Below are 62,399 nucleotides of genomic sequence, written 5' to 3'. Positions count from 1 at the left end.
AATAGGTTGAAGAAAATGGATGTAAAAACATGTCAAGCGCTTGTTATTTGCAACACATTCTTCTAAACGACACAAATATCGATAAAGGTCATACACACTTTCTTAAGCTGTAGTTCATTGCGATCGCAAACGTGGTTGGCGCAGTAAGATGTTACCGATAAGCCAATACGTGAACGACCCTGCGATGAAACCACCTTGCAAAAAAAAAATTGAAATGTGATTTAAGTTTGCATAACTTTGAAAAACTCTATCACTTCAACCTTGTAAAACAAAGTATGCAAAGCATAAATTAATCGAACAGTTTGCATCGTAATAATGCCGTTATTTCATGAGAAACTCGAAATCCTTATTATGGCGTCATAACAGATTAGTTTAAACCCGTAGATTGCCGCCGATGTAAGTTCATTCTTCATTATCGTAACGCACTCGTTTTGCTGAAGGCTGCCCTTGATCCAATTAATTTTTGTGGTGGGATCGTGAGCTAAGTTTCATGATTTTTCTTACTCAAAACGTCTTTCTGGTATCTCGGATAAACATTCCGCTTAAAATATCATGACATTGGTGTAGATACCACCGTGGCGATAAATGTACGCAATAGAAATAAGAGTCAAAACAAGAATTTTTACTCGCATTACGAGGTCTGTCGACAGACCTCGCAACTTTGAGGGATGAAGGGAAAATTCCAAGCGAGAGCGAGCAGTTGAACAATTTAACTAGAAGCGGCGCAAGCGGGTCCGCAACAAATTTCAAGAAGCGGGGTGGAATGTTATCCGGCCCAACTGCCTTTCTCTCCTTCAAGTTTAGAAGTTCCACTATCATTTCGGATTCTGTAACCAAAGTCATAAAAGTTGATTTACTGACACGATTACGAAGAAATGGCTTGAATTCACACATGTCATTAGAAAACTTGGCTGCCAAGCTAGATCAAGCAGTTGAGAAATACTTATTAAATTCGATTGCGATTAAGCAACCGTCTTTTACTGTACTGCCATTTCCAAGACAGACTTCAGCTATCGAGTGCTTGAAATTATTTTTTTGTGGTTGTGATTTGATTAATAATTTGCCACGTAGACCTTGGGTTATCCTTGTTCTGAGAAATAAGGTTTTGGTAGTAAATTTGCTTCGCTTTGTCTAATACGGAAGTAAGTGTGTTACGATACTTTTTAAAGTATGAGCGTTGGAAGGGAGTTAAACATGGGTTTTAAACAACTTATTTCTGTGTCTCATACAAATGATTAACCCTTTGGTTAGCCATGGCTTTAGCCTCAGCCTTTTTTGACGACGCGATAGAGGTCGGAGTGGGGCATTATTTCTCATTTCTCAGTTCAGCCTATTCTACATATAGGGTTGATCGGAATTGCAATTGAAGCAAACTTGATTTATAAATTAAAAGAAATATTTTATTCTACAATTTAACATACACAAGAGGGTGGCGGCTTATACATGGGTTATGTTTTATAAAATATATGTCTATTGGTATTGAAAACTAATGAATAATTCGCACGACGAGAACAGAACAGGCCTGAGTCACAATTTTGAGTTTTGAGAAAAACGCAAAAAACAATTTAAAAATTTTTTTATTTTCGAATTTCTAGATATTCACACTTAGTAAAGTCCTGAGCTCTGGTTATTTTAATGTGGATGAGAATATCTTTGTAATCAATATTTTTTGGCACTTCAGTTTCAATTTCTTCCTGCTTTTTTACCACCATAAAAAACTTTGGCCCATTCTGTTCTCAACAACTTCTGAAATTTTTTGTATGGGATGCAACTTGCAAGGTAAAACAAGGTGACTTAGGCCTAAGTTGCACTGAACAAATTTTTAGGGATGTAACTTTCGGACATTTCATTTTTGATGTTCCTGCCCATCATATTGGAACTTAGGACTATCTTTTTTCAATATTTTGGGGTTTTGAGTCATGCTCTACAAGGTGGTTGTCTTGAAATCCTGAATTTCTCAATAATAAAAATTTTAGCTGGACTTAGACCCATTTGGCGGCTTTTGAGGCCTGACTAGCCGGCCGTGGGCGATGATCGCACACGAGAGGATTGCCGCGGGCCAGATTCAGCCCTCTACGCTTCACTGAATTATAGTGACAAAACGGCGGTTTTAAGGATGAATTAATTTTATATAATAATACCCTCGAAGAGTAGATTATATTTTTTACGTGACAGAATTTATCGTGAGACACGCTAAGAGTGTCACATTAAATGTCAATTGTAATTTTTTTTTAAGTTGAGTTCACGAATTGTCGCAGTCTAAGCGCGCTGTTCCGTTTTTAACTTTCATGAATAACTGAAACAAATTACTGGCTGATTAATTCTGTGGACTGGTAACCGGACTGGAGGCCGTGGTACATGATGATGAATCGAAGATGAATTTTACCGAGGATCGTTATGATGTATTATGGTGCATGTCATCGGGCAAGTACCCGTCAATTTTTGAGAAGGTAGAACCTTGCTATCACAACAACGAAACCGCCTTTCCATCTGTAAACGGGGTGATTTGACATCGTGCCTGGCGAAAATGTGGCTAAATATTAAAAAACTTGCCGGAGACCACCAGGCTCATTCATCTCATTAAAAAACACTATGAACTATGATTTGTCTTCTTGTTTATTCGGTCTGTAATATACTCGTTTACATTTTTTGTAGTGCCGGGGGGCGATGAAGTTGTACAAATTACTGTAGGGGGGCGATGGTACAAAAAAGTTTGGAACCATCCGTATATTTTGAATGGCCTTATTACGTCACTGCGACTTCAAAGTGATTTAATTTTCAGATGACCTAGTCAGGTGGGAGTGAGGAATGACATATGCAAAATTGTTGAACCAGGCCAACTAGAAGTACTTTAGGTACGAAACTACACTAGACTCCAAAAAGAGACCCTACCCCAACAACAACAATCACCTTAACAAGAAGAATTTTGCAAAACAATCCATGTGCACAATACAAATTTCCACATTGGCGGGTTTGATAGGTATCAGCACTAAAGACAAACAAACTAAGAAGTTGTGAAGAAAGCGATCATGCCGTCCGCACATAAAGGTCCGGGGGAATCCCCTGGTGGCTAACGATCGAAAATTCAAAGATCTAAAATAACCACAAGTGGATTATACAATACATAAATAGCCGTTATAACTGTCTTTTTTTTATTTCGCCGATGTGTCTATTATAAGTATTGCTTCATTTGCCCAAAGTGACTTCAGGAAGTGGAATGAATTTTAGCCGAAACGGAGATTAAATTTCTTCTAAGCTGTACCAAATCGCTCAACCTTAAAAGCTATACAAAAGCGTAAGAGAATAAGATTACAATTTTTTCAAATGCGCGGTTTTCGGAGTTTTTGTAATTAAATTGAAGGATTCGAAAGTTCCTATATTTTAAACTTACTATAAAAAGTGAAGGCCCGATATTACCCATAAAGATTCCACGTAATATCCAAATGACTGAGAATACCTTAGCCGCGGTCTGGATGGTATTACGAAGTCTCCATATTCGATATGCAAATTCGATTTTTTTAGCAAAAGATCAAAAATATAACACCACAAGGTGCATTATTATACAACCTTTACGTTGAAGAATTTTCTTAATATGTTGGACACCATAATAAGGGCAAATATCAAGAGCAGTAAATTAAATTGGATATTTTGCTTTTGCGTACCCATGCGTGTTTTATGATCATTCGTGGATCCTATCGATACGGTATAAGAGCAATGAATTAACTAGTTTATTCACATCAAATAAAAGGCACTATACTTGGATAAGTTAAACAACAAAATAGGATGCTTGAACTAAAAAAAATAACGAATGGCGCAATATTGAGAAATTCTGCTCATCATAATGATGGCAAAGCAAACATTTCGCGATCATGTTATTTGTCACCCGGGAAAGCGACAAGGAAAAGATATCGGGGAATTCCAGAGTGACTTTGGTCGACTGTGAATACTGTTTGAACCTTGACGAGAGAGTTTACCCCAAGCTATTTCAACACGCTGAATATCAATATTATGGGTTATATATTGCACTGAAACAACACGTTCTTTAGTTAGATTTTAATTGTGGTAGATTTTAATTTAGTAAATAATGTGGCACTATACAAATAATTAATTTCAGGTTCCGGTACCTATCGTAAAGATACTGAAGTTTGTTTTGCTTACACGTAAAGATGTCTTTCAAAGCCCTCGCTAAAAAAACGCCACCAGTCAAAATAAAAAAAATCAGTAATTATCCAGTTAGGGATATAAATACAGATTGCCCTGAAAATTCAAATCATTTTTGACCCCAACGGTATGAATAGTTACGAATTTTAAAACGTGGCGTGTGTGTTTTTCTCAATCTCCCATTTTTCATTAGTAGCGGGGGATTTGTACCAAATATTCGTCTTTCTGTTTAGAAAACATGAAAAATACATCCGCCTGAACACGATTATCAGCCCATGCAGGGTTGCGTCTCAAATTTCTTCGTCTACGCCCCACTGAATATTCGGTATTTAAAGAAATAGAAAAAATAAGAGCATTACTAACATATATGTCTCAAAGATCAATACGCAAAATGAGTTATAACTGCTCGTTCAAAATATAATTTAATTGTTTGCTTTGAAAAAATTGCAGTCGCGCATGACATTTTTACTAAGTTAGCCCTAAAATTTATAAAGGGTTTAGTTGATACAGTGTGTGTATAGAAGTTACGAGTACTTAATTTTGGAACCTTTCGAGTTTGTATTTAATGAGTAGTGAAAACAGGTGATTGGAACTTCTGGGGTGGAAGCTTTTTGAATAGAAATTTAGAAAGAAATGATCAAATACTAGACGTCATGTAGTAGTTTAATGGCCGCAAAATTACAATCATAAATGGCCATAAAACTGCATTAATAATATAAAACAATCATTTTTAACACTTTATTTAACATTTATTTCAATTCAAAGCTACGATAGTCAGCTTTTGAAATCGTGACATGGCTTCGTTAGCTAAATAGATGCCGCCAGGTTTTTGCGCCGTGAAAATTTCCATATATATTTGATCAAGACTTGAATATTAAATAAAAAATTAACTAATAAATTACTAGAAAATGAAATCAGCGACTTTCAGGATTTCGTTGAATAAACAATCTAAGAGGGTTTTTAAGCGACCCCGTTTTTGGTCGCGACAAATGGGTTTGGAAACATATTTTAGAGTATGCATATGCAGTGAAATTCTTGGCAGAATAATAGTTTGTCCGTTCTGAAAATAAAACAACAAAAATATTGATGAACCGTAAATTGTGTAAACAACAATTTATTGACTCATTAGTTTCTCCATAATAGTATATTTAACTTCCTCAATAATATATTCACGAATCCAACTATAATGATTCGTCATCCACACGCCATGTCAGGGCCCCCGGAGGGGTTTTCTCGCTATGCTTGATATGATGTCTGTGCCAGTTATATAAAAAAAGCTATAATATCTGTTATGAAAAAACTGTTGCAATTGTAAATGTGAGATAGTAACATTTTATTATGGCTTAGTTGGATTAGGGGCAAAAGACAGAAAATGATAAACTTTTGGGGTGAGCAGTACTCCCCCGCTGTTATTTGAAGTCTCGTGCTTCATTTTACAGTCCATTGCTCTAATATTTGGCTAGACAGGTGAGCTATAGTTTGTAAATATTGCCTTGTAAAATAACTTCTATTGAATTGTAATAAACTCATTTTGCAAGTTTGCGAAAAGCGTACCGCATACTGATCTATAGAACATAATGTTTAAATTGATAACTGTGTTTATATACAATTTTTCAATATTGCTTTATATTTTTGTTAATGTTGATATTATTTGTAAATATATATCCTTTTACAATAATATGTTTATATTATATAAGGTTACGAGAAGATCAGGACAATGTAGACCTAATAGTACGGGATGTAAAGGGTATAGGCTACAATGTAAGTGTAGGCTACGGGAGATCACGACGCCAAACCACATCTTGTTCTGGCCGTGATATACTTTTTTTTTTCAAAAATACATATTTACTATTTTAAACAAATTATCGCCATATATATTATATTTTTCTGAGTTCACTTTGATATTTATTTACAGTATATATATACTAACGGCTTAGATAGCATGTGGTAACTCGAACAACATGTTTTCGAAAGTGCTACGACCATGGCATAAAAAAGGTGAGTTTAAGAATGAGATTTACATATTTATCCCAGGAGAGAGGAAAGTGATAATACGGCCTAATCGTATAGTGAACCACGGCCCCTCGTCCGGTTACCATGTCAGGTATGCGATTAATTAGTCATTTATTTGCTTTCACAATGCTGAACTTGATGGTGGGAAAAGCCGTAAGCGACCAGCGGTTACGTGAATCACCCTGCGGCGGCAGGGGGAATATAAAATTGTTCATCCTTGAAAAAACTTGCTAGTAAATGCTGTCAAATATTGAGGTCATAAAACTGCCTCTTCTAGCTTCACAGGAAAACAGATTGAAATACATGGCAGACGATAAAAATAAATTCAAACATGTCTCACTAGCAATAACAAGAACAACTGGACATAAAAGAAGCTTTCGATAGCTAGATGGTGCTTCTCGCGCGTTTGAACGACAATTTTTTTTAATTGAGGTTTCATTAGTGGCTCAGATTTGTGAAAGATATTGGGATTCGAATAATGCCTCGCGGGACACTCGGAAACCTCCGGCGGGCCACATGTGACCTGCGGGCCACGGGTTGGACATGCTAATCATATGATTTGTAATTCTAATATATATATATTAGAATTACAAATCATATGATTAGCATGTCCAACCCGATTTGTAATTCTAATATATATATATATATATATATATATATATATATATATATATATATTAGAATTACAAATCATATGATTAGCATGTCCAACCCGTGGCCCGCAGGTCACATTTGGCCCATATATATATATATATATTAGAATTACAAATCATATGATTAGCATGAAATGAATCGGTCGTGGGTTCTTATTTTATAAAATAAATTGTAGCCCAGTAAACAGAAGCCAGTGTATTTCATTTACTGTGTAACAGCATTTGGAAGCAGACTCGTACTATTACGAATAAGACAACAGTATTTACATCTTTTATCGTCGGAGTAAAATCATCAACAAATATTTAAAACATTTTCCAGACGAAAGGTTTGTTGTCAAATATCAGATGCTCGCGCACAGACTTCATATGTGATAGTTGTCTTCTCCTTGGCGGATGTAAGTATTGAATGCCAGCAGTATATTGTCAGTGGATACAAACAGATCGACCATGGGGTTACTAACTACGAAGTTCGATTGCCAAAGAAGTCAACTGCCAACATTGAGTCTATTGATGGTTCAGCAGAAGTCAAGCCCTCCGACGAAAGGCCCATTTTGTACAGCGATCTTAAAAAGCAGAATAGCATCCACTACAAAATAACATTACAGGCGCCTTCTGCTGGTGATCACTTATTACAACTTCGTTTTCGAAGTGGCGACAGTAATATCCTCACACATCCGTTCCATGTGACACTGGTAGAGGAAACGTACACAGGTAAATCATAAAGACAATAGTGATTATTATTATCTTGTTCCACAAGTATATCATAAGAACACACTTTTTTACATAAATACATACAGTACCAGACTCCCGGAGGGCAGAGAGCACGAGTCAAATGTCGCCAAGTGACACCCAAGAACATGTCATCCCCGTAAGGTATCGACCAAGTGAACATACATGTTTTTTTGTTTTTTTTTCATTTTTGGCCTATTTTCTATTGGTTACATAACAACCTTGCTTCATGCATGTTGGTATACAAGTAATGATTCCACCAACGATCCATCGAAAAGCTGTTTGGTAATTCTCGCAGATGCTTGCTTAAGTCCATTCCGCCCTGGCTCAACAAACGATAATTCAATGACGATGAATTATTATGTTGGTTTTAAAAGTTTGGCAGTACTTTATACGAAGAGTCGAATTTTCATTTCAATAGCTCTAAGGTTTGTCGCATGGGTGTCCCGCGAAATTTATATACATACACTGAAGTGCATAAGCGGAATGCCTATAAATCAATTTCGGTATATTAATTAAGTCGCAGAAAACAACGTGCGCAGAATATGAAATCAGCAAAACTCATTCCCGCAAACAGCTTTTTGCTAATAGTCTCCAAAGCCTTGAGCGCTACAGTAGAAATTTCATTCAAAAATCGTATCATGTTCACCCTGAATCGATTGACGACGTGTTGTAATTGCATTTCATATCATTTTATTGCGCAGCTCCGCTTTGCATTACCAATGGAAGGTTAGGTAATTTAGCCATATTTTATTCGGCTTCTCATTAACTGTATATTTCAGACAATAAAAAGCGTGATAATGTGTTACATTATTTTTTCAGAGGAAAAATATTTAGTGAAATATCAGATTCTGTCCAAACGTCCACTTGTTGTAGTGGTTTATTCATTACAAGACACTGCGCACGCATGTCAGAAGTTCACTGCTAGTGGATATAAGTGCATTGAAAGCGGTGCACGGAACTATGAGGTTCGATTGCCTCGATTTTCAGAATGTATCAGCAGTATCGAGTCTTCTGATCCATCTGTGGAAGTCAGCCCACAATTTGAAATGCCACTTCCGTACACCGACCTGAAAAACCAAACCAGCATCCAGCATAAAGTCACACTACTGACATATTCTGGTGGTCGTCACCTGCTCAATCTTTGTCTCAAACGTGAAAACGAGATTCTACGCTCAGAACCGTTTCACGTTACATTAGGAGCTGATGATTTGTATGACAGTAGGTACTGGTAAGTTAAATTCTTTTACATTTGACAGTGACAGTCGTAGTTCAGCATTTGTTGTCAGTGACAAGAAGGGCCATCTTCGAAAACCGCCCGCTGCGTTCCGTGTCAATCAACGTTAATACGATATCTTTTTTGACGATATCTTTTGAGGAATACTTTCTATCCACCATACATTACTCTTGTTGACTAATTCGGTATCCAATTTGGCAATCCTCATAAAATTATTAATTTGGTGTGGCAAAAGAATTTATTCATTTTTTTTTATTTGTTTGTATATTATCCTTCCTTTTTACTTTTAAGTCTCGCTTTTTTCGCTTCCGACTGTACCGGTATCATGTCTCGATGATTGTGTGTGCCTTAATTATTTTTTTTTTTAATTTTGGGTGGGCGAACACGTACTACTTCTTTTATCAATACCTTTCCATCTAAAATCTTTACGTTTCAAACCTTACTCTAGGTTTTGTTCGCTTTCCCGATTCTATAATCAGTTACTTTTACTTTTGTTTATATCTATTTTTTTATCGTCTATTGCTGATTATGGAGTCGAAATAAACTTATACTTATACTTAATTCTTTAATTATTAACAGGCAACGTTGAGACGAATTAGGTACGGTATCGTATACCGGTAACTACCGAACTTGTGTTTTTTATTATTTCGCCGATCCAAATCAGGTCACTGACACCAGTCATTTGCATTATGGCTTTCTTCTTGCCCGGATAAATACTGAAATATGTAAATCTTATTCTTAATTTGCTCTGGAATACCGGTATCACACCTCTGCTTACCCTGCATGCAGGCATGGGTTCGAATTCCGTGGAAAGTACCGTACGGTACGGTACGGTAATTTTGTTCGCGAGGATTGCTGGACTCTTCGCTGCCGTAGGGGGGTAAGGGGGTTGATGTAGGTAACCCCGGTCCGTTACGGCTTCCTCGACCATATGCAGATATGGTCCATGCATCTGAGTAATTTAGTACCGGTACCGGTAATTGCAGAACTGGATAACTACCTACCGGTCATCCTGAAATGGAATTTCTATCCCATCCATTGAAAATGTTCCCAACTAAAATGTTAATTCATTTGTTCAGGTGCGAACTTGGCAGCGCGGGACGTTGTATCGAACTTCTTCACAAATGAAGGCGAACCAGGAAGTAGGCAGCCATTGAAATCTGGTGAGCATTTTTTTGAGAACTTCAGCAGACAAAGCTGGCTCCATCCAGCCCTATATGATAGTGAGAATTTGTTTCAGGTATGCAAATCCAAAAACATTGTAAAAATTTCTTTTGAGTATTAGTTTTGGCTCGGTCTTACTACTTACTGAATAGAGCGTGAAGAGCACAGAAGAGAGGGAAAGAGCGCGAAACAGCGCAGAAGAGATGGAAACATTTTTTTTTACATTATTTATTAGCGTCCATAAAAATTTTAAACAATTTGATGGGAAACAGCATATAGTAGTAGGGAATATGATTGCGAGTTTATATCAGTAATCTTCAACATCTTTAAATAACCCAACATGACGTAATATGAGCACACCAAAAGTGACTATAGTGACTTATAGTCACATTGAGCACACCAAATAAAGAAATTTTGGAACTCCAGAAGAATGTGCACCAAGATGGCGCACAGCCTGAACAAAGTATGTGTACCAGGTTAGGGTGCGTCATTAAGTATGTGCACCAAGATGGCGCACAACCTGAAGACAGTATGTGTACCAGGTTAGGGTGCGTCATGTTTGGTTATTTAAAGATGTTGAAGATTTCTGATATAAACTCGTGATCATTCCCTACCACTGTATACTGTTTTGCATCGAATTGTTTAAAATTTCATGGATGCTAATAAATAATGAAAAATCTCTTCTGCGCTGTTTCGCGCTCATTCCCTCTCTTCTGCGCTTTTCGCGCTCTGTTCAGTAAGTAGTAAGACCCGTTTTGGCCTGGTCAGTTTAATACTTTGGATTGAGCTTGAACTTTTTTGTTAGCAGGGAGCCTGGAAAAAAACTGGTGGTAATTTCATGAGTTTTTGAATATTTTTCAATCTATTTCTGCAGGTGAAAAGACTTCACAACCGCAACCATCAAATACAAATCAAAGGCAAGAGGAAGTTAGAGGTGACAACTTTTTCCTCTATTTGTTCTATTGAGCCTCCCATAGAGGAGTTCAATGCCATCACTATTTCTATATTAATTGTTCAAGGGGTTAGGTCACTGATGAGATTGCCCAGAAGTGCAAGTGCAGTTTTAGGTATTTCGTGGCGTCTGAAGCTGCCACAAAACCATGGCGGTATTTCCAAACCATGGCTGCTATGGCCAAACTCATGGCGACTGAATTTTTAGCTGCCACAAACCAATAGTTGACTGCTGTTACCGCGGCAGCAAATTGGAAACCAATTGAAAAGTCAAATAATCAATAAAAAGTTAAAACCTAATAAAAAACTGTTTAGATTTAATCCTCTCCAAACGCTATTCTACCTACAACCTATGCTTTGTATTACTTAGGCTTTACTCATCTTAAATGTCCACTTTTAGTTCCGACTGCTGATCAGTTCTATGATGATATTGACGAAGCATATAAAAATCCAAAAGAAACTCAACCGAAAGGTACAAACGTTGATTTTATCTAACAGACTTCACCAAAAGTGCTACGGAGATTTTTCAGTGACTGTCAGTTTCCACGAGACTTGTCAGTCTTGCTAACGGTGTGATAGCTTCACCTCTTTAATTAAATTAGAAGCTATGTAAATGTAATATGTTATCGCCAAAATATTGAGTCGTCTAATTTTTTTCTCCTGCTTAAATGTGAATCATTGGAATTTGGTTTTGAAAATAAATTTTGCTTTGCATTGAACTTTCACATTTTTGGTGGAGTTGTTTTTATTTTGTATTAATTTCATAATTTAATTAATATTCAGTGCCAGTAGGAGTTATACGAAGGCCTCAAATCGAACAATATGATGATATACTACTTAGACAAGTTCCGGTTCCTAGAGCTAGGACTTCAATTTACAATTCATCACTTTTTACGAGACTTCGTGAGTATTGCATTAACAATTTACTAAATTTTCATATATGTGTTAATGCCTAAGCACTCTAAAAAGCACACTAAGCACATTACTGATAGAAGAATTGTAATGAACCTGCAATATATAAATGAAGCATTTCGAATAAAAATTGTCAGGCCAAGAGCTCATAGAAAGACCATTTGGTACTCTCGAAGTATGTGAACCAAGATGGCGGTAGGGATCGACAATATAGAATACTTTACTATTGTAGAATACTTCAATCGAATCCAGAATACCGAATCCTATTCTATATTCATTGTTATTTAAATGTGGGAATTCTCCTACCATGTTTATGGTTTACTATTAAATAAAAAGCAAAATTGATTACATTTTATTTGTTACCAAACAGGACAAAGGAATGAAGAAATTTTAACAAATTACTTTTTGCCTTTAATTGTTCAAAATTTATGTAATCCCTAAATACTAAAATAAATAGCGCATTATACACTTAAACACTGAATTATGAAATACAAATAATAGGTATGAAAAAACATAAAATTGGTATTAATGTGAGAGTGCCAAAAAGGACCAGACCTAGGCGACTGCAATTTATACGGATGCAACGGGTGCCGCACTCGGAATGGATCATTATCTAATGGTGTAAAATAAATTCAACGTCTATCAAGTACGTCGGCGTGTTTATTTTCTGCGAGCAAGACTCATAAAATAACATATGTGGACAAATTCATCTCTATTGCAAAATCTTATATTTTCAGTTATACATCGTTATCATGTTATCGTTATACATATATCTAGCCAGAATCGGCGATACGCTTTATATAATGTCCGTTACTAGTTAAGGCCGGAGAACTGTCTTCACTACGTGTGGCAACTGTTTAATTTGTCGTCGCTTAAACTACCGCCGGATACTCGATCAAATGTGTGTCAGGCTTGGACGATAGGAACGGATTCATCAGCACTTGAATGCCGAAAAACATGTATTTTAATGGAAGTGCAATCAATGACATTAAACAACATGATGCGCAACTCCGGCATTTTTGTCCGAAGATCGTATTCGATAGCACGCTCCAATGCACATACTTGACGAGACGAAAACGAGCGGATGTGTGCTGCTTTCAAGGCGTAGCACGAATGGTGTTCGTGCCTGCTTTGACAGTTGTTGTCGATTTTAATTATATTTTTGAAAGTTGGGGTAAAAAGAAATCGGTAAAAGGTAAGGTGAATACTATTGTTGTATATCACGCCCGGGCATCGCACTGTTAAGTACATGTGGGAAAGCCAGCCTTTGTCAAATACTACGAAGTTATTAATTCAGTACGGTACGTAGTTGCCCATTTGCCGAAATTACATATTTACTTACCCCTTATGGTTTCAAATAGTTCATGCACCTCCAGTTAGATTTTTTTATTCAGTGAGGATATATACTCATTGTTGATTGCTGCTCATTGTAACATACTATTACGCATTCACTTTTATTTGCGTATTGAATCAAAGTGTTAACAAGTTCACCTAACATTTCACTCATACCGGTCTATATTGTATAGTCTGATTTCTCAAGTATTTGGAGCCACGAATGCTTGTAATTTTCTGACTAAACCCTTTTATTAGTTGGTTTATATACCAAATTCAGTAAAATATTTTTTAAATAAAACATGAGATATTGGATTTATTAGCTTTTCCATTCTGAATCATATAGACTGCTTTATTTATTCTTAACGAAAATTAATAAATCTCCTCTTTTTCTTCAGATGTGAAAGTTGTGGACAAACCTGTCTAAGCATTGTGAGACTCTTGCAGCACAAGAGGCAATAGCAGAAATAGTAAGTATATCAATCAAGAAATTAAGCCGACATAAAGCAAAACTTTCAACTATTCGTCTAATCTCAATTTCCTATTATTTATTCACAGGACAACTATAGCAGACGGGGAGATATCAGAAGTCTGGCGACATATCAGTGACAGTGTGATTCCAAGAAATATAATGCAATTGAAAATAGAAAATAGAAATTTGCAATAGAAAAACAACCTATGGAGGCATGCAAAGACATTTGACCCTCCGGTAGAGTTGTGTATGGCCCCTACATCCTGCAGGGCTTGAGGATAACTAAAAATTCCAAAGCGTAAGATTGCATAAGCGGTCTTATTTGTAAAAAGGCACAAAACACGCCAGACATACTTAAAACAGCTTTGGAAATGAGGATTACGGGTACCTCACTGCACCTGTGTTATATTTGGTTCATCAACTTTTGGTAGTACTATAGAAGAAATTCCGGAAGGGGTATAATCATCATTCATGATAAAATACTATCATATATTTTTTGAACAACTTCAATCTAGACCAGGGATCTCAAACTCGCGGCCCCAGAGAACTTCCAGTGCGGCCCTCGAACGCTTAACAATAATTGTAATAGTGTTTTGGAAGTTTTTTTTTTATCTACCATGTAATAGATTTTTCAAACCTTCTAAAGTGAAATTGATTATTCACACAGAAAACAATTTACTGAAAGTAGTTTTGGAATATTACTTTTTTTTGTCCACATTTTGACCCAATTAAGAATACACATCAAGCTAGCAAAAGAATACTTGAATAAAACACTTGAGTAATTAAATTAAACGCAAAGTACATGAAGAAGGTGGCATTTTCGAAGAAAATGGGAGTTGTAACCTTTCTGCTTTTCACAAAATTCTGAAGCACATTGTTTAATTTGTCATATTTCCATCAATACAATCAAAAAACACAATAAGCTCAGCAGTCAATATGACAAATTCGAAGACCAACTTCGAACAGAAAATTTCCATGTGTTTGTATATTAATATAAATATACAACGACTTAGTTACTAAAAATCAATATCAATAATAATTCAAGCAATCCTATGCCACGCAATGTAGTGCGAAATGTCTTGTCGAAAAAATCTGTCATTTGTTTTTTTACTGATCTATACATGAAATGATAAAAGTAACTTTTTTGCATTACTGGAATTAATTAAACATTCGTAAAGATCCAGATAAACCCATGATCATGTGGCCTCGTTAGTTAGAGTTGGTACTATAAAATCATTTCAGACTGGCCTTAGTATGCTGGTGACACAAAAAAGATGCCAAACGCCAGGACAAATGTAATTAATAAAACATTGAGTTTATACTGTAGTATTTTTGTTAATTTTAGGTTCATATATTTAGATAAAGTTATTTTTAGTGTATGTATTATTCTTTCCTTATTCAAAGCTTGTTCAAAAATGATTTTGATGGTTGTACATAGAATTTTACGATTTTTTATAATAAATACTGTAACTTGCAAATGTTGAAATAATAGTGGAATGCAAATATTAATATGTAATTGCATTTGAAATTGAAGAAAATAATAAAACTTAATCCAACTGTTTAGTTGCATCACAACATATGTCACAAACTAAAACTATCTTAAAAATATATTTTAAGTATACATTATCAAAAACTGTTTGCGGCTCTTTTTACAATTTTCAAAATGCAATGCGGCTCTCGAAAACCCATGAGTTTGACACCACTGATCTATTCTAGACGATTCAAGCATTGCTTTGGGAAATTATATCACTTCAATTAAATTGAAATAATCTCGCTATATTAAATACAAAATCGTTGCTATCATAAAGGTAAACCAATTCAGCCACTCGAAATATATTGGCCTTCACAAAGCAATGGAGGCAAAATTGAGAGTTCATGAGCTATGAACATTTGTTCTTTTCTTTGTCTTGAACTTTCCATACTCCACAGCCCCTATTAATTTTTTTTAATTTTAATTACCATGTGATGGTCATACATATCTTTAACTTGTATTTTCTGTCATGATGTATTATCTCATTGTGCCAAACTATGAATTAGTGTGCATATTTTGCTTCCAGATGACATAAATGTATTGTCATGTTTATTACCTCAGCTTGGAGTATTGACAAGAAAAAGGTGCCAGTAAATTAGGTAAAAAAATTTTCAACTCATTGTTATAATCAGAATTCACAATCAATAGGAATTATAAACAGCCAACAATCAGTATGAATTATATGCGAAATTCCTCAGAATAAATTTGTCTAAAATCGGAGGAAGGTAAAAAATATAGGTAGTTTCCATCCACACAAGCATTTCAAGAAGACTTGCTTGAGCCAAATTAAATGAGCATCGTCAGGTGATCGGTAAGGCTGCAAGTTGAATTCAGCCCTGCAACCTCCTGCATAGAAGATAATATTAATTAGTGGGCTATGAGCTAAATTCCTAAATTTAAACAAACCTATCTACGATGCATTATGTACCAGCAATGTTACCTACGATTAACTGAATATGTAATATGTCTAATAAATTCACCTACAAAAGCAAGTTCGATAGGTGCAAACTTTGTGTTATGGAATTGTATCGCAGCACAGTTTTGTATGACACCCTCTTTAAATGAAATTTCAATGATTAAGCGCAAACATTAAAATTACTAACTTTGAACTTTGTCATTATCTGCAAAATGTTCCACACAAATCTTTCCGCTATCGCGTTTGTAATCTTCTCTGATAAAAAAAACGTCTATGATGTCCAGAATTGCTATTTACAGCTTGCCTGTTATTCCAGCTTTCCAAGTAAGCAAAACTTCTTAGATATAGAGATTATTTTGTTTCGTTACAGGCGCAAAAAAGCAGGTACTACACGTAAAAAAGACGCCGAGTAGCAAAAGCGAGCGGAAAACGGACGCGAAAGGCGACGAGAAATATGTGCATTGGAGCGTATCATGAAATACAATGTTTTGCCTGTAGTCTTATGGAGTGACGTCAGAGTTGCCTATCATGTTGTTTAATGTCATTGGTGCAACATAACTGTAACGAAAAGCCTTGTTTTGCGTTATGAATTTAGATTTTCGGAAACTGGGCGTCGTAAAAAATAAAATATGATCTAAATTATTCGCAGATAATGTTTTAACATGGAACGTCTGGTAGCCTACCTATTAATATCTGGAATAACTCGAAGGCCGCGAAAAGTCACTTAAATTAAAAATAAAAATGTTTCACGTATTCCGAAAATTTAGGGCTATCAGGTAATCGGAAAATCGCTAGTGAGTCGGCACCGATAATGATAGTTATTATTAGCGAATTAGATAGTAAAATTGTAAAACGCGAAAATGATGCGATAGCGCCGTCCTCGCGTTCTGAATATGCATTTGGTTTTATGTAGTATGTGTACCAGGTTAGGCCATAATTTCAGGTACAAATACTACCGGAGTCACTTGGCTAGTCCCTGAACTGGTGATAGAACTAAAACAGGGAAAATTGGAATAAAATTATGGCAGATTGCATATTCAGAACGCGAGGACGGCGCTATTGCATCATTTTTGCGTTTTACAATTTTACTATCATAATAATTTTATTCCAATTTTCTTTATTTTAGTTCTATTACCAGTTTGGACACCAGCCAAGTGATTCCCGTAGTATTTGTACCTGAAACTATGGCCTAACCCTAACCTGGTACACAACACATACTATGTACCGGTGTCCGTCATCTTGGTTCACATATTTCGGGAGTTCCCATTCTACAGGGCATTGCTTCTGATCGAAAATTTTGAGAACTGTTAATTTTGCAAGCCAGTGTATTACAGTTAATGGATGTGAATTAGTCATAGTTACGCATAACACTTTCACGAATAGGACATGCATTTTTTTAATTTATTACAGACGCATGAAATTCTATATGTGGGGTGTTCTGATCAGAACATAGGTTCCGTTGTTTGAAACAAACTAAGAAATGAAAACATCTTGACTGGAAATGGCTGAAAAAAAAAATTCTTATTTCAGACGATTTTGATGATGAAGAATGGGGTGATGATGATGATGAAACTCTATACGAGGATATGGATGCAGAAAGAACTAGTGAAATGCTGACAGCAACTAGACCGCGATGTACGATGAATCAGTTTAATGTATTTATTTTGAAATATAAGAAACCCCAAACTACATGTAACGGCATACACATAATAATCACATCATAATTACTTGTGAAAGAAGTGCTGGACTCTTCGTTGTCACAGAGTGGTTCATGTAACCCTCATTTCAGGTTTGACTTCCCTCACCCACAAGTCCATGCATCTGAAACAAGTAACTATAACTAATCCCTTACCCAACTTTGTCTCTTACTCAGATTAGAGGCCGTGGTTCGCCATATGATTGAGCGGTTAAGCTGTCTCATCAGCTTTCCTATCCCCATCATAAATATGAAAATCCTGAAAAGTTGAAAAATTTATTCTGTATTTTATTAGGGTTTGAAGGCAGTGGTTCATCATTGTGCTGGATTATCTTTTCTATTTTCTATCCTGAATCTGAAATCTCAGCATGTAAATCAATTTTTCATACGTTTAGTTCCAAGTCCAGAATTGAAACGTCTTGAACAACAGGACACTACTCCCCTGGTTAGCCGCACAGAAAATACAATGCCTTCTCTCCCATTGAAGCCCGGTAAGCATTCTGTATAAAAAAAATATAACTGGTAATTTTGTATGATCAATTGCACTGTGGTAGATAATGAAATGTGAAGTCATTTGGTTCATATGGTCACAATTTCGGGACGGGTATGCATATATAAATTCAGTTGTTTCATGACCATGTGTGGCATTTTGCAAACCATCCCCTATAAGTATGCAGTTCGTGGTATTCTTGCACACCATCTCCCCAACTGTGATCAGGAGAAAGACACTTTAGCACAGGGGTCGGCAACATTTTGTCGTCTAACTGGCCAAAATTAAAGGTTGCAAGTCATTGGCGGGCCGCACATATTTTTAGAAAGTTAAAAACCGAAGGAATGGCCAATGAATCACATTTTTTCACACAGATTTCAGTTAAATTTCAAGCAGTGCACGAAGACTGATCATTTGAATATTTTTTGCATCATTATACAATTTGCACTGAGCATCAACTTTTTTTACGTTCTGTTGCTGTTTGTCTAATTATATTCACTTTATAGGCTCATTAAACGAGTGATTGTGAATTATATACTTAGGTTAGGTTATAATATAATTTATTGTTTCAAAACAAATTCTGTCACGTAAAGAATATAATTATCCATACAGCTGTTTTGTTAATATGATTCAGTGAAGCGTCGCGGGCCGGATTATGTTGCTCCGCGGGCCATAGTTTGCCGACCCCTGCTTTAGCATATCAAGTTGCACCAACGACTGAGGCATTCACGAAGTCTTAAAACAATACATTGTAAAAAACGAATGTATGATCTTTTTGTTGGGAATTGGTTAGAATACTGGTTCAAATGACTATCAATACCAATTTCTGTCAACATCTCAAAAACACTTTTAGATGAAAAGTGGTTATTGTTTTAGGCCAAGGCTACCCTATTAACCATTATCTCAATGTTTTTTGCGGCAACTTATTTTCTTGAAAGATCTGAATATAAGTTCATGCATATTAAAAAAAAACTTTGCTAATTATTCCCATACTTCACATTGGCTGATAACTTGACGAGATGCCTTGGTTCGCTGTATGTTGAAGCCATCTTTTCGACTTTCCTCTCCCCCCCATCCCCCCTGGAAAAAATATGGAAATCATATCCTATAATTTTGTTCCATTTGTGTCAGGAACCGTTCGAGGAATTCTGGAAAATCATAACGTCGACAACTATTGGCCTTTGTTGGAGAGGTCTGGTGTTAAAAGTGTCGAAGATCTTGCTCGGTTGGATAAAAAAAAACTTGAAGAGTTCGGCGTCAAAACAGTAGGTGACAGAATCAGAATTATGAATGCTGTGGAGAGTTGTAAATCTCCTTTCATATGTTCCAGCAAAGAAAAGGAATGTAAGTACATGGATATAAATAGGATATATTACAGTTATAAAAAAGATTCAAAGGGTCAAGATTTTGAATATTTAAGATGAGTGGATTTAAACTTTATTGGTGGAACAGAATTCCAATGTGCAATAGTTTTATTGTCTGAATTGTTTCGTACTTATTGTTTATTGGGCTGTTGATTTTCTTGATGAAATGTGGATTGGAACGTGGGCTTGCAATGGGGCTACAAAAACAAAAGGACAAAACAACAAAATTTTAAGGATCCAAATTAGTTTTTCTATTTTATTTCAGAAAACTTTGCTGTGGATGAGCTACTGGGGAGAATTGGCATGATCAATTTCAAGTCTCTATTCAAGCAAGAAAGAATATCGATGGAATTACTGAATGCATTGGAGGATCAGGATTTCAAGGATATTGGAATCACGCAGGAAAATGATAGAAAAGCCATTAAGCAAGCACTTGAGGGAATGGAAGGATATTGTGACCTGGAATGTCATAAGTATGACAATGCAAACTAAAGATCAACTTTCTGTCTCAACTGATTCTGTAACAATTTTTTCTTTTGTAACAAAATTAAAAAATATAAAATTCGTTTCGTCTCAGAATTTGATTTCTGTTATCGGAATAATACTGTAAACTTTCTACTTGGCATTAATAATGACCTCATCGTTTAAGGGGAAAACGAGAAAAAACAATTTCTTGCTCATTCTAAAATCACTCATTTCAAAAAAGAAAGTGAACCCCTGATTGGTCAAACTGGGCCCCTTTTCTGTAAGTGTAGGAAGTAAAGAGAAAGAATTAATCAGAGTGACAAAGAAATCCTAAACGCCTCTATATAGAATACCCAAGCCAAAATAACAAGGGGAGAAAGGAGTGAAGGGACCAGAAATAAATGAGGGGAATTGAGATCAACTATTCTAGCAATGTTTGATGTTCGTTATCCGAACAATTTCTATTTAAGGTGCAATTTGATCATTTTATGCCACCTGTTTTTATCGTTGTTTATAATAATGTATGTTTATAAAACAAAGAAATAAAATATTGAAAAATGTCGAAATTTATTTTCCTGTTATATAAAATTAACAGGAATTTACAAAATGAGCGTTGCGGTAACTTCTGATTAATGTATTATTTTATACCGTACTCTAAAATATATATATATATATAAATTAGCGACACAAAGGTCGTTGCAATTCCATTGATCTTGAATTGATCGACTAAGAATTAGCACAAAATTTTTGAATCAAATAGTAATCCGTACCCACCTGCATTTGTGCATATTACTATACCGATGATTTCTGACTAAATGGCGATTTTTGGCCAGCTCTGCGTATTTAAGACCTGTTCGGCATCCTCCAGTTTTACTTAGTCATGACGGGCTTTGTCCAACTGAGTTTTTCATGTTCCGCACCCTTCCGCGTACGTCCACGAACGAGGGGTTCAAAGTCAAACCAAGATGGCTGTCGCTTCTACACTATATTACACAATTTACAAGGTATAGGAATTTTCCGTCACGATTGTTCGGTTATATTTTCAGTAAACTCTGTGCTTGGCCGTGTCCCATCACTGGGTTTAAACCCCGCGTCATATGTATGAAACACTGAAGTATTACCATTGCCATTACGATGCTTTTGTCCATGTAGGTGTAGATCAGATTATTCAACAGTCATTTTGTCTCTGAGAGAGTTTTATTCGAAATAAGACACAACGCGAGAAACTTGGGGTAGACCGGACCAAAATTATCTGTCGGTAGTTTCCAATGGTAAGTGATTAAATATATTAGAATAAAAACGATTATTTTCAATATGTGAGCGCCAAATCGTAAAATAGACATGAATAATTTTGCTACAGCCAAGCACAGAATAAAGTTTGGAGAAACATCCAATCAGCGAAGAGCAGCGAAAACGCATTGTGATGTAAGAACCGCTATTTGAAAATCGAAATAACCTGTCACTGGACTGAGTTCGTATCATGTTCGATTGTCAGCTGTTCGCATAGAAACATGTATTGTAGACTAATACAAACACAAATTCAGAATATAGGTGGATGTACTTAAGTACGGGCCCGATATGATTTTTATTCTTTTGGGTTTAGCTTAGCGTAGTCAGGATGAAAACCGGTGTGTGTTCCCGTGACTCTACTGTTATATTTTCCAGTCCAGTCCAATTTGGTACTCTCGAAGTATGTGAACCAAGATGGCGGACACCGGAACGTAGTATGTGTATCAGGTTAGGGTTAGGTCATAATTCTAGGTACAAATACTGCGGGCGTCACTTGGCTAGTCCCCGAATTCGTATTAGAACTAAATTTGGAATAAAATTATAGCACATACTACGTTCCAATGTCCGCCATCTTGGTTTACATACTTCGGGAGTATCCAATTTTGTATTCGTTTTCTGCAAGCCTGACCTACTACTTGGATAAACTTTACAAACATATGTATTAGCGTAAAATGTTTAATAAGAACATCGCTGGCGGACGAGAAATCGTGGTTATCCATGTTGGTAAGTTGCTTCTGGAAAATGGTGTCTGCTAGCCAAGGCTGGGCTATTGCAAAGCGGGCTAAGCTAAAGATTTTTGATTTATCATTCTTTTTCAAATCGTTTTTAAATAATGTCTTTTCTCAGAATTTACCTGGTGTGAAAATATAAAACAGAAATTTGTTCTATATTAATTCCGAAAATGTTCCAAATACTTCTTATTCGAATGATTGAAATATTAAATTTAGTTGAATAAACGAATTTGTTTGAATTTTAAAATTCTACCATTTCAACATTAAACTGGTTATGTTAAAAATATTCTGTCACTAGCATTTCGACGACATGTTCAGGTTCAGGTGTGCTATTTTCAGTATGGATTATACTCTCTCCAATTGACGGACATGAATGTTATTCAGCCGAAAAGGAATTTATTGGTGTATGTATGGATTGTACCCAAACTCCCAAAGACTGGCGTCAAGAATGAAACGCATTACAGCATGGAGACTCAAAACTTGGATTATCAACAATGCAACTGATCCAATCCTACTCAATGCTGGCAGAATGGGGGTTTTCAGCGGCGTCTTGTTACAAGGTAAATTGAATCTTTTTAAAAGGAGTTTGTATTGAAAAAGGGTACTTCCGAATGTTGAGTACCAGTTCAGGGTTGGGCCATAATATTATTCCGATTTTTCATATTAAATTTTATTACCTGGGTCGGGGACCGTCTGATGGGAAATAGGAGAACAAAAATAGTTACCTCCATATTGGTACACATAGATAGCGCCGAAAACCGGTCAAGCATCACAAAAGAATAAACTTTAAACCGCATTTTCGCTGCTTGATCAAGCTGCCACAGTATAGTATAAATATACACAATATATTTCAATCTGTTCTAATTTTCTGCGACTGTATTGGTTTATTTGACTGGTCGCGGAACAAAAACATGAAGTAATATTTGGTAGCTTTTCTTATACAACTGAAACGCTTACCATTTCAAATACAAACTACAGCAGGCTCAATGAATCACGTAAAATATAAAATACATACCGTACATATTTACGGTTGCGAAGTGATGTATCGAATATTTTTATGTAACTAACTAACTCCACTATACATAAAAAATCAGCTCCAAAGTAATAACGTAACGTGAACAGAACTTATCAAATTAATTCGAAGTCAAAATAGCGAAATAAACAATAGAAATAGGAGCACTCCCAAACGCCATGGTCGCGTTGAAATCTTGATAGACAAGGATATAACGGAATTTCAGCGATAAATGGCTGTACCAGCAATAGCTACAATATTAACAAATGAAACCGCAGATTTGAGAAACTAGCGCATCACGTTTAGACCTGATGTTACTCACTATCTATACCAACAGATGATACGTTCGTAAGGACAGAACGCGAGTCTGTAGGGAATATCTCACTTTCTAAACCGACATTGCTTCCGCAAACCTCATTTATGTTATCCATCGTGCATTATGCGCCACTGTTCTATTTTTGTTGTCATGTTCAATCTGCAATCTCAAATAATTTCGTTGCAATTGTTTTTTATTTTTCGTTGTGTGTAGCATGTTTTGGTGCATTTCCGTCTTTTCTGGCGCCCCCTTAATGCAAAAGTTTTTTCGGCCGTTTCGTGTTATGTAGGCTATTCCGTTAGTAACTCCGTGTGAGTGCATATAAGTGAAGATGATATGATTTCTTTCGATCGCGCAGCTTCATCAGACGTGCATTCAAGTTTATACACAAACTCATACAAGCATAATTTATTTATTGTACATCGCTTTCTTATCGTCACAACCCATTTTGGTATGCATGCAACTATTCACGTCAGGGGTCTCAAACTCGCGGCCCGCGGGCCAATTGCGGCCCGCAGGACGATAGTTTGCGGCCTCCGCCTTGGTATGAAAGTTTAATGTTAGTTCAGTTAGAATGATCGATGCATTTAATATATGATCAGGACAAGTAGAGCAAAACAAAACATTTTATAATCTATCCCCCGAAAGGAATATGCGGCGCGGTAACCCACTGGTACCGTACCTGTAGGCATGATATTCGAGAGACCTTTGACCCCGAGGAAAATTTTCTTATACGCGTCGCGAGTATATGTTTCACGTCATCATTTTGATTCAAAACATTCAACAACATGTTTTTCAACAGTACCGCTAGAGAAGTTTAGCCTAGTCTATCACAGCTATTTCTAGACTAATTTTTGATTACGGCAATTAAGCTACGACGCCCAAGCAATCAGAATGATCATTGAGTTCTTCGATTCATCATTGAATTTCTGAAACACAACATAAAACTAACAAATGGCATGCAAAAACGAGGTAGCCTAATGTTTAAAAACATGCCTGAAAATCTTTCTGAGTGACAAGTGTCTGAGCGTTTGCGAAAAAGTCTATTGTTACGTCACTTTTTGCGTCTTGCTGATTAGCTCATGTTACAGATAAACAAGGAAATAGATGCTCGAGGAAAGGTCCATCGCGGAATTACTTACATTTATGTTTTAGGTTTTAGGTTTTTTTAGGAACTTTTTAGGTTTAATGCTTTTTTTGTGAAAAACCCGATGCGGCCCGGACTAACTAAGGCTCCGTCTCGGCGGCCCCCAGGTAAATTGAGTTTGAGACCTCTGATTTACGTTATCCAACCTGTCTATGCGACAGCGATGTCCGCACTTGCATCAACTCACGATGCAAGCCCGTGAAAACAAAACTGGGCATGAAAAATATTAGCGCGGCTTTCGCAGCATTAGTCGTATTTCGAAATATTTGTCACTGTGTAATAAGGATGGGTAGGATTTTCCATATTTATCCCAGGGGAGGGGAAAACCGATAAAACCATGGACTTGATTAAATTTATTTTTATGCGTTTGAAAAATTTTCATTCCGCAAATTACATTATGTTTTATCAAAGGCAACGTGATTTTACATAAAAATGGCATTTTTCGCCACTGAAAACTTAAAGTAGCCTACGTCTTTGTGAAGCAGAAAATAACGAAAATGAGCGTTTGGACGAAAATGAACGACTTTGATAATTATTCACAACAAAATGGTTTTGTTACATAAAAATTTTTGGACATAGTAGATCGCAAATTTACGGTTGATTGTCTTTAGAAACCATATCCTACCATCACTGAAATTGAAACGTATCAATGCCCATTTTTCCTATAAGTTGTTGCAACTACGAATTACATAGAACACAATTCAATTATAACCATATCATGTTAAACCACCATTTTGAAGGTGCCCGTATCCGTCGCGGATAGATTACCTTGCGCAACAACAAAAAAATCATTATTCGTTGAAAAAGTCGTGTATCTCACATTTTTATTCCTGCATATTGTCATGATATTTGGAATAGTGATGTTAATATTTTGTAGTAACTTGACGACGATTAGTGTAACATAGTAAGTTGTTCTGAATTTCTCATAGTTGTCATGGATTGCATAATTGACGCTACCAAGGAAAAAAATTTCATTATACGTTGAAAAAGTCAGCCTTTTAAACGAGTGCATACACACACAGCCTTGGCAAATTTCGGATTTTGAAACAATTCCTTCCGAAATACCTGGCTGTGCCCCTGGTAACACCTAGTCCTAGGAACATCAATGGAGCAGTTCAAATACAACAACGCCATTGACACCCACCCACTCGATATATAACAATGGTTGGTGCTATAACTAGTTGTTGGGACACCTAACTCTGTTTACAACTCAGGATAAATGAATTCTGGGTTAAACTCTAGCCACCGCCTCTACCTTGTTGTGAACAACATGTCGATCCTACAGAGGAACATAGATTTCTTGCTGTCAGTCACTGTTTGTTAAAATGCTCTTTTTCAAAGCGGAGTTTTGGTGTATTTAACAACAACACTAGACATCAACTGGTAACTGGACGAGAGGCCGTGGTGCACCATATGATTAAGTCGTCGTATAGACTTTCCTCTCCCAAAGATTAAAAATGACATTCTGTCCGATATATCTGACAAATTACTTCAGCCACTGAAATCTAGCAATTGTAGTATTTAAAACTTTTCATTTCAACACCAAAACACACCATCAAATCGGTTAAATTTCAGCAACCGGTCCAGGCTTAAGTGAAACTAATTAAAAATAATATATTTGTTGGATATTCATATCCCATCCATGCAGTTTTGGAATGAGACATCGTTTAGCTGGTGCTCCAGAAGTGTGTGCACCAAGATAGCACGCAACCCGATCCCTGACCTGGTACACATACTTCGGAACCTTCCTTAAGGTTTACCATCTTTATCTGTATCTTATTGCAAGGTCAATGCAAACCATAGCCTAGGGTAACTTTGGTCCATTGGTCTTGATATAATACCAGTGCCGTAATATCTAGTACCGGTACGGTACTCTACTGTAGACTACAAGGACAGTAAGCAAATACATCACTATTCTTCAGATTGAAGAAAATAAACATTCGAAACATCTTGTTATTCCACTAAATAATTTTGCAATCTTATAATTTAATATTCAAATATATTCAGATAATTCAGAAAATTATTCTATACAGTACAGTGTCATATGTATGACTTTCCAGGCCACAATATCACAATGTACTTTTCTCATGTGAACTCTATCATTTTCAACCTCAAAATACAACCATAAATTCGGTTGAATGTCAGAAACATAAAAATTGTCATGTCCACTACCACAACATGTTATGATTGCGCACACTGCACCACACTTGGATTGCCAGGATTACTTGAGAATGCCTAATGAAAATCAAGAAAGCATTAGAAATATATACGGAAGAGAATTTTAGGCACTGGAAATAAAACTTCACACAAACAACAAAATTTGAAGGCAAGTCAGTTTCTGACGTGAGAAAGCTCATTGAAATCAAGATATATAACAGTAATAAATAGAAGGGTCTTCGACTCTTCAGTCATTTTGACATTTTTATAATTACTGAGAGTGACTATCATTGGTGGATATGAGAAATAAATGCATATATTACATCATCTAGTACAGGGGTTCTCAAACTTTTGATGTTGCGGAGCCCTTGAAGAGGTTCTTCGACTATTCTTCACGGAGCCCCACAAATAAATTTTGAAAATAACGAAGAAAAAAAACACATATCATTTGCTGATAAATATTCCCGAGTAAGTTAAAATTACTTTACCCAATTTAAATGCTAAAACTTTTTAATCTGCATTTCACAGATAAATTATATATATTAGGTCTGTGAAATTGAAACTTGACAAACACATTAATGAACTCGAAATGAGGTCGAACCACCTCACTTTTGATATTTTTGGAAGACTGAGGAAGTCGCTCTTAACATGCGCGATTGCATTTTGTTAAAATGCGACTTTTTTCGATATGTGACAATATATAGGGTAATTGTGAAGATTATTAATCAATTTGTTATTGCGAACAAAATTCATTTCAATCCTTCGCTTTTTTCGTTCACTTGTCTTTGTTGTTTCTCGTTTATTGTCCACGCACCACAGGTTACGTTGAACACAATGAAGCCAATAAACAAGGCATTTTAACATGCAGGCATCGGTCAGGGATTGCGCAATTGTAAATTGTACTCCTTGAGATTTTAACACCGCCGAGAGAACAACTCAAATTTGATGAATCCCAAGATCGCAAAAATACGATTCCAATCTATTTATTGTTGGCAGTTTAGCACTTATTTTATATTATTTTAGAATAGTAATAGTATTTCTCATTTTGATAATCGTAATTGTAATCTCGACTCATAGGCAAGTAACGAGAAACACAATTAAATTATAACTTTTTTTTGTATCGAGTGGCCTAATAGCGAGTAGTCACGCCAGGGAATTTTTAATTCCAATTTTGAACCCTCCCCTCTCTCTTTTAAAAATCCTGGCTGTGCTTCTACTTATAGATAATGTAATATTTGAATTACGCCTCGTTGCGATATTTCGACGCTACTGTTGTCAGATTTTATTAATGGTGGTATTGCTTCTTTGAACAGTTACAGAATAGCCAAGATCATATTTTGTGAGTAATCGAATAGCTCACGGAGCCCCTAGGTTCCTCTCGCGGAGCCCTGGGGCTTCGTACGGAGCACTTTGAGAACCTATGATCTAGTATAAGGAAGCAAAACGTCATTCACAAAAGATATAGCTTAATAATAATTATTTTGATGGCATAAAAAGGTGATCATTGGCCCAAGGTTAGTGTGCTTATACATCACAATTATAGGATCGAAAAAATATCAATATTCGAAACATCTTATTATTCCACTAAAATGTAAATTACTATTCAATCTATTTAAGTACATCTTCATACTGATGTCTTTCCAAGTCACAATATCCTTGCTCTACTTCCAGTGCCTGCTTAATGGCTTTTCTATCATTTTCCTGTGTGATTCCAACATCCTTGAAATCTTGATCTTTCATTACGTTCAGTAATTCCAATGATATTCTTTCTTTCTCGAACAAGGAATTGAAATTGATCATGCCAACTTTTTCCAGTAGCTCATTGACAGCAAAGTTTTCTGAAATTGAAAGAGATACATTTCGATATCAGGGGCTTAAAATTCTGTGCAATATTTGTAGTGCACTTTTCTTGTAGCCCAATCGCAAACATCCCATATTCCAATGCAAAATGCATTAAAGGTACCCTTCTAGGATTTGAAAAGGAAAATCAAGCTCCTTTATCCCTTTAATACAGTGGTTCCCAACCTGAGGGTCGCAAACCCCACTTTCAAGGGAATTTCTAATCAAGATTTCATGTAGGACTTTTTTCAGTACTCCTGAAGTATGCACACCAAGATGTCGGATAACCTGAACCCTAACCTGGTACATAACCTGAGTTCAGGTTGTGCGCCATCTTGGTGCGCATACTTCAGGAGGTCCCTTTTTTCTCTAGAATCTATATAAATCAGTGATGGAAAAAATAGGCGCATAATAATTTGTATATTTAAGCGGAAATATTAAAAACGAGAAACATTGAATATCGATTATAAAGCTTTGATTTGACCAATCCTAAAATTGAGTCAGAGCCTGCCACTGTCGAGCCAAACAATCTTATCACCATGATGCATTTTAATTTGACTAAAAGTGTCAAATTTCACCACTTTATGCAATGATTTTATTTGGACAAAAAAAACGCTGTGACGCTCTGACATCTTTAAAATTTCACCCAAGTTTGTTCTGTATATTTAGTAAATATCACAACTGCGAAACTCTCCGTGATACAAATTGATATCTCTGACATGGGGGCGATCAATCAGAAATGGATTCACCTCTAATCTCAGTTTAAAGACTGCAGAAGGCAAACATTCCACATTATAGCTGAAAAAAACAAAACTAAAGAACATGCAACAGCTTTGTTTGAAAGGGATGGAGAAAATGCCAATGGCAAACAAATGTTGTGAGGACCCTTTCTCACACATTTGATTTCTTTGCATGGTCATATGGGATGGCCAACATGTCCGCCTGACCTTTCACCCTGTGAATATTTTCTGTGGGGTTACCTTGAGGACTAGGTTTACAAGCATCCCCAGCAATAAATATCAATATTTGTATGTATTTATGTATAAATATTCGTCTCGTAAAATGGATTGAAAGCTACCATTTCTATGAGAATCAATCAATCGAAGGATGATGAAAAAAAATTAGGCTATGCTCACTGCAATGTATTGCAGCAAAAAATGGAATGTGGGATGTTTTTCGGCTCACCCTGTACAATAAAATCGGAGCATGAAGGTCCAAGTTATGCAGTTTATTTACTCTATTTTCTGGTTTTGGAAGATGTCAAGGCTTAATATTCTTCCATTTGTATGACCTACTAATATTAATGTATATTTAGCAAATATGGTGAAAGGGATTATGTGAAAAAATATCCAAAGAGGGTCATGACACCACTGCTGCAATATGTCATATTAATTACATGTACTCACCTTCGTTTACTGTGTTGGAACTTGAAGAAGGAGATTTACAACTCTCCACAGCATTCATAATTCTGATCCTGTCACCTACTGTTTTGACGCCAAACTCTTCAAGCTTCTTTTTATCCAACTGAGCAAGATCTTCAGCACTTTTAATACCAGACTTTTCCAACAAAGGCCAATAGTTGTCAACATTATGTTTTTCCAGAATTCTTCGAACAGAAAAATCTCTCAAGGCTAAAAAAAACATTGGAATTAAATCTTGATTGTACTGAGCGTTAAGAATACGGCACCTCTGATCAGTGGCGCAACCAGCGGGGGCGGGTACGGGGGTCGTGTCCCCCCCGTTTGAAATTCGTTTTTTTTTTATTATTGTTCTATGTTCAAACAACATGAAAACTACTTTTTTCCAGTGCTTCATCACCTCGACGTAATTTAACACCGCCAGACTTTATTCATACCTTTTTGCTGTTAGTTACGTAATAATTGCTATCCCCGCGTATATGTTTGTATTCGAAAATGAGATATGTTACCTCAAAAAAGTAGAAATCGCGCGCTGTCGATGCGAATTGAAAGCGACAATAGCTAACTTAAACTGGACGATGTTGTCATCAACGCCGGATGCCGACGAAATCCGCGATAGATATTAAATACCATTTAAGAAAAAAATTTCCTGTTATGTTCGGTCACTATCGAAACTGAGGATAAAAACAACTAATTAAGACACAATTTGCCGAAGACGCCTAAACTATCACGACTAAGTTAAAATACACGATAAGAAAATATTTTCAATCAAAAACGTCCTCGAAGTCTTATAAGTTCTTCAAGTCGGCATTTATCGAAATTCTTTCATGTCAGCTGTAATATATTGCCGAACCACACATGGACGACGACGCTAGGATATGTGCACCATATTCGTGATTATTATAAACACGAAAAAACAGTATTTGAAGTTTGCGATATTTGAATTTAAATTCGATTTGGAAATGCCTGCATTAAATTACCGTAGTCAGTTTTTAGTTGTGTTTCCGTTGCGTGCTGGCGCGTCTTGGATGACAGTTCGTATAGTTTGAATATTGTTGCTCTACGCCAGGGTCCTCCAACCTGTGGCCCGCGGGTCATTTGTGGCCCGCAGAAGCATTTTAAGTGGCCCGCGCTGTACTTTTTAATATTGAATAAAAAAAAAATAGAGAAAAACTATTTTTTTAGTGATATAGTATACAAAAATGTGATACAAACGATTTATTTATTTTCATGAAATGTGCTCTGCCAGCCCTTTCAAACGAGCCATGAGTGAAATAAGCCTGTCCAGACAGACCATAACTTGTCGTGTTGAAGAGCTTGGGAACTCTATAGCGGAAACTTCGATTTCAAAAGCTGGAAAATTTTCATTGTATTCCTTGGCGCTTGACGAAAGCACTGACATCAAGGTTACTGCTCAGTTGGCGATCTTCTTGCGCGGAGTTAATGATTTGAAATTACCGAAGATCTCGCAGCCATTGAGCCTATTGAGGGTACGACTAAAGGCTTTGATTTGTTGGGAGCTATGATAAAAATGATCAAGCGTCTACACCTGTCTTTGGCGAAACTTTCGAAAATAACCACTGACGCGCCCATCAAGGTTGAAAAAAAAACAGTTTTATTGTTCTAATAATTGTGAACGTTTGGTGTGAGGGTGTTGTTTGATTGTTCATTACCCTGTAGCCAGTGTAGCAAAACTAGAAAATAACTACCATGTTAAGTGGCCCGCGAAATCATAAGTGAACCACATGTGGCCCTTTGGCCAAAAAGATTGGCCGACCCTACTCAACGCCCATCAGAAGGTTGAAAGGTACGAAACTACTCGAGACCCGAATATTTTACAAACATTCCCTTCGCTCTTTTGTCCTTTTTTACGGGCCAGTGCTTTTACTGTAACGGTACACGTGCAGAAGACGTGGTTTGTTTCCGTAAGCAGTAATTACTGGTACATGACTTGTGCATCGCTGAGCGGCGCGTGTGCGTACATAAAAATGGCTCGCGTGGGCATGTGCGTGCACGAGCGCATGCACCCCGTATGTCGAGCGGATTGGTCGCACGCACCTATAAACGAGAAAACCTGTATATACGCACCTATATACGAGAAAAAAAAGCGACTTATAGGCGAGTATATTCGGTATGTTGTATTCACATGAATAAAATTTCCTTCATCTGATCTTCTTTGTTTATTATTATTTTATAGCAAACTGGCTTTATGAGTGGAAATGTTCATGTTTTGTGATAGGTGTGCCGCAAATATTAAAAGTGCTCAATAGTGTGCCACCATATAAAAAAGGTTGGGAACCACTGTTCTAATATAATGCGCCAATCCCAAGCATATAAGCTTTAATATTGACCACACTGGCTCTTCGCTTGTGACTTCACACCAATTACCAGGATTTATTCATTTCCTAGTGAGTAACAAATGCCTTGCCTAGAGCAAACAACAATAGGAATTGGGGCGTGAACTTGAAGCTACTTTCCTCACAACCAGTAACTCACATTATTTGCATTCAAACATGCATGTCACTACATGGCTAACTACTCCATGGGCCCGTCCCGATCTCAGTTGGAAATAGGGTGTTTGAAAATATTACTACTACTACATCTTAGAGCAACGGATGGTTTATTGTTTTTCCATCATCTAATTCCATGCATACAAAAGCTAAAATAATTCAACACCCAACAGTCATATGATTAAACCATGGGCAGACGGCAGATATGAAAAATTTTCACTCTAGAAATAGAAACAACACCAAGAATTCTTTGCTCATATAAGATACTTTCAATAAAATACTTACCATTTTTTTCTGTGTGATCGACCACAGGTTTCTTGTTTGCATCATGCTGTTCAAAACGGCTCGAGAGTGGAGTTGGAACTGGATGAATAAAAAACAAATTAACAGGGTTTCATATTTAACATACAACAAAGAAAAGTTGTTATTAACATAATCCAATAAAATGGTTAACATAGATGCAGTTTGAACAAGCTTTTATCCTGCATGAAGTTTGAGTTATATTCCGAAATAAACTTATTCACTGTACATTGAGGTCTGTCCACTGTCTGCATTTCACCAGTTCCTTCTCCATCTATGTCTTCATATGAGCTATCATCATCCCATTCATTGTCAGAATTTTCTAAGCTTTCTGCAATAAGTAGATTTTTTTTAAGCTTCAGTATATTGATAAAAATGTTTGCATTTTTTAACTACTTCTCTAGAATGTTATGGGTAACTATGTTGACTACTTGACACTCATGTACTGTATCCATTTTGTTCGAGAACACAGCCTTCTAGAAGTTAATGGTGACTTGAAGAATTTTAAGGCTTATTTCAACCAGTAATGCATCGCATTGGTATGTCGTAGGTTGATGAAATAACTCAATTGTTTTTTATTCTTTTTCAATGAGCGCTTATTAAGACGCTAGGATATATGAGTTGTCTCTGAATATTGGGGACTTTTAAAAAATAAAAAAATTTCATGGCAATGCCCACCGGGTCTGAATGGTATAGGTAGAAGATCGTGAATTACAGTCCGTGGTGTAGGACGTGGAGCTTTTCTGGCAGGCTTTACCTTGGATTGTTGCTGTTCAAGCCTTTGTGTAACCCCCACAGTCACTGGAATATCAGTTTAATAAAAAAAAATTAAATTTAACAATTCCTATGAAGAGTGAAAGTCAGATACGAAGCAACATTTTATAAAAAGAAAATAATTTCTAATTTCACTTTCACCCTGCATGAGAGGAAATCTGATGAAATGGATTGATTATTCGGAAATAATTTCGAATAATTGACGCCTGATACAACCATGAACACACTTTGATTGGTTCAATAAGAATCTTGAATAACAAATGATTTCACTTCACATTTGCACCTTTAGGTTGACTTTCTCTCGGTTTTTCATTTTCAACACCAATGTCATCATAGATATTTTCAGCAGTCACAGCATACTTTTGACCTAAAAGTAGATACTTAGGATGAGTCATATCCACTTATATATTGGCATTCGGTGAAATAGGTCAGAGCTACTCGACTATTTTCACCAAAGATCTGTATACACGACTTCTAAATTATTGGGGTCCACTCTTTCCAGAAATTATATTTTGACATCCTCAAACGTGCACTTCCACGGTCGGCTATTGATTATTCGCTAATCAAGATAGCGCTAATCGCTTTGTTTATTATGGCGTTACAGTTTTTTTCATATGTAGTTGGTGCCAATATGAGTAAATTATAAAATGACCTTTATCTGAATTATTTATTTAAAGGAAATCTCCACATATCCAAAGTCGAAGTGGGGCCAATGATTACACACCCACAATCATGCCATCGCCATTCTCTCCCTCACTCCAGGAATAATGAAAATACAAATGAAATAGCTTAACAATGACCCCCTATAAATGGTTTGATAAAATAAAAAAATAAAATTATAACCTTCAACCTCATGAGTTGCGGTTTTGATGCGGGTGCGACTGAATAAAAAGATTGAAGAATATTCAGAACTTATCCCCAGTTTTTTTATATAGGCTGCTCGATGGCTAATAGCTCGGTGTGGCGCATCGCACTAAATGTTTTGAATACACTCGTACGAAGCAACATTTTATAAAAAGAAAATAATTTCTAATTTCACTTTCACCCTGCATGAGAGGAAATCTGATGAAATGGATTGATTATTCGGAAATAATTTCAAATAATTGACGCCTGATACAACCATGAACACACTTTGATTGGTTCAATAAGAATCTTGAATAACAAATGATTTCACTTCACATTTGCACCTTTAGGTTGACTTTCTCTCGGTTTTTCATTTTCAACACCAATGTCATCATAGATATTTTCAGCAGTCACAGCATACTTTTGACCTAAAAGTAGATACTTAGGATGAGTCATATCCACTTATATATTGGCATTCGGTGAAATAGGTCAGAGCTACTCGACTATTTTCACCAAAGATCTGTATACACGACTTCTAAATTATTGGGGTCCACTCTTTCCAGAAATTATATTTTGACATCCTCAAACGTGCACTTCCACGGTCGGCTATTGATTATTCGCTAATCAAGATAGCGCTAATCGCTTTGTTTATTATGGCGTTACAGTTTTTTTCATATGTAGTTGGTGCAAATATGAGTAAATTATAAAATGACCTTTATCTGAATTATTTATTTAAAGGAAATCTCCACATATCCAAAGTCGAAGTGGGGCCAATGATTACACACCCACAATCATGCCATCGCCATCCTCTCCCTCACTCCAGGAATAATGAAAATACAAATGAAATAGCTTAACAATGACCCCCTATAAATGGTTTGATAAAATAAAAAAATAAAATTATAACCTTCAACTGCCCCTTGCCTCATGAGTTGCGGTTTTGATGCGGGTGCGACTGAATAAAAAGATTGAAGAATATTCAGAACTTATCCCCAGTTTTTTTATATAGGCTGCTCGATGGCTAATAGCTCGGTGTGGCGCATCGCACTAAATGTTTTGAATACACTCGTCTCGTCACCGCACCTCTGATTACCCTTCATTGGTTTGTAGGTCCGAATCCCATGCGGGGTTAATTATGTGCAAGAGGATTGCTGGAATCCTAATGGTCGTAGTAGGGTTTACGTAACCGCTGGCCGGTTACGGCTTCCTCCACCATCAAGTCTATGCATCTGAAAACAAATAATTGGATGACTGATCCCATACCCTACATCAAGACTGCCCAAACCGCAGGAGCATGCGGCCCGCGGGAGTGTTTTTTGCGGCCCGCCCTATAAAGTTTGTAAGCAGACTTTTTAAATTTTTACTATACATAAGTATCTTTCGTGATTTTGGTGTAATTATTCCTGCCATCTATCTACGTTCAAATGTCAGTTTTTATTATTACATATGTGTCAAGTCTTGCACCCTGGTGGACATAAACGTCATTTTTTTTTATTTCTCGCAAAACTGTGCACTCTGTTAGTATAAGTATAAGTTTATTTCGACTCCATAATCAGCATAACAATAAAATGATTGGTAAAAAAAATAAATGAAAACTGATCATGAAATCAGGAGAGCGAACAAAACCTTAGATAAGGTTTAAAACGTACAGAATGCATACAAGATGGATGGTTTTGCCAAGAAGAAGTGGTACGTGTTCACTCACCTAAAATAATGGAAATATTTCACACACGCACCCACACACACAACCATACAGAAGTTATAAATTACATACGGGTAGTTAAAAAAAAATAAAATAAAAATTACTTGCCACACCATATTAATAAATTTATAACGTTTGTCACTGCCGAATTGATAGATTTTATAAATGGGAGTGAACAGTAGAGATGAACTTTTATGAAAAATATATTGCCAAGCTGATTATAGTTGGAGTCAATTGCCAAAAATGCCCAACCAAAGTTGCCAGAATTGAGTGCATGTTCGACGAACTATAAATATATTGTGCGATCATTGGGAACAAACGCTGAGCGCAAATATAGGAATAAACTTGGAGCCCAAGTTTGCAAATTAATTTCATTCTGATTGCTTTCTCTCGTGTCGGCTTTGATCGTTTTTTATCGCCAACGTGAAATAAAAAGTCAACAATATCTTGGGTACTGGTCCCCGGACTCGTTGTCTTTTTTTAATTTTGTTCATTTTATGTTCGCGTTAAATAAGATTTTGGAAATGTCGTCTCTGCGTATTCGTCAATAACTATGATGAAATGGACGTATAAGCATTGCTACTGATAAGCCACAAATCAGTATATATAGACTATTCGTTCATAAATCTTCGTTATGTTACTTCATTAAATACACTAAAACTTTATCTTGCCGCGACATTAACGAATATTATGCTCACTTAAACATTAGAGCAGTATCGTAGCTACTGAAAATGAATGAATAAAAACACTATAACGCAAATATAACACTCAACTTTGACGTGATGTGTGTGTTTCTTGCGTGGTCGCCAAAAAACCGCGAGTGTATTGTGTAATGCAGTGATTCCCAAAGTGGGCGATATCGCCCCCCCAGTGGGCGAAAACAATACAGAGGGAGGCGAAAAAGTCAAAGGGGGCGATTTCGCGAAACCTGTTTTATGTTCGGCGCACTTAATTCTGTAATCTGTGTGCATTCGCAGGCTTGAATCACGTGGGCGATTATTACACGCGAAAGGATTTCTGGACTCGTCTTCGCAGTAAGGGACGGTAGTTGCGTATCCCAGTGGTCGGCAAAATACGGCCGGAGTAAAATAATCTGGCCCAGGACGATTCGCTGAATGGACCTTTCCCCGACCTTTGGCCACGGAAAATTCTTCCCATACTTTACCATTTTAAAATTTTCGGTGTTTATTTTAAGACTGGTTTCGCGAGTTGTTGCCTATAAAATGGGGTATTTGTTTCAAACTATCATTCTAATACACACCATTCAACAATCTGTTTTTTAAAAGTACCGATAAAGAATTTTAGCCTAGTCTATCACAGCTATTTCTACACTAATTTTTGATTCCTGTAATTAAACTGAAACTCATAGGAAGACAAAGTAATCATTGATTTATTTGATTTATATTTAAATTTCCGAAAAAAACTAAAAACTAACGAACATAATTCAAAAAGCGAAACTGAGGTAATGTTCACGACCACGCCTGAAAATCTGTCTTAGTTAGCGTGTCTGAGCGGATGTGAAAGGGGGCAATGTTACGTTTTTGCATCTTGCTGATTGGCCAATGTTACGAAGTAAACAAGGAAGTCTATGTCTGGGTAAACATCCAAACGGCGGTTTTGACGATGAAAATTTTTTATTTATAATCTACGCTCGAGGAGTAAATTACATTTTTTTACGTAACAGAATTTATCGTGAGACACGTTTGGACTAAATTTTATTATATCCTAAAAATTCTATTGAACAGCTACTCGTTTAACGAGCCCACAATTTAATTATAATTAGACAAATGGAAACACGAAGAAAAGTTGATGCTGAGGGCAGGGGTTCAATAGCGCAGTCAATATTCGAATATATTGCAATGCAATAAGAAAATAAAATTCATATTCTATTCGAGCCATTCATCACTGCTTAATTTTGTAAGAATGTATCTTCTTAAAGGAAATCTTTATCAAAATTTCACAAATCATGCGAAAATATTCACTTCGATGTTTGGAAGTACATATTTGTGCGAACAATTTTTTTCAAAAATGAACATTACAAAGAACAAGCAAAGAACTGGGATTAGTGATGCCCATTTAGGAAATGTTCCAATTTTGGCGTCGTAAAGCTATTCAGCGTGATGCAGCAACAAGCCAGTGTCACATTAAATGTCATTGTAATATTTTTTTAATAAGACGACTGAGTTGAGTTCACGAATTGTCGCAGTTTTCGCACGCTGTTCCGTTTTTAACTTTCAAAAAATATATGCTACCCGCAAAAGACTGGCAACCCTGAATTTTGTCCCGCGAGCCGTAGCCGATAGTCGATCACGACTTCTTCCACATCCGAGTCCATGAATCCAAAAACAAATGGCTGATTAATTATGGACTGGTGATCGGACTGGAGGCCGTGGTAGGATGAGGAATCGGGGATGAATTTTATCAAAGTATTTTGGTGCATGTCATCATGCTGTACGAATGAATGAGATGTACGAAAATCAATACTATAAGTTTGGGAAAATTAACTTTGTTTTCATTATTTTAATGTGAAATAGGATGAATTTAGGAAGTGAAATACTATAAGGCAAGAGTACACGGCGGTTTTTGAGGAGGTAGAACCCTGGATTCTTTCATTTCCGACCTATTATATGGTGAAAAAGGGGTTTTCAGCCGTGCTACTATTGCTATCAAAACAACGAAATCGCCTTTCCACCAGTAAACGGGGTAATTTAAGATACAATAAAAAACTCGCTGAAGAACACCAAGCTCATCTTTTTCATTAAAAAACACTATAAACTATGATTTGTCTTCTTATTTGGTCTGTAATATATTCGTCTCTGACTTTATATTTTTTGTATTGCCGGGGGGCGATGAAGTTGTATAAACTACTATGGGGGGGCAATTGCCAAAAAAGTTTGGGAACCACTGGTGTAATGAATCATTCTTTGATTCGGGCGCCCGAGAGTGTTATTTCCACACCCCGTTTACCAGATATTCGAATAGTAAACCGTTATTCTAATATTCGAATAATTTGCCAGTCCTGCCAAGTAACCAGAAAGCAATTTTTAATTTGATTGATTTCATGTTAATAAACTCGCCTTTCTGGTATTAATGTTTGGTACAAACGTTTGCGACCGGCGACCGATTTCGTCACGTGAAAGTGGCCCGCGAGACGAAAAAGATTGGGCAGGCCTGCTCTACATGGACTGGTAACCAGATGAGAGGCAGTGGTTCGCCTTCTGATTAGGCTGTCTTACAGGCTTTCCTCTCCACCAGGATAAATGGGTAAATTCTATACTACTACTTATTACAAACCTGCATACAAATCTTCATCCTCTAATGTCACCTGGAAAGGTGCTGAATGGAGTATTTCATTGACATTCCTAATACAAAGTTGCAATAAGTGAGTACCACTACTTTCCGCTAGCAATGTAACAGATTGACGAACACTCTTCTGATTTTTTAGGTCATCGTATGAAAGCTCTTTTCCCTCCGCAGGTTTGACTATTACTGATCCATCCATTGACTCAATCCGACTAGTACATGGTGACCACCGACGGAATCGAACCTGATGGTTAGAAGTACCATGCTCGATGCATTGATATCCACTAGAAATTAACTGGCGACAGGCATTGGTGGTGTCCCCCAATGAATAGATCACAACCACCCATGAACCTTTCGTTAGGATTTGATAGTTAACCAGAAATTTCTCCTCTGAAAAATAAGTACATAAGTATAAGAATGAGTGAACTTAACTATGGTTTTTAATAGGGTTTTCTACCATCAAGGTTGAATGAAAATAAAATAATTATTCATCTTGTTGTATCCTCTGTATCTTGCATAAAATTTAAATTGTCTCTTTTGATAACTATACTTGAAATCCTGAAAAACGAGTGATCAGATTTTTTTTTGGGGGGGGGGCAATGATGATGTAACTTATAGCTGTAAAGGGGCGAAAATACAAAAAAGCGAACCATTGCACTGGACCAGAAATCTCAAACATGCTGCAATAATTTTTTCGCCTGAGTCATGGTTGAGATTTTTCCACGAAAAACTAAAATAGTATCATGACAACTTTTATCGTGTTATTTATCATCCAGACTACTGTCCGACATACTGTGAAAAGTGCAAAATAGGGCCAAACATTGAGTCTATCACCGCTACAAACATGGCCAAATATACAGCACAAATAAATGAATATGTTTGGTGTAAAACTGACATATAATTTCAACAAATACATTCAAACATTCGTTGTTTTTTGTGTATCAATATTGTACCTAATTTGTTGGTTTGTGGCCCGCAACCTCAATAAATTATAAAATGAGCAATGACATATGGCGCGCCGATCGGGACGAAACTTGGCATGTAGCGGGAGGTAGTTACCAAACGAACAAAGAAAATTTTTGGGAGCGATCGGGCCAAAGGAAGTGGGCCAAAACGGGATTTTAGTGGCCCGGAGCTGCTTATTGGTCAATCAGCTGTCAGTCAAGTCACGCAAGAGTGAGTTTGGGGTTTAGAGGCCGTTTGCCTCTGTTTCCGGGGCCAGAAAGCGTTTGCCCGAGTATTGGGAATTTTTTCAAGTATTTTTGGCGGTGGGGGCCGTGCCCCCACGCCTCTGTGGTGAGAAAACCCGTGCAAAGCCACGCCCACTCAGGTTCTATTGTTTTCAGGCAATTCTGAGGCATGTGAATGGGGTTTTGGGCAAAGTATTGCCTAATTCTCGAAGAATATAACTAATTGTAATTTTCTTTACCCAATAATCGGTGCTTCCCCCTCCCAATCGCCCTCCAGTGGCGTAAGAAGGTTGCGTACCTAAAATTGAAGCTATCGAGAAATAAAATAGATAGGCATGGTTGGAAAAATTAGTTTAACATTTTTTTGAAAAAAAATTTTTTCTCCTACTCCCCAGTCACGCTTTAGTGATTTTGGCTTATTGCAGGCTTCTGAAGGGACTTATTAAGAAAGTAAAGGCATGGGCATGTTTAGAAAAATTATTTGAAGCCATTTTAAAAGAAATTTTTTTTCTCCAGTACCTCAGTCACGCTCCAGTGATTTTACGTTATATCTCGAGAATGGTAAAAAGTAGATATGTCATATTTGGGTCTTACAAGGTAGTTGAGGTCTAGTTTGTGTCAAAAAATTTTCGTTACGGTTGAGTGATCACGGACCTTAAAATTGGAAAAATTTGACTCCGTTTAGGGGTGATCAGTTTATTACGTGGTATTTGTACTTCTTAATGGACTCGAGGTGTCGGGGGCAGAGCGCCGGACGAATTCCGTCTTTCGTCCGGCGCAACGGCCCGGGTCCTTCAACAAGCTTCAAACAAACATATGCTTCTTAATTTACTAAAAATATTTCCATACATTTCCCCTCGCGGGTAGCGTAGCGACCTCCCCTGGATATTTGTTAATCAACATCGCGAGTTCGAGAGAAAGAGAGGGCTAACTCGCCATGTATATTTTCTTTATTTTTTTTGATCGACATCGCGTTCGAGAGAGAGAAAGAGAGGGCTAACACGCCATGGCTATTTTCTTTATATTTGTTGATCGACATCGCAAGTTCGATGTCATTTTTTACTGGAAATGCCTAGGCACACAAAAGTAAGTATGAAAGATTCCGAGTCAACGCATATAGTATAATGATCTCGTTTCTTGGCAGGTGGAAGATCAACAACAGCGGAATGCATTTCCCGTCGGATGTATCAGCCGGCATCAGGTCGATCACTGAATATAAAGAAAATAGACATGGCGAGTTGTCTCTCTCTCTCTTAGCTTCTCTCTCGCGCACGCGATGTCGATCAACAAATATATAGAAAATAGCCATGGCGAGTTAGCATTCTTTTTCTCTCGAACTCGCGATGTCGACTAACAAATATGGAGAAAAGGGCCATGGTGAGTTAGCCCTCTCGAACTCGCCACGTCGATCAACAAATATAGAGAAAACAGACATGGCGAGTTGTCTCTCTATCGCGCACACAATGTGATCAACCAATATATAGAAAATAGCCATGGTGAGTTAGCCCTCTCTTTCTTTCGAACTCGCGATGTCGATCAACAAATATAGAGAAAATAGCCATGGTGAGTTAGCCCTCTCGAACTCGCCAAGTCGATCAACAGATATAGAGAAAACAGACGTGGCGAGTTAGCTCTCTCTCGAGCTCACATTCAACGGCTGTTCAGAATGAAATGAGACTGCCGGTAGCGAAATAGAACTTGGCATTTTGTAACTAGGTTAGATTGTAGAAATATATACGGTACTGTTGATTTATTGCTCATAAAATCAATTAATAGGATAATATGTCGCGGCGGTGTGGCTCAACAGGCTAAGCGTTAGGAATACGCTCGCCACCGCACCTCTAATTACTCTACGTGGGTTCGCAGCTTCGAATCCCATGCAGAGATGGTTATGTGCGAGAGATTGCTGGACTCCTCGCCGTCGTTGGGTGGTTCACGTACCGGCTACGGCTTCCTCCACCACCAAGTCCATGCTTCCGAAAACAAACAATATAACTAATCCCATACTGGTACCCGACTTGGAATGGTAACTGGACGAGAGGCCGTGGTTCGCCATATGGATAAGCCGTCTTATCGGCTTTCCTCTCCCCCGGGATAAATATGTAAATCCTGTCCTTAGTGTCCTATATATTTAACATGCTTAGATGAAAATGATAAGTTGAGACATCCTTTGCGTGTCGAGTACGGTAGGCCTACCGTATGCCTTCCCGTATCTACCGTATATGATCACGTTGTCCTGTCACTTTGTCATCCCTTGCACAGTATTTTAACCAAACACATTTAATATATTTATCCTCACTATTGAAGTTGTGAGTAAAACACCCACCTTTCCATCTCCCATTACAAGAAGAGCCACAGTTGCAGGCTAACCCGTTACCAGTAACCGTCGTCGCATGGCATGTTAGCCTCCACCCGTATGCCCGGACCAAAGTTACCCTAGCAGACATCTCTCAGCAGACATCTCTCTCGTTTTTGAACGCCCCGATCACTGTTGCCAGAACTCAGATTTCAATTGAGCGATGCGAGTGTTTACGAAAAAGGCATCGATGCAAAATCAGCTGATGCTTTATGCGTTGCCAGATTAATCATAAAAACTGTGAATAATTGCCAAAAAATCACAGTTCTCCCCCAAATATAAGTGTCTCACAAATATATCCGCTTAGTATAAGAAAGACAAGTATAAGTGCTTATAATGGGAAGTAAACACAACGAGTTTAACAAATATTGGATAGGTGGAAGAGATACTTATTATCGTTTAAACCTGTCCCAGTCGTCAATTTTTAATAAAATTGGTAAAAAGACCTACTTTGCCTCCAAAAAGATGTGTCTTATAATCATAACTCTCCATTTATACATAAACAACAGTAGTACATTTAATAAAGTGTTTATACAACGAGTTTCAAAAAGTTTGTATGGGGGGAAGATATTTTTATTCTCGTTTAAACATGACCCGCTTGTCAATTTATGATAGAAATGGCAAAAAGACCTCTTTGCTCCAAAAAAAGAGTGTCTTGTAATTACGGTTCCCACATTTACAAAAGACCAGGAGTAGTACATATAATAAAGTGTTAATACAGCGAGTTTGAAAAAGTTTGTATGGGGGAAAATTTTTTTATAATGGCCCTAACATGGCCCGATAATCAATTTTTGATAGAAATGGCAAAAAGACCTATTTTGCCCCAAAAAATGAGTGTCTTGCAGTTATGGGCCCCACGTTTACACAGGACCAGCAGTAGTACATATAACAAAGTGTTTATACAGCGAGTTTGAAAAAGTTTGTACGGGGGGAAAATATTTTTATTATCGCATAAACATGGCCCGATAGTCAATTTTTGATAAAAAATGGCAAAAAAGCCTAGTTTTCCTCCAAAAATGAGTGTCTTGCAGTTATGGGCCCCACATTTACAAAAGACCAGTAGTGGTACATATAATAAAGTGTTAATACAGCGAGTTTGAAAAAGTTTGTATGGGGGGAAGATATTTTTATAATCGCCCAAACATGGCCCGGTAGTCAATTTTTGATAAAAAATGGCAAAAAGACCTAGTTTTCCCCAAAAAATGAGTGTCTTGCAATTACGGGCCCCTCATTTACACAAGACCAGTAGTAGTACATATAATAAAGTGTTAATACAGCGAGTTTGAAAAAGTTTGTACGGGGGAAAATATTTTTATAATGGCCCAAACATGGCCCGATAATCAATTTTTGATAGAAATGGCAAAAAGATCTATTTTGCCCTAAAGAATGAGTGTCTTGCAGTTATGGGCCCCACATTTACACAGGACGAGCAGTAGTACATATAACAAAGTGTTTATACAGCGAGTTTGAAAAAGTTTGTATGGGGGGAAGATATTTTTATTATCGCATAAACATGGCCCGATAGTCAATTTATGAGAAAAATGGCAAAAAGACCTCTTTTGCCCCAAAAAATGAGTGTCTTGCAGTTATGGGCCCCACATTTACAAAAGACCAGTAGTAGTACATATAATAAAGTGTTAATACAGCAAGTTTGTATGAGGGGAAGATATTTTTATAATCGCCCAAACATGCCCGGTAGTCAATTTTTGATAAAAAAATGGCAAAAAGACCTAGTTTTCCCCAAAAAATGAGTGTCTTGCAGTTATGGGCCCCACATTTACAAAACACCAGTAATAGTACATATAATAAAGTGTTAATACAGCAAGTTTGAAAAAGTTTGTATGGGGGGAAGATATTTTTATAATCGTATAAACATGGTCCGATAGTCATTTTTGATAAAAAATGGCAAAAAGACCTATTTTGCCCCAAAAAATGAGTGTCTTGCAATTACGGGCCCCTCATTTACACAAGACCAGTAATAGTACATATAATAAAGTGTTAATACAGCGAGTTTGAAAAAGTTTGTACGGGGGGGAAAATATTTTTATAATGGCCCAAACATGGCCCGATAATCAATTTTTGATAGAAATGGCAAAAAGACCTATTTTGCCCTAAAGAATGAGTGTCTTGCAGTTATGGGCCCCACATTTACACAGGACGAGCAGTAGTACATATAACAAAGTGTTTATACAGCGAGTTTGAAAAAGTTTGTATGGGGGGAAGATATTTTTATTATCGCATAAACATGGCCCGATAGTCAATTTATGAGAAAAATGGCAAAAAGACCTCTTTTGCCCCAAAAAATGAGTGTCTTGCAGTTATGGGCCACACATTTACAAAAGACCAGTAGTAGTACATATAACAAAGTGTTAATACAGCAAGTTTGTATGGGGGGAAGATATTTTTATAATCGCCCAAACATGCCCGGTAGTCAATTTTTGATAAAAAAATGGCAAAAAGACCTAGTTTTCCCCAAAAAATGAGTGTCTTGCAATTACGGGCCCCTCATTTACACAAGACCAGTAGTAGTACATATAATAAAGTGTTAATACAGCGAGTTTGAAAAAGTTTGTATGGGGGGAAAATATTTTTATAATGGCCCAAACATGGCCCGATAATCAATTTTTGATAGAAATGGCAAAAAGACCTATTTTGCCCCAAAGAATGAGTGTCTTGCAGTTATGGGCCACACATTTACAAAACACCAGTAATAGTACATATAATAAAGTGTTAATACAGCAAGTTTGAAAAAGTTTGTATGGGGGGAAGATATTTTTATAATCGTATAAACATGGTCCGATAGTCATTTTTGATAAAAAATGGCAAAAAGACCTATTTTGCCCCAAAAAATGAGTGTCTACAATTACGGGCCCCTCATTTACACAAGACCAGTAATAGTACATATAATAAAGTGTTAATACAGCGAGTTTGAAAAAATTGTATGGGGGGAAGATATTTTTATAATCGCTTAAACATGGCCCGATAGTCAATTTTTGATAGAAATGGCAAAAAGACCTATTTTGCCCCAAAAAATGAGTGTCTACAATTACGGGCCCCTCATTTACACAAGACCAGTAATAGTACATATAATAAAGTGTTAATACAGCGAGTTTGAAAAAATTGTATGGGGGGAAGATATTTTTATAATCGCTTAAACATGGCCCGATAGTCAATTTTTGATAGAAATGGCAAAAAGACCTATTTTGCCCCCAAAAACGAGTGTCTTGCAGTTATGGGCACCACATTTACACAGGACGAGCAGTAGTACATATAACAAAGTTTTTATACAGCGAGTTTGAAAAAGTTTGTACGGGGGGAAAAGACCAGTAAGACCAGTAATAGTACATATAATAAAGTGTTAATACAGCGAGTTTGAAAAAGTTTGTATGGGGGGAAGATATTTTTATAATCGCATAAACATGGCCCGATAGTCAATTTTTGATAAAAAATGGCAAAAAAGCCTAGTTTTCCCCAAAAAATGAGTGTCTTGCAGTTATGGGCCCCACATTTACAAAAGACCAGTAGTAGTACATATAATAAAGTGTTAATACAGCGAGTTTGAAAAAGTTTGTATGGGGGGAAGATATTTTTATAATCGCCCAAACATGGCCCGGTAGTCAATTTTTGATAAAAAATGGCAAAAAGACCTAGTTTTCCCCAAAAAATGAGTGTCTTGCAATTACGGGCCCCTCATTTACACAAGACCAGTAGTAGTACATATAATAAAGTGTTAATACAGCGAGTTTGAAAAAGTTTGTACGGGGGAAAATATTTTTATAATGGCCCAAACATGGCCCGATAATCAATTTTTGATAGAAATGGCAAAAAGACCTATTTTGCCCTAAAGAATGAGTGTCTTACAGTTATGGGCCCCACATTTACACAGGACGAGCAGTAGTACATATAACAAAGTGTTTATACAGCGAGTTTGAAAAAGTTTGTATGGGGGGAAGATATTTTTATTATCGCATAAACATGGCCCGATAGTCAATTTATGAGAAAAATGGCAAAAAGACCTCTTTTGCCCCAAAAAATTAGTGTCTTGCAGTTATGGGCCCCACATTTACAAAAGACCAGTAGTAGTACATATAACAAAGTGTTAACACAGCAAGTTTGTATTTCCATCATTAATTGACTAGCGGGCCATGTTTAAGCGATTATAAAAGTATCTTCCCCTCATACAAACTTGCTGTATTAACACTTTATTATATGTACTACTACTGGTCTTGTGTAAATGAGGGGCCCGTAATTGCAAGAGACTCATTTTTGGGGAAAACTAGGTCTTTTTGCCATTTTTTTATCAAAAATTGACTATCGGGCCATGTTTAAGCGATTATAAAAATATCTTCCCCCCATACAAACTTTTTTAAACTCGCTGTATAAACACTTTGTTATATGTACTACTGCTCGTCCAGTGTAAATGTAGGGCCCATAACTGCAAGACACTCATTCTTTAGGGCAAAATAGGTCTTTTTGCCATTTCTATCAAAAATTGATTATCGGGCCATGTTTGGGCCATTTTAAAAATATTTTCCCCCCATACAAACTTTTTCAAACTCGCTGTATTAACACTTTATTATATGTACTACTACTGGTCTTGTGTAAATGAGGGGCCCGTAATTGCAAGAGACTCATTTTTGGGGAAAACTAGGTCTTTTTGCCATTTTTTTATCAAAAATTGACTATCGGGCCATGTTTAAGCGATTATAAAAATATCTTCCCCCCATACAAACTTTTTTAAACTCGCTGTATAAACACTTTGTTATATGTACTACTGCTCGTCCAGTTTAAATGTAGGGCCCATAACTGCAAGACACTCATTCTTTAGGGCAAAATAGGTCTTTTTGCCATTTCTATCAAAAATTGATTATCGGGCCATGTTTGGGCCATTTTAAAAATATTTTCCCCCCATACAAACTTTTTCAAACTTGCTGTATTAACACTTTATTATATGTACTACTACTGGTCTTGTGTAAATGAGGTGCCCGTAATTGCAAGACACTCATTTTTTGGGGAAAACTAGGCTTTTTTGTCATTTTTTATCAAAAATTGACTATCGGGCCATGTTTATGCGATAATAAAAATATCTTCCCCCCATACAAACTTTTTCAAACTCGCTGTATAAACACTTTGTTATATGTACTACTGCTGGTCCTGTGTAAACGTGGGGCCCATAACTGCAAGACACTCATTTTTTGGGGCAAAATGGGTCTTTTTGCCATTTCTATCAAAAATTGATTATCGGGCCATGTTTGGGCCATTATAAAAATATTATCCCCCATACAAACTTTTTCAAACTCGCTGTATTAACACTTTAATATATGTACTATTACTGGTCTTGTGTAAATGAGGGGCCCGTAATTGCAAGAAACTCATTTTTTGGGGCAAAATAGGTCTTTTTGCCATTTTTTATCAAAAATTGACTATCGGACCATGTTTATACGATTATAAAAATATCTCCCCCCCATACAAACTTTTTCAAACTTGCTGTATTAACACTTTATTATATGTACTACTACTGGTGTTTTGTAAATGTGGGGCCCATAACTGCAAGACACTCATTTTTTGGGGCAAAAGAGGTCTTTTTGCCATTTTCTCATAAATTGACTATCGGGCCATGTTTATGCGATAATAAAATTATCTTCCCCCCATACAAACTTTTTCAAACTCGCTGTATAAACACTTTGTTATATGTACTACTGCTCTTCCTGTGTAAATGTGGGGCCCATAACTGCAAGACACTCATTCTTTAGGGCAAAATAGGTCTTTTTGCCATTTCTATCAAAAATTGATCATCGGGCCATGTTTGGGCCATTATAAAAATATTTTCCCCTCATACAAACTTTTTCAAACTCGCTGTATTAACACTTTGTTATATGTACTACTACTGGTCTTTTGTAAATGTGGGGCCCATAACTGCAAGACACTCATTTTTTGGGGCAAAAGAGGTCTTTTTGCCATTTTTCTCATAAATTGACTATCGAGCCATGTTTATGCGATAATAAAAATATCTTCCCCCCATACAAACTTCTTCAAACTCGCTGTATAAACACTTTGTTATATGTACTACTGCTCGTCCTGTGTAAATGTGGGGCCCATAACTGTAAGACACTCATTCTTTAGGGCAAAATAGGTCTTTTTGCCATTTCTATCAAAAATTGATTATCGGGCCATGTTTGGGCCATTATAAAAATATTTTCCCCCGTACAAACTTTTTCAAACTCGCTGTATTAACACTTTATTATATGTACTACTACTGGTCTTGTGTAAATGAGGGGCCCGTAATTGCAAGACACTCATTTTTTGGGGAAAACTAGGTCTTTTTGCCATTTTTTATCAAAAATTGACTACCGGGCCATGTTTGGGCGATTATAAAAATATCTTCCCCCCATACAAACTTTTTCAAACTCGCTGTATTAACACTTTATTATATGTACTACTACTGGTCTTTTGTAAATGTGGGGCCCATAACTGCAAGACACTCATTTTTTGGGGAAAACTAGGCTTTTTTGCCATTTTTTATCAAAAATTGACTATCGGGCCATGTTTATGCGATAATAAAAATATTTTCCCCCCGTACAAACTTTTTCAAACTCGCTGTATAAACACTTTGTTATATGTACTACTGCTGGTCCTGTGTAAACGTGGGGCCCATAACTGCAAGACACTCATTTTTTGGGGCAAAATAGGTCTTTTTGCCATTTCTATCAAAAATTGATTATCGGGCCATGTTTGGGCCATTATAAAAAAATTTTCCCCCATACAAACTTTTTCAAACTCGCTGTATTAACACTTTATTATATGTACTACTCCTGGTCTTTTGTTAATGTGGGGACCGTAATTACAAGACACTCTTTTTTTGGAGCAAAGAGGTCTTTTTGCCATTTCTATCATAAATTGACAAGCGGGTCATGTTTAAACGAGAATAAAAATATCTTCCCCCCATACAAACTTTTTGAAACTCGTTGTATAAACACTTTATTAAATGTACTACTGTTGTTTATGTATAAATGGAGAGTTATGATTGTAAGACACATCTTTTTGGAGGCAAAGTAGGTCTTTTTACCAATTTTATTAAAAATTGACGACTGGGACAGGTTTAAACGATAATAAGTATCTCTTCCACCTATCCAATATTTGTCAAACTCGTTGTGTTTACTTCCCATTATAAGCACTTATACTTGTCTTTCTTATACTAAGCGGATATATTTGTGAGACACTTATATTTGGGGGAGAACTGTGATTTTTTGGCAATTATTCACAGTTTTTATGATTAATCTGGCAACGCATAAAGCATCAGCTGATTTTGCATCGATGCCTTTTTCGTAAACTCTCGCATCGCTCAATTGAAATCTGAGTTCTGGCAACAGTGATCGGGGCGTTCAAAAACGAGAGAGATGTCTGCTAGGGTAACTTTGGTTATGCCCGGTACCAAGCTTTAACACTTGTTTGATCTTACCTTGTTTCAATAGTTGCCTGTTTCCTAGTTCAGTGTCATTTGAAGTAGATGGACCATCATGTGCAGCTAAGTTTACATCTAAACAAATGATTCGGGATCGATTAACATTTTGTCCAGGGACCAGTACCGGTACCGTGAAACCAGGTACCGTAACTCCGGATGCTTTTCAACTTTCGATGAATTTTCAATTGTTTATACCGGTATCTCGACTAAATTGCGTCATATTGGGCTTCTGGCAGTTTCTATAGCGAGTCCTTATATACCTGAATCTGTTATCATGATCATTCGCGCAGTTTTATTTATTTTTTGATTGAAAATCACGTTGTAGCAAAAAAATTGACACTATGTTTTCGAGCGGCTCAAATTGTAACTTTTACAGACGATAACTTTGTCAAAATACCTTCATTTGGTAGAGGGCTTTATTAATATATATAAAAAAATCACTAATCGCCAGATGTAGCTGAAGAGATTCGAGAAAAAATTAAATTTAAAATATCTATTTTTTGCAGAATAATAGCGTCTGACGAACACGTTGAATTTGACGTCACCCAGACGTCGATGACTGCTCGCTCACATCGAAGACGTCATGTTGCGTCGCCGTTACAGATTTGTTTGATTGGATCAATTTAATCGCTCACATCGAAGACGTCATGTTGCGTCGCGTTACAGATTTGTTTGATTGGATCAATTTAAAATAACACGCTAACAGTTTTCACTGTGTCAAATGTTGAAAATGTAATTGAAATAAATTTGTTAAAAATGACAATGAATAATAAATTTACCGAAGTTATTTAAACGAAAGTTACCAATTGCCGAATCGGTGTTTTGATGTGATTTATGCACGACTGGCATTTGAATTGGTCGATTTAATGAAGGATCGGCCAAATGCAAGCTTAATAATATTTATCGTTCAACTATATACAATGGGGAGTGTTCAAACACTATCGAAACAATAATAAAGATATTAAACGTTATTCGCCTATTATGGTGGAATGACAAATGCTTTGTCGTGTTTCCGTTTCAATAAATTTAGCAAAACTTTTCCATGTTTTTGTTATTTTTCCCTATAAAGTAACGACAAAATGCATATACCTTCGCGGTGTCACAGACGGTAAAGTTGGCTATGATCGATGAATATTCGATTTAAATTTACGATAAGAGGGAACAAAACGAGACATTCTAGTCTAAAAACAACTTGGAAGGGCCGCACCGGAAATCCCACCGTCGTCATTACTATCGCCACTCGTGAAGTGGATTGAACCTCTGGCAATCACGCAACGACGTAAAGCGTGTTTGTTTTCACGCACGCACGTGATCCGGTCGACGAGCAAATGAAATGCATGCACAGAGAATTACATCAATGTAATATATTCCAACTTTGGCGCTAATTGGACAACAAACGGCTGATTAAAGTATAGTGAAATCATCCGAAGTTACCCAGTTTTTATGATATTTATGGGCTTCATTAAATGAAATTTTCACATTAACAATATTTATTGTGGTGTGAAAATGCTCATACATCCATATGTCGAATCACAGACGTTTACCAGTACCGTACAGATACTAGTCAATGTTGGGTACGGTACCGTAAAGGTGCTTCACTTCAAATAGTTCCTAACATAGGGAAAAAAATTTAAACATCCATATTTTGGCTGAAATGCGGCGTATATCATATTTCAATTATTATAGGCAGCGCTGTTACGTGTACATCTATTCTCAACTTTTCTAATGTTGCATAATCAATTTTTGTTAAAAACGGAAATTTGGCTTAGAAATGACTGCCTGCTATCTAACCATTGAGGTGTTATATACACCTCAATGTATCTAACAACGTCGTATAGTTCCACCCGCCTGAAGATAGTTGCGTCAAGGTATCACCATTCGGTAGAGGGCGTTAACAATGTATTTAATACATTAGAGTGATCGCACGATGTCGGACGAGATTCGGACGTGAAACCTAAAATTCTGATCTATAAATTCCCTAAAAATATTGAGATTTCACGCTGTGCCAAAAGTTACGTCCACATCACGTGGATCATTTTTCGCTACTATGACTATTATTGCCAAATGTAAAAGCATGATTACTTACTGCCATTCAAATCACCAGGTCCTAATTCAACATGAAACGGTCGCAAGAGGAAAATTTCGCCTTCACGTTTAAGACAGATTTTTAGCAAGTGACGACCACCAGAAGAGGTCAGCAGTGTGACTTGATGCTGGATGGCTGTTTGGTTTTTGAGGTCGGTGTACACTAGAGGCATTTCAAAACGTGGACTGACTTCCACAGATGAATCAGAAGACTCGATACTGCTGGTACATTCCCAAAATCGAGGCAACTGAACATCCGTCCCGGACCGTGCACCGCTCTCAATGATCTTATATCCACTAGCAGTTAACTCCTGACATGCTTGTGCAATGTCTTGTACCGTATAAACCACTACCACAAGTGGACCTTGGGTCAAAATCTGATATTTTGCAGGAAATTTTTGCTCTGAATAAATATTGCAAAATATGTTAAATATTACAAAATATGGTTTTATAGTTTTTAGTAACCTGAACAATGCACAGCTTATTGCGTTAGTTGAAGTAACTTCAGTTAACAGTCGGACGTGTTTTAACTCAAGATTATTCTAATTTGACTCGGACGTTAAAATTAGAACTAAACTTGAGTCATAGGGACATATTAGACGACCATTGTTCAAATTAGAATGGAATTACAGCGTCATGGCCCTGTGACACCAAAACAATTTTATAAAATGCCGACAGATTCGATAAAAACAACAAATAGGGATGCCACTTTTGGATTTACGCGATTCGGATAAAGAGAGCGATTTACCGAAAAAATAATAACATTTGAACGTTTGTTCATCGTTATTGTCGTCGGCGTTAAATCTACCGAATGCATTTATGCGCCAAATGGGTTTTTGCGTCTATAATACGACAGCGAAGGGTATCCCGCAGTCTAGTGAAGTGAAATTACCCGTCTACAGATTACTGGTCAGCCTTACGGCGAACTATTTTGATTAATAGATCCCAAATTCCATCATGATCAAAGTGACTATAAACCAAGTGAGGACATGCATTGGTAACGTTATAAGCGCTGGCGTGACGTCACACCAGCCATTTTGTGTCCAGAGTTTTATCGCTGTATGATCCTAACCAAGTGATTCAAACCTGCGATCGTTAAACAGCTGAATAAAAAAAACGATGCTCAATAATTTGGACCAAACTTTGGCAGAGGCAAAACGAAGGAACGTTCTTCTTCAAAAATTAATTAACCGCAGATGTTTCTCGGATAACTTGGCTCAGCGGTATGGTCAGCATATACGAAGTTAAGCTTGAAATCATCCAACTTCACTCGATAAATCATCCAAAATATTAAACAAAAAGATAAACATTTTATTATAAAATTCCTGATGTAAGTATCGCTACTTGCACAGAACCTATTTTACCAAACTGACAGAACTACAGAACAAATTATACTATAGAAACTTGCACTATTTTTGCGGTACATGTCATGATATTAAAATATGCGTATCGCAAATTTTCAACAAGGTGTAAATTGCCAAAATAATATTAAAAAATATACTACATGCATGGAATGAAGGATAACGGCGTATATCAAGTTTACAAGAACATCTAATAATCTAGAGTGTATAGAATAATATATTATCTATTTGACTTGAGCTCTTGCCGCAGGTCTACTAGCATACAGTTTTTCAATAATTGTTTTGTCTCCTCTTTTGCGTAAATATTTAACCTTAAATTGAGAAAACGTTTCAGAATTTTCAAAGCGATATCGTAGCAAGATGGGAAATTATATTTCAAGCAACTTTATCTGTCAGAAAAGTAACAGGCGAACATATATTATAAAAGGCATTAATATTGGCGCGAAAAATAGTTAATACTTCGCGCAATAATACGATTGCTTTTTTCGATGGGTGGCATGAATATTGGGTAAAACTATCAATTTGCAAATATTTATCAGGTGTGTAAGACCTGAAAAGAGTTTGTAACGATTGTGGGCATTCATCGGAATTGACACTTTCCATAGAAACAAATAAGCAATTTGAACCCCGTGTCTATATAGGGTTCCCCCGGAAACATCAAGGCTAATTTTTTACTGTTGGATATCGATAAATTACAATTAGGTTTTATCAACAAGAACGTAGAAGACATGATGGCGTCGCTAGATCACCTAATAAATATTTTACATTTCCCGACGCAAAAGAATCGAAATATCCTGTCAATAATAAGTTGATAAGTGCTGCAACGCCAGTCGCGGCGGCTGGTTTTTAAATTTTGTACCTTATAATGTACATGCTTCGATGAAATTCATTAGGCCGCATAATGTGCTAGCCATGAGATCGTTTACATTCTATAATTTTTGGAGCAACTTTTGCAACAGCTCGTTATGTTAAGAAAAATTTTCCCGAGAAAATTCATTTCATCAGCTTCTGGAATGATTATTGTAAAACGCAGGCTTTAAAGTTTCAGCATGATGTGAACAGGTATCATAATACCAGTTCAAATAGTACCTGATTTAAACGTATGCATCAGGTTTCACACTTGCGAAGAAAAGCGATATGTGTTTTTCATACGGAACGTTGCTACGTAATTGCGTAACGAAGTAATTAGGGAACGTTGTTGTTTAACTCTCAAGTTGGCGCAGCGTACATGTCAAGAATTGGAGAACTTATACAATTTTACTGGTGCACGATAAATTCTATCTAATGTCGAAAGCTATCTGTCGATAGCTAGCGAATGTGTCGATGTCATATTAGGTTAAAACAAGAACAAATCGAAGTTTTTGGTATTTAATTCGAAAGCTTTTCAAAAAAATTCCACGCTTTTCAATTTTACCGATTTTTGTATGATGATCGCGACATTTTATTTCTATCTCATAATTATAATTAGTCTCCTAGTTTGTTTCTCAAACAATATAAACCTTATCTGCATATAATTTAAGGTTCGTGAGATATGAGAATTCAAAGTTGCATAACTCACACGGGGTGATAAGATAACTGTAGCAACTTTCACGAAACCGCACGATACCAGTATGATTCTACGAGGCAAATAGCAAAGGAAAACAATGAAATTACCCAAATAAAATGCAAAACAGTAAAAAATCTTCAAACAAATTGACGAACGAGACCTTCTGGCTTAGCTAAAACAAACCGACGCTGCCGCGTTTAACCGATTCGCTGGACATAAGATGGCGTCCGATATGCACCATTGCACTCGGTGTCTCCACTTGGTTTATAGTCACTTTGATTATGATCAAACAATTCACGCACAAGAAAATGAATACGAACTGCAATGGCAAATAACCTATTCAGGCAATGAAACTGCGGTTAACGCATAGACGGAGAATTTTATTTTAAAATGGAAGTAGGCAAACGAAGTCGCTTTCTGATGAATTCTTGATTTTCACCCCCCTTGAGCTGCTCCGTGGCCCCCTCATTTTATTTGCTATAATTCGATCTTTCGTCCTACGTAACCAGTGACAGGTGCATAACCTTCTAAAACCAGCGCTTCATTTGATGTGATACATCATAAAGATACCCTGTTTTCATTTATTCATCGAAAAGAGTAACCGCTATTTCATCTGTGTAAAAACTACAAAACGGAGATGCGCAATTATCTAAAAGGCACGAAATCAAAAAACTTCGCTATTGTATTCATTGGAAAATAATGGGATTCGGCAAATAGAAAACTTACTGCGGCGTTCGAGAGCTATGAGTCAAAATAAGTCCGCGGGATTGAGTTTCGTCGATGTTAGTTTGCGAGCAATGGATTTTTACGAACGGGTTTTGTTAGGATATTGAACTGCAGGTCCTTTCCTCTTGCTTACTTTCCACTTCGCATTAGTACGTGGTCGTACCGTAGTGAGGTTTATATAAGCATTGCAATTGTTGTACCTCAACATTCATAAGTGTCGCGGCAAACATTGAGACATCGTTGGTATTTGACGTCATCGTTTATCAATCGAAGCTTACCGTATTTTTCATAAATTGGAGTATGGGGATAATCTTGTAATCGGAGAAGTGTGTCGCACGGCATTTTGCTCAGTGCAGCAATGTGGACAATATTACCAGGCATACCCTACATAAACTAACACATTGGCGAATGGTTATGGCCATGCACCAGACTGAAAACAATTGTCCTAAACACAGTTTGGCAGGAGAGAGCACAGGGCAGCGGGAGCGAATAAACCAATTATAATGCAGAGTATTTGTGCGTCTGTAAATACTGATTGCCACGATAGTGAAATACAGTTCATATTATCGACCGACGCACGGCTTTCAGTTACAGTAATAATTTGATGAAAAAAAATTGCCAGTCACTAGAAAGTGAAAACATTGTGAAATGTCTATCCATACCCATCGAAAAAACTTGAAGGGGTTTTAATATTTGTAGAACAGGGAGAGAGGTATGCCAATGAGACGGATTAATCACACAGAGTATCACGACCAAAGTCCGGTTTCGAGTCCATGTCGGGTTTGGTGTTAAACAGTTATCTGCAACGCGTATCTCACCTGGTCGAAGTTGCAGGTTGGGCACGAGAGCTTCTTCGATGTCGTCAGTTTTCGCCAAGTTCATCTTACTCTTTGCCCTTCTTAAGTCTGGTAATGTATGTAAAGACGTATATTTTATTGGACACGAAATCTTCAGCTAGATACCTTGGGATTTGCTAAAGTTATAACAGCCTGACCCCTTCGGTTCCTTAAATAGTAGCATTCTATCAAGGAATCACTAATTTCACGAGTAAAAGTTTGAATAGGGCTCAGTCAGTGAACATAAACCATGAGTCGCTTAATTTAAGAAAAAAAAAATTAAAATGGTTAACGAAAATATGATATTCTGACTCATTGCCGCAATACTAAAAGTTTTTGAACCAATAATTTTCAGATCTACCCATGACGCTAACACCAAAAACGACACGGTGTGCTCTAGAACAATAATTTAATTAATACTGTTGTTTAATATGATTTACCTGTGTACGTTTCCTCTTCCAATGTCACATGGAAAGGATGTATATGGATATCATTGTCGCCACTTCGAAAACGAAGTTGTAATGAGTGATCACCGCTAGAAGGCGCCTTGAGTGCCACCATATATAGAACGCACGCTTGCACTCTCAGATTGCTGTGCAAAATAGATTTTCCATTGGATGGTTTGATATCTGCCGACCCGTCAATGGACTCAATGTGGGCGGTACATGTCTTCCGCGGTAGATCGACAGTGACGACACGATCGATTTGTTTATATCCATTACCCATTTGCTCCTCAGATTCCTTATTTGGATCGTCCAAGGATAAGACCACTAGCACGTATTGGTCCTTTGCGAGAATCTGATATTTGACAAGAAATCTTCCCTCTGAAAATATTGTGAAAATTAGTAATAGTATTATAAAGTAAGGGGTGATATCATAATAGTAGGCCATATGAAAGGCTGTATAAACGGGCCTGTTTTCAAAGCATGTATGCATCAATATACATATACTTTTCGAGTAATATGGTCAAATGTCATTTTCGTAACTCAATAAATGAAAATAAAGAAATATACTTTCCACGACCCTGGTAATTCGAGTACTAGGCGACATTTATCTACGGAGATTCTACGCAAATGACGGGCCGATCGACTATGGCAGCGGTCCTAAATGGGGCGGCGCACTAGTGTAAGAACTGCAAGTCAAAGTACACATTACCGATAACAGAAATTGAGTTTTAATTGAAGGCAGCAATATTTTTTGTGTTGAGAGCGCCGCGATTTTTCGCATGGAAATTTAGCGCAGTATGAACAAAACCTTAGTTTATTTCACGGTAATTATAGGATCTATTATTACAATATCTAAAAGATTTCATATCAAAATAATAAAATTCTAAATATCGAAAGTTTGTTATTATATTACTCGAACTCACCTTTTCTCTGCCATGATCGTGGCATTCTTGAAAACATGCTGTCTGAGTAATTACATGCTATCTAAGCAGTGAGTACTGTAAATAAATAAAATGTGTTAAGATATATGTTGCTTCAAACCTAGACTTCATCTTTGTCTAGATTCTTTGTATACCCGCGGGTTTTTTATTATAGCAGGACTCTAGAATATCCAGTCCGCGTGTATACAAAGAATAAATATTTCTACCTAGTTTGACTATCCTAACACCATGTTTTCCGTTACCATTTAATGGTAACTATATTGCTGTTGAAAGGGAGAGAGAGCTTTTTGAAGGCAGTGTCAACATGAGCAAAAAATTAAAAGCAATAATGAACAATGAAATATTAGAGAGGAGCATAGACCAATGTAAATGTTGTTTTGTGTGGGTCAGTATTAGAGCTCGACTTCTTGGCGCTCCCTTAGTATTCGTAACAAAATATTCAGGTTGTGCGCCATCTTGGTACGATAACCGACTTTTTAGCCCGGTCCGTGATAGTATGTCATTTTAAACCCTTATTCGACCAAATCAATTGAAAATTTTCGACAACAGCATCTATGAAAGGGTACGAACTATCCCCGAAAAGACACACTCCCATGGCGTATGAAATTACTAAAACTATTGTTCTTTACCACAAAAACAGAAAAGGTTAGTTTAAATTTTCACCCGCACTTTCATTTATTCAGGCGATCAGATACAAGCTAATTAAAATTCGGGTGTTTTTCAGCTCAAAATGAAACAGCAAAATTTTGGGTAAAATGTGAGGTCTAATAGGATTCAGAGCGAAATTTTTTGAAATCAAAAATTTCACTGGCCACTACTACGGAGAAATACTTCTTGTTAACCGTGCAAATCCCATAAAAGCGTGCAAAAACCATCAAAATACGGATAAAAGAAAGTCTCAAAATTACGCCTCAGCAAGAGCCCCTGTAGTTCGCTCTAATAGATGTGGCCGCTAACACCACAAGGTCATATTATTGAACAACGACCATATATTGAAAAAGTACTACTCCAAGAAAAAGGCGCTAATTCAAACGCGCCACATACAGCCCGACACGAGGTATCCAGAGGTCGCATGAAATATTTTGGTAAGTTGCCATTTTGAATGAGAGAGTTGTTTAGGTTACGGCAGAACAGAAACGCAAAGTCGGAGTAGTCGTCTACCTAGTCTTTCTAGGAAAACGATCATACACAATATGCACTACTGAAAAACCAGAACGAATCGAGCTACTGCGCATACTTGTGGTCTCACTTGAATACGTTGACAATGAGATAAGCAAAACATATCTTTGTGACCATCATTGTTTCTGTTACACAGAACAAGTTTTGATAATGGCGCCTCTTATACCTAACTTCAAAAATAATTCGGGAGCTAAACAAATTATAGATGTTGTTATACATGAGAATAAATATATTAAAGGCCAAGTAAGAGTGAAATGTTCGTATTATTAATTAAATCATCAAACCAAGCAACCAATTCACCTCTAGAACTTGCTGCCGGGGGCGGCGGACCTTATGGCTCTACACTGGGCCGCCATGGTGACGCATACATCGTATTAGACATGTTTAAAAAATGCCAAAGGCTCGGAATATTTCGAGGTTTGGTATACCCTCGCAAAATCCAACGAAAAAAATCATTTGAGACCTACTACAGTAGTGGTTCTCAAACTTCTTGAAAAATTATGCATAACGGTCCCCTTTCATATTTTCTGATGACTCGCGGCCCACTAAAGAAATGAAGACGAATAGCACGCGGTTTATCAAGCATTCATCTATACTATAGAATGATATTAAAACAGTTCAACGTGCGCCTGCACGTCTCCCACTAGTTCTTCCACCTTGGGTTCTGTTTCGGATAATGCAACTCTCATATCGTGTCTCACATTCATTCTGTTTCGACATTTTGATTTAATAGCAAGTATCGTCGAAAAACTTGTATCGGGATAGGACGGTGCCATTGTGGTTTTACTTTTCCTCCAGAACTTATCACAGCAAAACCAAATTTCATATATGAATCCATATATCAAAATTTAGTTTTCATGGCGGGGGACCTTTTTGAATTACCCCAAGAAAATTTGCAATCAGATGCACATGCCTTCTATAAACAATACGCTCTGATTCACGGTATTTGCCACGTTCACGAACGTTTGTTACGTAATAATGTCTTTGGTAGAGCGTGTCGTGCTTTGGAGAAACACTGTAAAAGCATGACTTCAAAATGTTACTTCAAATCAAAGTGCTTCTGTGCCGAGGTTAATGTTGGCTTGCGGTCCCCTAAAATTGCTTCGCGGACCCCTAAGCGACCGCTAACCCCAGTTTGAGAACCAATGTACTACAGTTTTATCGAAATTCGGCGACTGACGTTCTTTTGAGAACGTGATCACAAGCTATTCCGTAAATGTTATCTTACGCCACGCAATACTTCTCGCAATACTGTACGAAGTAACGTCCTCGTGACGCCAGTTATGTGATCGCTATTTGCGTAGCTGAGTAATCAGTACGTCGTGGCTAGCGAATTGAATATTTTTCTATAATTTCAGTTATGAAATTATGACGCAAATAATTCAAATATCAACTAAAAGCCTGTAAACAGGTAACACTGGTAGTATATTTGCACAAAAAAAAACAAGATTTTTGAGTCATAACTCACTTACAAGCAAGTTAGTTGGATCAAAATCAATTTGTCACTTTTTGACGACATTTATTTTGAAATGTAACATTTTACTGACTGCGCGATAAAATTTACTCCCATTTGAAATGTCCGTCAATACACTATCCATAATTGGTCAAAAGTTATAAAAAAAATAACTAATATTCGAATTATTTTATTGTCCTGTCGATACGGCGGCGAGAACCTCCAGGGCGAGGAGTAACTTCGCTTAGAGACGTCAGAGTTTAAAGAGTTAATTAATAATACCGCTGCAAATATCTTCCAAACCATTGTGAAAAAAAATATATTATATATATATTCAATCAATTTACGATTCTACATTAATATATATATTGTAATCCCTGGAATTGTAGTTGACATAAAAGAAATAATAATTATAATGGTCGCGTATTTACGTTGAATGCAATTGCCAGGCTTGTCCATGGGACATAATTTTCTGTCCCATTCCCTTCCCATAGCAATTATGCCTGTCCCATCTCATGGGATTCCCATTGAAATAGAATTCAATAAAAATTGCTAAATTTGGGTTTAGCGTCTACTAAATAGGACTACATGTACGAATAGACAAAAATATAAATGTGTCCATCAGCCCCTTTACGAAGTATATTGTTAATGCTGAATATGTTTTGCTCTTTATAACTAACTAGAGAACTATGCTCAAATATATGGACACGAAATCCATAACGAAATGTTTTACCATCATTGTCCCATGGGAAATACAAATGTGTGCTGTCCCATGGACAAGCCTGGCAATTGCTCTTTTTTGACTGGCTGCACGCACTGCTGGTCCGTATACCCGCTAATGTAATACAGAATCAATAAATAGGATATAATCGATTACAATTTTGGGCACTCCCGTAGTGGGTGTACCAGGTTGGGGTTAGGCCATAATTTTATTCCGATTCTCCTTATTTCAGTTCTATTACGAGTTCGGGACTGTCTGTGTTAGTCAAGTGAATGTACTATAGGTTTCAGTCTCTTTACACAACTTGATAGGCGAACAAAATTAGTTACCGCCATATTGGTACATGTACCTCTGGAATGCCTAATTTTGGGGCTGGCAAAATATCGTGTGAACAAATAAAGTTAATTACATGAGCAGATTTCTGCAATTAAACTTTCTTATTTTAATGGGAAGTGGGCGGGCCGGACGAATTACACTGTGTAACACAATTTTTGTTTCTGGTTTTCAATTATTATTATTATTTTTTAATTGTTTACACGCCAAAACTGAGGAAAAGTGACATACATTACAATGAGTAAACGATGGGTGAATACATACATATAGCGGTTTCGTGATTTCAATAGAACTATAGTTAGAGTCTTCTTAGTCGCTTAAAATTCATTTAAATTGATT

At 36.8% G+C, this 62,399-nt stretch overlaps 2 protein-coding genes across 2 annotated transcripts; one reads left to right on the top strand and one right to left on the bottom strand.

Moving 5' to 3' along the window:
* The first annotated feature begins 8,356 nt into the window (after positions 1–8,356).
* LOC120328896 (uncharacterized) lies at positions 8,357–20,646 on the top strand. Its single transcript, XM_078114368.1, has 9 exons — positions 8,357–8,777; positions 9,873–9,956; positions 10,832–10,891; positions 11,309–11,380; positions 11,692–11,811; positions 17,602–17,706; positions 18,163–18,258; positions 19,389–19,601; positions 19,887–20,646. Coding segments are annotated over exons 1-9 (1,173 nt in total). The 3' UTR covers positions 19,889–20,646.
* A 5,608-nt stretch (positions 20,647–26,254) lies between these two features.
* On the bottom strand, positions 26,255–58,381 carry LOC120327838 (uncharacterized). Its single transcript, XM_078114367.1, has 14 exons — positions 58,357–58,381; positions 57,428–57,811; positions 56,970–57,056; positions 52,520–52,921; positions 50,431–50,508; positions 39,417–39,815; positions 35,328–35,375; positions 34,768–34,851; positions 33,864–33,947; positions 33,485–33,607; positions 33,036–33,137; positions 32,792–32,869; positions 29,985–30,209; positions 26,255–28,577 (listed from the first exon to the last, which is right to left on the bottom strand). Exons 1-14 carry the CDS (start codon positions 58,379–58,381, stop codon positions 28,348–28,350), a joined length of 2,349 nt encoding a protein of 782 aa, XP_077970493.1. The 3' UTR covers positions 26,255–28,347.
* Between the last annotated feature and the right edge of the window lie 4,018 nt (positions 58,382–62,399).

The sequence above is a fragment of the Styela clava genome, chromosome 7 (assembly GCF_964204865.1).
Source record: "Styela clava chromosome 7, kaStyClav1.hap1.2, whole genome shotgun sequence".
In the NCBI taxonomy this organism is placed as follows: domain Eukaryota; kingdom Metazoa; phylum Chordata; class Ascidiacea; order Stolidobranchia; family Styelidae; genus Styela; species Styela clava.
Note: the sequence above shows the minus strand (reverse complement) of the source record. Positions and strands in the feature narration are given on the sequence as shown.

Excerpts from the sequence above, each read along its gene's own strand:
- LOC120328896 (XM_078114368.1), top strand. The coding sequence starts at position 8,357 with ATGTGTTACATTATTTTTTCAGAGGAAAAATATTTAGTGAAATATCAG. Across the intron at positions 8,778-9,872 it reads AGCTGATGATTTGTATGACA|GTGCGAACTTGGCAGCGCGG; the intron begins GTAGGTACTGGT and ends TCATTTGTTCAG. Across the intron at positions 10,892-11,308 it reads AAGGCAAGAGGAAGTTAGAG|TTCCGACTGCTGATCAGTTC; the intron begins GTGACAACTTTT and ends GTCCACTTTTAG.
- LOC120327838 (XM_078114367.1), bottom strand. The coding sequence starts at position 58,381 with ATGCCACGATCATGGCAGAGAAAAG. Across the intron at positions 57,057-57,427 it reads GGAAGAGGAAACGTACACAG|ACTTAAGAAGGGCAAAGAGT; the intron begins GTAAATCATATT and ends ATACATTACCAG. Across the intron at positions 39,816-50,430 it reads CAGGCAACTATTGAAACAAG|AGGAGAAATTTCTGGTTAAC; the intron begins GTAAGATCAAAC and ends CTTATTTTTCAG.